Here is a 72089-nt window from a genome sequence, read left to right as displayed (position 1 = left end):
GGAGGTGGTGTGTGGTGGAGGTGGTGTGTGGTGGAGGTGGTGTGTGGTGGAGGATGGTGGTGGTTAACTGTCAGACACCAGTCACAGGCCCTGTGTTTTCCCAATAAGCTGTGCTGACAGCTTGACATTTCCCTGGGTGGAGGGCTGTGATTCGGATATGTTTTATTCATCCATTGACTTGGCATCACAGCCCAGGCGGACGGGCGAGAGAGAGCGAGAACCCCACAAATAAGGCAGGAGAAAGGGAAACACGTGCAAACCGCTGCCGCTTGTGTGCATTGTTGCTGTTCTGTTTACCACCGCCCGCTAGACAGGGAGCTACATCACACACACACACACACACACACACACACACACACACACACACACACACACACACACACACACACACACACACACACACACACACACACACACACACACACACACACACACACACACACACACACCTTGTGCAGACATCAGGGGGAGATGTGGAAGACGTGGAACCCACAAAAAACGGCAGTTTAGAAGCCTGACCAAAGCCAATTTCACACAGGCAGTATTTTCCTGCAACATTTCTGGAGGATTTCCTGCTTGGGTTCATGTGTGAATGGGAGCAGCGGGCGATATTCCAGGAAAATCGGCACCGGCAATTTGCCTGCTCGAGACCAAGTGAATGAATGAAAGCGTTAACATTGCCGGGAGTGGCACGTAAAGGGTAACGTCCTTCTGACCTAACAAGCCTTCATGTCCGGGGAGCAAACCAATCAGAAGACTCCTTTGAGGACGTGTTTGAATCCAAAGGGCAGTCAATCTTAACGTGAATGTAAACCAGCTTCTGAAATCCCACAATGTCAGTTGTCGAAATATTCTTTATTAATCAATTTATAACCCATGATCAGTGTTTCATGTTATCATCACTATTATTATACCCATTTGTTTTCTATACAAAGTGAATTCATGATTCCTCCAGCAAAGGTTTTTTTCTTTAATCGTATTCTTTGGAACCAGGGAGCCTGGCACACTGGCCAAAGGGGTCAGTAATGAGAAGTACCTTTGAGAAATACAAAAGGAGCGCAAAATAAACGCCAACCAGCGATGACCTGGGAGGCTGAAAGGTACGGAGAAGGGACGATGGCGGCATCAGCACCACGCTCATCAGGGCGGGGGGAGCCACGGCCGGAGCTTCACCCCAGGACAAAGCGCTTCAGGCTGGGATACACTGCCACCCTTGTCCCCCCCCCCCCCCCCCCCCACACCCTGCCTCTTTAACAACCTCAACAACCCCCCGGCCTGGCTCCCCATCAAGTGGGTGTTTGCCTACGAGAAACACCCTCAACGCAAACTCATTTGCATGCATATACTCGCATCGTCAAACACACAGACACAGATAAACACACACAAACAGAAGATGCTGATTCACAGCCTTAAACGGTGTGTCCACGGTGAACACAGACACACAGACACACGCCAACACAGACATTGACATTTTTATGAGATAGTGATCGGACAGCGCAGACGTCCCTATCTCTCCGATGCCTGTGTTTACAGTGTGGCCGCTCATGTCACTCTTTTCACTCGTGACATTTCCGAAAAAGAGATATAACGTCCACTGAGAATACGGAAAGATGCCGCGTCCCCGATCATTATAGTGGCTCCTGCGTCTGAATTTTATACAGCGCAATGTATATTTTATGCCTCGAGCCCCCGATGCACATTTGTATGCATGTCGCTCATCATTGCTGCATGCTGCTAGTGAAACGCTGTCTTCCTTTGTGACTGGTGAATCTTCTGCGCCGTAGCCACACGGTGACCCATCCGCTTACACTTATTGTAGGATCACTAAGTTCGGCTGCACATTTTGGATGCATGTGTTATGCAGTTCACACTCTTTATTCATCACCGAGAAGGAAACTGGGGTTGGTTTGAGGGCAGTGAGGGACAGGAGGGGTAGCGAGGGGTTTTGCTCAGGGTTCAAACTCCTTTCTAGTTGGCTCAGGGTTCGTCTCGCACTACCTCCAGTCTAGCCTGCCAGCTATATACATGCATAAATATGTATGTATATATGTGTATATATTTATATATATATGTATATATATATTCACACACACACACACACACACACACACACACACACACACACACACACACACACACACACACACACACACACACACACACTCTAACGTCAGCTGTCAGATCACAGAGGCAGTCTGTGATCGCATCTCATCTGATCATTGCCGTTTCGAAACACAACCGGACTTCTGAGTCGAGGAAAAAGGACAGAAATGCGAGCAGAAGGGAAACAGAGGGTGAAATAAAGTAAATTGAAGGAACGTAACAGAGGGGCAGCATGCGCGTGCAAATGCGTGTGCAATGGGTGTGTGCGTTTGTGCAAGCGTGAGCGAGCCAAAGCCTGTCTGCGGAGCGTGCGAGCATGGCCATACGCGTGGCGTGGCAGTGCCTGCGTCTGCACGTGTGTGTGTGTGTGTGTGTGTGTCTGTGTGTCTGTGTGTGTGTGTGTGCCCGCAACGTGCACTCTCCTGTGGGCCCGTGCAGAATGAAGTGTCCCTGTCACCGGCCCGGCACCCCCCCCCGGGCGGCGGCTGATTAATGGGCCATCCGTCCACTCTGATGGCGGACGCTTTAACCAAGGCTCCCAAGACGATCACCCGCGTCCCCTCCTCTTCTCCCACCCGCCATACGAACACCAGACCTCCGCTACCTGCCCTCTCTCTCTCTCCCTCCCTCCCTCCGTCCGTCCCTGTCTAAATTTAGAGCCCCCGATCCTGCTCATTTGCCCCCCTTTTGGTCTCCCTCTGGCTGTGAATACTCTTGCATCAGCACCATCCACGCACACACACCTCCCCCCCTCACCTTGCCGTGGGGAGAGAATGCCTCCATTGGAGTTGGCTGGGATGGAGTTGGCTGGGATGGGGGTGGCGGGGGGATAAAATAAACGGATCCGCGGTGACCCCCCCAGCGCTCGCCTGTTATTGGGGTCTATCTGTATACAGTGATGGTGAAATTGAATGCATAGGTTTATCCTAGACGGACTGTTTAATATATATATATATATATATAATGGTTCATCCTGGTTTTATCCCTCTGGATTTGCTTATTTCAGTGTAGGTGTGTGTGCGTGCATGTGTGTTTGTGTGTGCGTGCTTGAATCAATGTGTGTGCGCCGGCCTCCATGTCTTTGTGTGTGTGTCTGAAAGTGCGTGTGTGCGCTTGTCTGAGTCTGTGTGCGTGTGTGTTTTCTCTGAAAGTGCGTGTGTGCGCTTGGCCGTGTGTGTGTGTGTGTGTGTGTGTGTGTGTGTGTGTGTGTGTGTGTGTGTGTGTGTGTGTGTGTGTGTGTGTGTGTGTGTGTGTGTGTGTGTATGTGTGTGAGGGCTGTGCATGGCGCCACTGAGATAAAGCACCCCTGTCTCAGGTAAATGGCCGCGCGCGGCGGGAGTGAAACAGCACCGTTGACTTTGGACCCGGGCTGCCTCTTTGTCATGTCCTCCCCGCACACACGGGACGCCCCATCACAACCGCCCTACCACACACACACACACACACACACACACACACACACACACACACACACACACACACACACACACACACACACAGTTTACTTGGATGACACATACTGTCAGCAGCCTGTGTATTAGGCTGGCACGCCTCGATAGATAAGTGCAGCTAAGCCATGCAGAGTTCAGAGACGGGTGATCACTGTTTAATGACATTTACACTATATGTAATGTAATACACCCATTGTTATTGTAGTTTGTAGTATATGTGCATCACAAATGCAACCGAATACCTTGAACAATTATATATATGAATTATGGTGGAATAACTGTCAAAATAAAAAAAAAACACACACACACACACACACACACACACACACACACACACACACACACACACGTGTCCAGCCGGCTTCATTTGTGTCAATTTCCCTACGATTTCATCAACAGATGTCGGAGTGGTAGCAGGGTACGTTCCCTGTCACAGTATTGATACAACCTGACCACTGTTCACACAATGGCAGTCATTAAACAGACAGCCTAGGTTCCATTAGGTCCAAAATACAGAAATTCCAGCGGAATGCTTATATTTGGGCTTCATAAGCATGGGAGCGAGAACGTGTTTTCAACAGCTATTATTACACATTATTACAGAAGCCAGCAAGTCTGCACAAAAAAACCTCCTGAAGTTAATCGAAAAGATATGAATGCATGCTTCATTTAAAAAGGTGCTGCGTGATCTGTCAATGTGTGAACATGACCTCAACAAAAGGTACCCAAAATAATATCTTACCAGCGCTAAATGGATTTCTACAATTTCGACCGTAGTGCTGATGAGAAAACACTGTGGAGACTTCCTGTGGTGAAAGGCAGCTACTGGCTGCAGTGGGACAGGAACGTAAACACAGACTTCCCCGTCTGGCCCTGCCAGAGCGCCCAGGCGGGCAGCGGTTCCACTGTACAGACGACCAGCCAAGGTCACCTGCCTTTTCCCTCCCTCGTTCTGTGCTTTATGTACCACGCGCACCCGAGGAAAGGGAGCCTGTTCTATTTCTTATTTTCCCTGCAAGGTGACTGTGTTGGTGACACACACACACACACACACACACACACACACACACACACACACACACACACACACACACACACACACACACACACACACACACACACACACACACACACACACAGTAAAGGCTAACAAAGAAAACATGATTTATATAGCGACATCTCAGAGAATAGTGAAAATATGATGTAGTACTGTGTAATAATGATCTAAGCCTATTGTCCTTTCCCTTGTGTTTTCTGCCGCATTACATTAAGAGTGGTGCACTATTGCAAGATGATTTTAGGAGATTGAGGGGGGGGGGGATCCTCGTCAATGACCGTGGTTGTTGCATGCAAACGAGTAATGATCCCACCAATATATTCACATCATTTTTGCTATAATGTTGAGGTGAATCAATCATGCCAACGCCGCCATCACCTTATGGATCTCAAGTTTCTCTTCGAAAAGCATCAGTATGTCTGAATACGTCCTAACCAACGACACCAAGAGCCTCTGAGTCGCAAGTCATACGATACATCATCAACCGGAGCAACCAAAAGCTCACATCGACGCCATGGCCCCTACGTCCTTGGAGCTGTCCAGGTGTAACTCCATTAGACCCCGGACAGGTTTTTTTTCCATTCCTCCAGCTTCCTCTGCAGGCCTAAATCAGGGCCGCTAATCTTTCCCTCCCTTCCATCTATCCATATCAACCGGAGACGCACGTGCCCAAAAGGGCCCTGGATGCCTGTCACGACTGACTGCCAGCCCATTCGTTACAGGTCACCAATGTAAGTGCTTTGTTTAAAAAGGGGCCTACCCTCCTGCCGAGCGCACAATGAATAATATACCAGAGGGACGCACCATCGGGACACACCATTTAAAACGAATTAGGCCCACGGAGAGACGCGAGGAAGAGAAAGAAGGAGGAGCAATATGAAATAAAATAATAATAAAAAGGCATTCCTTTGTTTGTGTGGCTATGTGCGTCGGGCCTTTATCTTAACCCACCGCCGGCGATATATGGCACCCTGGCTTGTTTTGTATTTATTCACACGCACAAATCGCCCAAATGAAGATTAAGCGTGAAGCATGTGTTCCGGCGGCCGTGTCCAATATCACTCAAAGCCCGCCTGTAATTACATTGTAAATGCAAATTAGATATGAATATTTTAAAGTGGGATTACTAAAAGAGGAAGGAGAATGAGGGGGGGGGGGGGGAAGACAGAGAGAGAGAGAAAGAGAGGGAGAGAGAGAGAGGGAGAAAGAGAGAGAGAGTCCCTCTGCACACCCACATGGAAAAAAGCACAGAAGAAAAGTCCCTGAGAAGGCGGAGCTGTGCTTTTCATATAAGTTGTCAGCCTATTATCATCCTTTTATGCATGCCCCATTATTGACTAGGAACAAGAAAAAAAAAACTGAATAAAACAAATCATTCCGGGCTGTCAAATTGTCACTTCAGAGGCAGAGAAAGACGAGAGAGACAGACGCCACCAAAAAGTTTGTACGCATGTCTAAAAAGGTGTAATTATCGTCCGGGCTTTCATTCTAAATATGGCTGTAATGAGTGTGTCTTAGGAAAGATTAGCCGTATTTCCATTGTCATTTTAATTGAGTCCCATTTGTGGGGGACTCACAATGAGCGGGATGAAAGCCGAGGTGGAGGAGAGAGAACGAGTGCACAGTGCAGTCATAAATGGGAGAGGGAGAGAGGGACAGGCAAGAGCAATAGAGAGAAATAGAGGGAGAGAGACTGTGGCAGAGTCTGGTTAGGCTGTCAATCACTTTTTCAGTCTCCCACCTCACCCCCAATCCAAACTCACTGCCAGACACACACACACAAACACACACAAATACACAATTGCACTCTCACACATACATGTACTTAGGATACGTTCGGAGCCCCAAAAACTCCCTCTCAACACTCCAGACATTTTACAGCGCCCCCTGTCAGTTTTAAAGCCCTCGGAACACGCTTGTCAGAAAGGCCCACACTGCCTGACAGCCGCTAGCCTTTGGAGTGTGGAGGAGGAGGAGGAGGAGGAGGAGGAGGAGGAGGAGGAGGAGGAGGAGGACAAGGAGGAGGAGGAGGAGGAGGAGGAGCAGAGACGACCTCATTGTTCAGAGTTACAACAAGAGGCATCCCGAGTCACACCGAACTGACACACGCACACTTGAACTCCTGAAGACATGTTGCAATGTTCCCTGTGCTGGCTTAAATGAGACTTTCCCTTCTGTCAAGGCAGAGCTTACATCCCTGCTATTGCAAAGCCTTTTCCTGCTGGTGCTGATTGGGAGTCTTATCGGCCCTTTAAAAAGTGTCCGGTTTTAAAATACATGAAAACCTGAGAGTCCATGCGTCTGATTTTATTTTGGCCTTTAAAAACATGTGATGGAATTGACCAACCATGAGGGCACGCCGATGCTGTGTGTGTGTGTGTGTGTGTGTGTGTGTGTGTGTGTGTGTGTGTGTGTGTGTGTGTGTGTGTGTGTGTGTGTGTGTGTGTGTGTGTGTGTGTGTGTGTGTGTGTGTTTTAAGAGTACCTCACGCAAGTCCTTCCAAAATGAGTGTCCCTTGTAAAAGGTGCATGCGTTGTCTTGTACGCCATCCACACCGATAAATAGAGAAGACAATAACAATTACAGTTCAACTGCCCTTTCCAATTCAAGCAAGAACAGCATAAAGGCAGCCATTCAAACAACCCCACACAGTTCGGTTCAACAGCCCTTATTCATTCAGAGACGTAGGTCTTCCACATAACATTCTCAATGAACAGAACCTTGGGTTGAGTGAAGCGCAGGAGAAAAGGAGGCAGCGTTTCGGGGGCACATTGTCCGCTGCTGAACACGTCAGCAGAGCTCTCGTAAAGGTCGTCCACGAGACAAACCGACCATCTTTGCACCAACACGGGCCGACACGTCTCCCAGTTATGAACCCATCAACAAACGAACTTGGCCTCCGGCAAAGATGGCAACTGGGCCTGCTGAATGGAGCCGTGCCTCTGAATACAGAACACCGATAGGGGCATTGTGTGTCCAAAGCATGAAGCAAAGGGTGAGTAGATCGATGGTCTAGAATGGAATGTTTTCAGACCAAGTCCACACGTGATTATACAGTTGTTTTTCTTCCCCCACTCCATTGCCATTCCATTTTTCCCCACTCCAATATTTTAAATGCATTTTGCTGGGGACGGGACGCCAGAAAACACAACAAAATACAATGTTTCTGAAGAAATAACCATTTACGTGTGGACGTGGCCTGGGACATGGTGCCAAACCGGGATGCATATATCGTTTCCCAACCATCTCTTAATATGAACGCGTGTTTCTAATGGAGAGGGGCCCCTTGTTTTAACAGGGCAGCCTCCAGCCCCTCAAGTCAGTCCGCCCATAAAATATCATCTCGATGTTTTTTTGTGAGTGCCCTCTTCGAGGTCCGGAAACAATTGACCGTGTACGCCATCTGGGCTGCTGCTGAGAGTCTGAGGGACACACAGCGAGTTTTCATGTGTCTCCTCTTGGCAGTGGGGGTCGAGTCCTGCTCACCAAATCAAAGGCCGCTATTCTTCCAATAAAATTCAATGAATACAGCGAGGTCACAGGCTTCACCGTCAAGAAGAGATATGACTGTAAGAGGCTTTGTGCGAACGCTGGAATCTAGTGGCGTTACATCTCAAAGCTTTCTTCTGTCTGACGTAAAAGTATGAACAGCCCTAAAAGAGCTGAAGTACTGCACAGGCGAGAGTGGACAGGGACATTGTTGTTAGAGAATCTCTCTCTCTCTCTCTCTCTCTCTCTCTCTCTCTCTCTCTCTCTCTCTCTCTCTCTCTCTCTCTCTCTCTCTCTCTCTCTCTCTCTCTCTCTCTCTCTCTCTCTCTCTCTCTCTCTCTCTCTCTCTCTCTCTCTCTCTCTCTCAAGATGTGAGGGAGAACCCACGTTATTGGATGCCTCCCCACCTCGATAACGCTTCCTGCGCCCTTGGAAAGTACGCATTTTCCAGATCATTGCTTTTCTATCTCCATTTCTTCTGCGGGCCCTCCCATATTAAACGAGTTGTATTTGTGGTATATCAGGTGTTTCCCCATCCACGTAAATATCAGATTGTAATGTCAGGTCTTTGCGAGCGCAAGGTGTTTAAGAACTGTGTCAGTCGATTAAAGTGTCGTACTCAATACATTTTAACTTCTAGACGTTGCAGAAAATACATGCTCCCGCTTATTGAATAGTCAAAAACAGTACTGGGTTTGTAATTTAAATGCGTTGAACGTAAATTCCATGAATTGGATGATCACCCTTTACTTATTCCGTAGTCTTTACAATGTTCTCCCCGGGTTTGCAGGCCGCGCTTCGTGCGTAAGGTTGTTAAACTACGGGCTACTTCCAGTATCCACCGTCTCTTCTCACATTGTCCCCTCCCGTCGAGGTTGTTCAAGGCAAAGGCCTACATTTGTTTATCAAAAACCATTCCATCAAATACTGCATTACTCTCACAGGAAAAAAAAAATAAAAAACACCTAATGTAAGAAGGCAGCCCGGCGCAGGCTGGCTGTTTGCCAGTCAGGGCTACGGTGACGCGCCATGCAAAAAACACTGGGGCATATTCACACGCATTATGCTATTATTTTAATTGACGGTTATTTCACGTGGACTCCATATGCAATCCACCTAGGGGTGGTGTCAAACAACCGAGGGAAACGTCAACGACGGGAAGATAGCAGGTTATGATGGAAGAGAGCGTTTTTAATTGGAAATTGACCGCACGTCGTTTTGAGTGCTTATATATTTGCGAGCGGTGTTTCACACACACACACACACACACACACACACACACACACACACACACACACACACACACACACACACACACACACACACAATGTTGGTGGGACAAACTTCAGGGGACCTCTGTCCTCCGCTGACACGCATTATTAACATATAAGCCTGTCCCAGGCCCGCAGTAGTACATACATACTACATAATATCAGAGGGGCTAACCCGGTGACCATGTCATGGTTTTATTTAATTGGCCGCCAAATCCGGTAGAAAGATAAATAAAATAAATTGATAAGGTTCTGGAAACATCTCCAAACCGTGTGCCAGAAGGTTATCCATATGTCAGTGGCTACCTGGGGAATGGATTGTCTGCGCTTTGGATTGTTTACCACGTCCATGTTACGCGCGGGACGGCTTGGAGTCCTCTGTAAATTCAACAGTGCCACTCGGCGCACGGAAACGGTGTTACTGTCTCGCAGAATGTAACAACATTCGTTACATTCGCTGTGATAAGTTACCTTGGCACCTTCATATAGGCTACGGCCTGCCTGTTTCTGGGTAGCTGTTTTGAATGTTTAGCTGAATTATGAGGCGTTTTTATTCAAAACATGTCGCCCTTTCTGGATTCCGATTGCCCTTATTGCTGGTGATTCCTTCAGTGATTCCTGAAGATAATGATCGTAAAAAAATATATGCAAAATACACATCTATCTAAATTATATTATTGCAATGCGCTTCCGAATCAGGTGAGCGCACGGAAGGACAATCCAACAGGAGAACACAATGGCCCCACTCAGTGCGCACCTTGCGCACCAGCGGCTGGAGACGCCAGACTTCGGAGACAACATCCACACTCACCTGATTGTGAAGAAGTCGCCTGGAACAGCAGAGAAGTCAGGAGAACGACCAAGCAACACGAGGGAACTGTTTGCTTCATTGTTTGCGATGGACAGTTACTCCTTTTAATTCACATGTCCGGTGTCGAACCCCCCTAGCGCCGTTGGAGGAAGAAAAAGAAAAAAATATGGAACGCTTGTCAGTGAGTCAGTTGAGGACTTTTTTGGGTTAACTGGTGATTTTTGCAAGTAGTCCAAGTCTCCTCCACGCCTCGCCAGGAGCTTGTGGCGTTGTGCTGCTGCGATTAAAAACACAAGACTGGATGAGCTGCCTGCCCGGGAGTCTCCGGAGCGCGCGGCGTAACGCTTGTCAATATAGTAAAGCACTGGCTCGTGCCATTACTCCTCGAGTTGGATTCAATGTGCCGCGAAGATCGCCTTCTCCGGACACGCCCACCTCACGTGCCGCCCTCCTACCACAAGCCTCCATTGGGCCGAGGTCTGCCCTAAAACCCGCCTTTCTTCACGCGACAAGAGTGGCCATTGGTTTTCACAACTACCACAAGTTCCCCAAAATCTCACTATGCATTGCGTCGACTCTAGTTGCACCTGTCACAAATGATTGTCCTACAGGAAAAGGTATTGCCATAACCGAACAATTATAGGCGAAACTATTTGTAGCCTACTCCTAATCTTAATATTAGACATCATTTCTGCAGCGTAGGTATTAGGTTTTTAAATAATCATTTTCAAGGAGCGTGCCAAATCTATTTTCTGCTATAAGCTTGGCCTCTTTTTGTTTTATATTGGGGACGACATATTAGAGAGAAAAGTCATAGGCGTATTAAGGGAGCAAAAAGTATGGCTGGCCAATTCAGTTGCTTTGACTTTGAAAGAGTATACGCTAAGACATGAGGTTATTAATTCGGAATACAGCTGACGTTGTCCAAACTTATCTTTAAACTCTGTATCGCTGAGGAAGAAAGGTGATCGGCCTCCTGCAGTGACAGTATGCCACAACATCTGGGTAAATTGGACATGCGCAGAAAAGAGGACTGACAAGGGGGCACCGGCGGAGCGAGACACGCAAGAAGAAGGACAATCGAAAGTCAAGTGGATCGTGGTGACAAATAGTTAGGGTTATGGAAGACATCAAAATGACCACAATGAACTCGTTAAGCGGGACACAGGTGTGTGTCGCCTCAACGCCTAATAAGCAGGAAGGCCTACATTGTTTCAATCAGCTAATCACAGCTCATCCATGCAATAGCACGTGTTTAACCTAGGGTGTAAACAACGCAAACTATACTACAATTGGTGTTGGGTTTGGCTATACTTCAAAATAAATTGCAATTTGAAATTATATTATTGAAAGTTAACTCATAGTAATCATAATCATAGATGAAAATCTGATAATTACATTTTTTTAATATATTTAGTTTTAACGTATGACTATCTGTTATTTATCAATACAAACACTGACTCTACACATAATAACCTTCTACTTTAGAAAACTTGTGTTCGTTTTCTCTAGAGAAAAATTAATCAGCCTCCTCGTATTGAAGGATGCTGAGAGTTGTACCTTTCCAGAATGTCCCAGAGGTCTGTCATTGCGGAATAAGTTATGTGCTTAACTTGCTGATGCTGAACATTTAATTCATCCTCTGGACTTTCTGCTGCACTATTAAACCGTCACCACAGGGGGGAGCCCCTTTCTCACCTCAAAGGTTAGGGGTCCAGCAGACAGAGAGAGAGAAGGAAAGAGAGAGAGAGAAATATCAAAGGGAAGGAGACAGAGTGGGGGAGAGAGAGAGAGAGAGAGAGAGAGAGAGAGAGAGAGAGAGAGAGAGAGAGAGATACAAAATGGAGGGAGACAGAGAGTGAGTGGGAAAGAGGGCAAGAGAGAGAGAGAGAGAGAGAGAGAGAGAGAGAGAGAGAGAGAGAGAGAGAGAGAGAGAGAGAGAGGAGGCAGTTGGCGAGGGTGGGTGTTGGGTGAGGTGGGGGAGTAATGATGCAAGCCACCACCTGCCAGTTACCTTGTGCACGTTGCCAGACAATATGGAGTCTTTATTGAAAAGGACTCGGCAGCAAAATGCTTTTAATATCACTGACAAGGGGAATTTATCAACAGGTAAGGAAAAATGAGATATGGCAGGCTGCAGACAGTGGAAAGCCTCGACTGGCAGCCATTTATCATTTTTAATACCCCAAATGTCGTTTTGCCGCATCAAGTCTATTCATTGTACATAACAATCTTGAAGGAGCACCTCAGATCCTGTTGTCCTTATGTTGTCAATTAGAGGGTTTATTCCACAGGGTTACCGGAGGGTGGGTGAAGGGGTTGGGGGGGCTAATCTAATACATGGCCCAGCTGATTTGTTTAATAGATGCGACTTTGCTGCAGTGCCATTGCCATCCAAGCCAATAAACTGCGGGAGTCTCCAGAGGCGATTGTGCGTCATAATGATCCACAGCACACAATGTGCGTGTTATGATGAAGATGTTTTTTTATTTTATTTGTCTCACATCACAGAGCACATTGTTTTGAGCCGTGCGAGGCAAGTAAAGACTATCTGTGCCTGCAGAAAAGCGGTATTCTCATCACACACTGGGACCTCCACAGCGATAAACCGTGTTGCAAAAAATACAAAAATGAATTAAGTTTACAAAAGGAGAGAGAGCAAAAGAGCACAGGGTCTGGGTCCTGCCTTCACAGTGCCATGCCGGAAGAATAAGATGCATGTACTTTTCTCCAAATATTCTTTACCTTCCATTTTTTCAGGTGAGCTTGAGATGGTATTGTCACTTTTAAACTCTCAATGTACGTATACACATACACCGAGGTAGAATAAACGGGATTGCCAATATAAAGCAATTGACAGAAAAACAAAAAGTTGTTTAACGAAAAAAAACATGAAAAGGGGGTTCTATTTGTCTGTCAACATTGTGCTTGAGTGTGTGTGTGTGTGTGTGTGTGTGTGTGTGTGTGTGTGTGTGTGTGTGTGTGTGTGTGTGTGTGTGTGTGTGTGTGTGTGTGTGTGTGTGTGTGTGTGTGTGTGTGTTTGTGTGAGCATCTATGTGTGTGTCTGTCTGTGTGTGTGTGTGTGTGTGTGTGTGTGTGTGTGTGTGTGTGTGTGTGTGTGTGTGTGTGTGTGTGTGTGTGTGTGTGTGTGTGTGTGTGTGTATGCGCTCTTATTGAGGCTAAGGAGTCAACCCCGAGCACTCGAGCCTCTCACTGGCTCTGCATGAGCTCGACTCAATCAGCAGTGAGCCAGCAGTAGCTCATTACACACACATGAGTGCGTGGCCATTTCCTCAGTGATTCTCTCATCAGAAGTCATTGAAGAAGCCACTAAGTGTGTAATCGTACCCCATTAGGGCAAATGTTGGCCACCGTTGAGACCCAGCTTGCTGACGAATGCTCAGTGTCCGCCCAGCAGACCATGTCGATTCCCCTGTTTCCCCTTTTGAAAGGGATTGACCCTCCACCACACCCCCCACAGACACATGCACATACATACTATCCACACAAGTAGACAAGCACACAACTACACACAATACTTGGATTAAAAATAATAATAGTGATCCATTACATTGCTCTTTTCAAGACCCCCAAAGTGATTTACATAGTGAGTGTAAGATGTGGGTGTGGGATACACCACCTCGTCCCCTCCCAGTGTGTGGCATGACATCCATGGTTGACGCCCGGCCGCCAATAGGCTCCAGAATGCTCACCACACATTGGCTGTTCCAGTGGAGCGGTTAGGAGTGGTCCTATCCAATCAGAGACCACGGGAGGATTAGGTGGCCATGTTGGAAGAAGTTGACCGAAGGGGGTCAGGACCTCGGTTTGAACGGAGAGATTGAACTCATCCCAAAGAATGACTCGCCCAAAGTCTGTGCTGTACGTATGTTGAATGCACTCGTGCATATTCCAGTTAAAGCCCTTTTTTACATGTAGTGAGGGTCTGGTGGTTCAGGTCCTGCAGACTTCAAGACCGTATGGACGGCAGAGGTCCAGATCGCTACAGACTTTAAAGAAAGATTTGGTTTCTCCAGTTTCTATTATCAAGCAGATTTCGAGGATGAAATGATGTGTCTCAGGGATGCTGCTGTTTGAATTGTATTCATAGATATTTTCTCTCACCTTCAACAATCTCTCCTCTCCTCTTCCATCTTGTCATTCTTGTATTTTGTTCAATGATGTATTACTTGTTTGTTATTTGTGATAAAAAAAAGTACAAATGTCTAAACAAATAGAATGTCCAAACACTTGTCTGCTTGCTTATTTTTAGCCCACATGATGTTGGTCTGGCATTTGTCTTCCCCCCCTTGACGGTCATAAAACACACTTTCTTCCTTACTCAATTACAGGGGCACAGGTGCACGCACACAGGGGCACACACAAAGACCCACACACACAAACACACACACGCACGCGCGTGCACACTCAAGCACACACACGCGCACAAAGACGCACACACGTGCACACACATGCACACACAGACACGCACGCACGGTTAAACCTGAACCGCTGTGATGGATAATCGTTAGTGTGCGCCCTTGTGAAGGTGTTGTAAATTGGATAGCTTACATTGCAAATTACTCGCCGGTCAAAAGTGCAAGTGAGGCCAGCGCTTGTCAAGTGAGACTCCAGGTTGAGGGGGAGGGAGAGGACGCTCCTCTAGTTATTAATCGGTGTCTGCTAGGCTCAACGGGCTTATTGGGTACTGCGGTGAAGGAGATGAGAAGTGACACTGGTAGGCTTTTGCTGCCATCTAGTGGAAAAATACTGAAATAACAAAGAGGCTATGCGGCGAGTCGGCGTATCGTAGCTTATTTTAATTTCTTTCTGAATGTTGGATTACTATTTCTTAAATAGGCCTATAGGAAATAGGAAGCTCCCTGTTCTAGTCTCACCAAATACAATCTTCAGGATTGCCCATCTAATTATAGTACTGTAATTCAGTTATTTTGCACCTTTAGGACAACATAAAAAAGGTTTTACTACCTGGATTGAGCACGGTCGTGCCATTTGTTTAATGCTTGGCAAAAAATAAATAAAACACTTTCTTTAAATCACATATCACATATAGGTGGTGCCAACTATTTGGTGCATTCAACCACTAGATGGTAGTGGAGGGATTAGTTGGTGGCGCAATTACTAAATAGTTGATTGTTTGCGTGTTTGCGCATGTCTCTTCGTGTGAAGGCATGTGTGCTTGCGCACGCGTCTGTGTGTGTGTGCTTGTGGTCGACCATATATATGTTTGCATGCGTTTGTGTGTGTGTGTGTGTGTGTGTGTGTGTGTGTGTGTGTGTGTGTGTGTGTGTGTGTGTGTGTGTCTGTGTGTGTGTGTGTGTGTGTGTGTGTGTGTGTGTGTGTGTGTGTGTGTGTGTGTGTGTGTGTGTGTGTGTGTGTCTGAGGGTCATCTTATTTAGGGTTAAATGTGGCCCCCTTAGAACAACGACCTCTGGTACCCCTTAGAGCGCACGTGCAACCGTGGGATCGTGCTTGGGAAACCACATGCGTAACCGCCGACGTGTCTCAACCGTTGGTTTCGGAAGGTAATCTCTCTGGGAATGGGCTGGTCTCACACACACGTGATGCAGTGACACCAAGAGCACCGGCAGGCACATGGGAATATCCTGATTCCTACATACCAAAGGGTGTGACAAAGCTGGAGAGACAGCATTCTCTGTAAATAGTGCCTCAGCTATTGTTCAGTGTCAGCCCGGCTTGGCCTGACTTAGTATCAGTTGAGGGTGTAGGTCTGTTCACGTCTTCTGCTACTGTTCTTATGACCCAAGCACCTCAACCGGAAGAATAACATCATATTCTTATGTGCGACCATGAACCAAGAAGTTAGTGAAACATTCGATTTCAATTCAATTCAATTATATTTGTGTATCACCGGTTCAGTCTCAAAGGGCTTCACAGTTTAACCTACCAGTGTCTCCGATAATGCGATGATCAGCACTACGATATTGTATAAAGAGTGTAAGTCATACATGGATTCCTGTTACATAGGAGCCAGTCTGAGCTATACAGGGCCAACTCAACAGAGATTCCTATACATCTTTGTGGAGGTTACAATGCCTGACTCAAACATCTCCATGCTGTTACTTATGTTCTAAGTCTTTCCCTAATGAGATTGAAATGAGGATCTGGGGTGCTTAAAACTCGAGATGTAAAGTGATCCTACCCTTCAGATTCTCGTTGAGATGGACAAAGTGGGCAGACAATGGGCTACACTTCAAACAAAGAGTGCAATCAAAGGTGGCAGAAATATTCACTCCAGTAATACAGGTGTACATGCCTCATGCAGCACTTGTTATGTTGCTATGCAACAAGTTGCAAGGAAAAAAACAAAAGCCAGCATAGGAATTGATTGCTGGAATTGTCTTAAGCGTTGTTTGTTTCAAGGCTTCTTTCATATACCTGAACAATGCTGATTTAACTGGCCCTTAAAGAAACATTGATCTAGCAATGTGTGTGTTTGTGTTTGTGTATCTGTGCGTGTGTGTGTGTGTGTGTGTCTGTGTTAGTGTGTGTGTGTGTGTGTGTGTGTGTGTGTGTGTGTGTGTGTGTGTGTGTGTGTGTGTGTGTGTGTGTGTGTGTGTGTGTGTGTGTGTGTGTGTGTGTGTGTGTGTGTGTTCGAGTGCTGTGCCGTGAGTCTGTGTGTCCTGAGAAAGAAGACAATTACGATTGATGATTTATGTCAGGCAACAACCAACGTAACACACTATAACATTACCACTACATATAACATTATTAACCAGCATGGGCATGAGAAACACAGTGTTCCCCTGCACTACAGTGGATAATGACAAGCAATGCGCTGACGTTAGCATAGTCATCAACACATAAACAAAGTCCCCTTGGTGGTCTCTGATGGGTTAAACCCATCCCGTTATAGTCTGCTCTCGACCTAAGGCAGTGATGGCCCAGAACCCTTTGCACTAGAAAGTTGTACTTTCAGAACTCAATGCAAATGCTCATTTACTAGAGTATAAAGTCACCCTTAAAATATATCTAGAAATATATGAAAATCATTTTTTTATAGAATTTTATAGAAATATACCAAAGTTGATTAAAATGGGAGGATATACAATCGTATCTGTACATCTTGGACTATGCCATTGTTCTTATCTCCGTGTTGTTGAAAGTACCGTTTCCTGTTTGGAACTGGTAATGATCATCCAACCACAGAGGCCACCCTTGGTCCTTTTTACCTTCGACACATTTTGTGACACGTTTGCTTCCTGTTTTCAGTTCAGCTCGTGGCAGCTGTGCATCCATTTGTGTCTAACCGCCGCAACCTCACATCCCCACTGCACCGGCTCCTCGACTGCACACTCGGCTGTGAGTGCGATGGTCGTCACATTCAATCTGGTTTCCCCCCCCCTCCCCAGTTCAAAGCTCATGGTTGACTGTGTTTACCGAGGCAGGTGCACTGCTCCAGCAGGCCTACGTCTGCATTCTCTCTCGGTTTCTCTCCCGCTGCTGTTGATGTCTCTGTTGCTCTAGTTCTCTCTCTCTCTCTCTCTCTCTCTCTCTCTCTCTCTCTCTCTCTCTCTCTCTCTCTCTCTCTCTCTCACTCTCTCCTACACACTCTCTCTCTCACTATTTCTCTCTCTCTATATATACATTTATATATATATATGCATATTTCCCTCTCTCTTTCTCTTTCTCTCTCTCTCTCTCTCTCTCTCTCTCTCTCTCTCTCTCTCTCTCTCTCTCTCACTCTCTCCTACACACTCTCTCTCTCACTATTTCTCTCTCTCTATATATATATATACATGTATATATATCTATGCATATTTCCCTCTCTCTCTCTCTCTCTCTCTCTCTCTCTCTCTCTCTCTCTCTCTCTCTCTCTCTCTCTCTCTCTCTCTCTCTCTCTCTCTCTCTCTCTAACACACACACACACACTCTCTCACTCAGACGGACACATACAGACATTTAGGCTACTGTTGCCCTTCCTTCTTCCTCTTACTCTATCTCTCGCTTTCACTCAATCGGTCTGTCTGTCTCTCCCTTTATCTCTTCCACACACACACACACACACACACACACACACACACACACACACACGCGCGCACACACACACACACACACACACACACACACACACACACACACACACACACACACACACACACACACACACGCGCGCACACACACACACACATGTGTGTGTGTGTGTCACTGAGTTGTCCTTTGCCTTGGCTTCTCCAATAATTGAACGTTATGAGATCAATTAGTATTGATTCATATTGATAAATGCTCCTGTCAGAAGACACTGCTCAAGTATTGAGCAGTGAGCAGCCTCCTTTAAGGCAAGCACAAACTCTGATATGAAATAAAGAACAACGAAGGAATTTACTGATCAAATGTTTGCCAAAAATTTGTTAAGCTAAGGTCACAATTTCTAAACATATTTTTCTTCAAGAGCTTTTCATTCCCTAAGTTTGAGCTATCCTCTCTTGAAATGTCTCCACTTCCTTGACTCTTACGTCGCTCAGGATTGTGTAGGATTGTGAAAAAAGGAGACAACGGCAGCAAACCAATTCCTCTCTTATGAGAATGGAAATAAATCAGAATATTGGAGGTAAAAAAGTTTTGGGGGGGGTGTCTGATTATCTTTTTATCCTCGTACGGTTGGATTGTTTGGCAGCCCCTCTCTCTCTCTCTCTCTCTCTCTCTCTCTCTCTCTCTCTCTCTCTCTCTCTCAAGAGATCTTGGAATTTGTATTTTTATTTTTTATTTTATTGCTATCACTTCTTTCTTTCCAACAGTCTTTTGCAGGCTGCCTGTGAGGCCTGCTTGTCTGTCTGATGTTACAACAGCCTTCTTATGCTGGGTAGCTCAAAAGGGAAGGAAAGTGGAAGTTCCCCCACAGTCCAACTTCCTCCCCACACGAACCCAGCGACCCCCCACACCCCCCGCCCCCCCTTTGAGCTCCTCACCACAAACCAACAAATTACCCAGAAGACTTTGCAGAGATGCCAGGTCGATACTCCCCACAATGTACTGTGAGATACAAAAAAAAGCTGTCCCTCTTGATGAGAAACAAAACAAAAGAACGGCTTCACATAAAAAGTAAATGGGACAATGTGCTTCCGTATGTCATGGCTAACCGGTAGGTTATGCGTGTTATGTGGGTTACCTTATGTTTTCAATCACTGGGACTGACATGTCTTTTCTGGTTGGTGTTTGCACATTTTTGCTAACCGGTAGCATATCTACCCCATACCATCTTCCCTCAATCTCTTCCAAGAGCTCTAGGCGTTTTTATCTGGATGTTGTTCAGACATCCCCAGCTCCTGCTTTTCCCAGGCTAGAAGTGTGCCCTCAACGGGCCCTAAAAAAGGGACCCTCAACTTTTCCTTTGTATTCAAGGATACCATGTGTGTGTAAATTTGAGGGCAAAATACGTATTCAGAGATGTGTGATAGGATAAGGACGTTTGTGTGTTTGTGTGTGTGTGTGTGTGTGTGTGTGTGTGTGTGTGTGTGTGTGTGTGTGTGTGTGTGTGTGTGTGTGTGTGTGTGTGTGTGTGTGTGTGTGTGTGTGTGGTGCGTGCGTGCGTGCTTGCGTGTATGTACCTGAACGTACATGTGCATGTTTCTGTATGTGTGTACATGCACGTGTATATGCATGTGTGTGTATGTGCATGGATATGTGTATATATGAGTGTGTGTGTGTTTGTGTGTGTGTGTGTAAGTTATGGTGTACAAAGCTAGTCCAAACATCAACCATCACCTGGCAGGAAAAACAGGATTGGGAGTCGCCACACTGATTGCACAACAGTTTGCAGGAAGAAACATTCAGGCTTCAAAAAACGATCAAGAGTGCCTCCGTTTCATTGTCTAAAACCTTTGAGAGCTGGCTGTTCAAGGCTTGCACTAAAGACAAGCAACACGCTGCGTAAAGCATACAGCTTTGGTTATATATTTAATTAAATAATTGTGAAAATAGTCATATGAATGAAGAAGGTGCAAAAAGGCACTTGTTTAGGCTGATGTTAATATTGTGTTCACTGCTTGTAATTATCTCCACCCTTGCCACAATATATATATATATATATATATATATATATATATATATATATATATTGAACAGAGAACATATTTACAGCTTTAAAGGGAAGTATGTGAGTGGGCGTGAGTGGGTGGTGTGTGAGTGGACGGTGTGATTGTGTCTGTATTTGACAGTATCTGTGTGTGTGTGTGTGTGTGTGTGTGTGTGTGTGTGTGTGTGTGTGTGTGTGTGTGTGTGTGTGTGTGTGTGTGTGTGTGTGTGCGCCCTTTGACACCTCCAGTTATTTCTGATTATCTGAGAGGATTTTTTAATGAAAAGTCCTCATTTTACAATTGCAAGACATGTTTGGCTCATATTGGCTAATACTGTGTTTTATTAGTGGAAATGTCATGTCCCCACACCGTGACCTCACGATGCGTCCCAAAAATGTTTCAAAGGACTTTAAGCTCATTCGAAATGGCTATGTTCTGGAAGAAGGTTGATTTCTTGTCACTGGTTATGAGTCAAACTGAGATACATCCTACAGAGGAATGAACAAACAACAAACCGAAAGGCAGGTAATGGTGGGATTCACCTTTTCAAGATGACAAGAAAGATTTGATGCTTGTAGCTGTTGAAACTTGCGTGCGTGTGTGTGTGTGTGTGTGTTTCAGTGTTTGCGCATGAATGTGTTTTTGTGTGTGTGAGTGTAGTTTCTGTGCACACACGTGTATTCTTAGTTTGTGTTTGTGTGTGTGTGTGTGTGTGTGTGTGTGTGTGTGTGTGTGTGTGTGTGTGTGTGTGTGTGTACATGTGCATGTGCATACATGTGCGCGTGTGTGTGCCTGATGTGTGCATGTGCGTCCGTACAGGCATACACATTGTGTGCTTATGTGTACATATGATGGAGTGTCTGAGAGTGGAAGAGATTAAAGAAGCAAGAGGGAGTACAAAAGATTGATCTGACATTTACAGGCTTCAATAGGCACCCACCTGTTCACAAACACCAGAGTCAAACTTTGAACACACTCGTGGAGATACAAGAGAAAAACTAAAAACATATTTGTTAGCATCGTCCTCTAGAACAATTACTTAAAATATAAGGCTGGCTGAGTACTAGTGGTTAAGTTGATCACACTCTACAACACCGGAATATAATTATGGCCATATGGCCATCTTAAAAAGTTTAATTCAATAATGCTTTCAGTTGAACTTTGTTATGACCTACTGAATCATAGGGGACTGGGAAATAAGACAATTATTCAAGGCGTTAAAAATTATTCAGGCAGTCTGTACACAATACTAAAATATACAGGCTTCCACCAACTCAAAGTCATCCACTTAAGGGTATCAAAGGTACTACATAAAATGGACAAAGAAATTAGTAAAAGCATCAAGGAACTAAAATGAGCAAGTATGTTAAATACTGCTGTACTGCTAAACTCAAAAGTTAGCAAAGAAAATGTGGCAAAACAAATAGCAACAGACACGGCTTATTTCTTCTCTCTTTAGCCTCTATTAAGCTACAAATAAACAATGAATGGGTTGGTGCTTTGGTGATCTGCCCACTGACTGATCATGCCCTCACTTACATGAATCGATACTTCACTATTGACGACATGAAACTTGTCAGAGTATATGGATGATGCGGTGGGGAATATTAAATACGAGTAGGTCAGAGTGTTGATGAGGCTACATGGATGTCAGACTTATTTTCTGTGGTTAGTCAGAGTACCGTATTTTCCGGACTATAAGTCGCGTTTTTTTTGTAGTTTGGCTTGCCCTGCGACTTATATTTCGAAGCGACTTATATGCCAAAATTGTGCGTACATAATCTTCGGCCGCAAGATGGCACCGTCATTCATTAGGCCTACAACTGAACGCTGCAAGCCTACTGCACCACCGAATAAATTATATTCTCGTCGTCATCGTCCTCAATGTCCTCCGGTTCAACCAAAGCTACCCCAGCCTTAGCTGCAATGTTGTGCAACATAGCTGTCACACATATCACAGCGCATGACTTGGCCGGCGAAAACTGGAGCCCTCCGCTGGACTTGTGAAGGCATCTAAAGCGCAACTTCCACCTCCCGATCGTGCGCTCAGGTTTAGGACCGCGGCGCATACGCGTCCGGTGGAATCCCGGTGTCACTGAATTCGGTATACTCTCAGAACTACGAGTGGGACCGACACACCTATATTGCTATTGCAATTTTATTCAGTCTCTCCAGACTAAACGTTCTTGTTTAAATGTTTAAAAATAAATGCGACTTATACACCGATGCGACGTATATATGTTTTTTTCCTCGTCATGGAGCATAAAATACGGTAATATAGATTTTTTTTTCATCTGTTGATTAGCTATTTTAGGCTTTTCCAGCAGGCAATGGAAAATAAGGAAGAGTAAAATCTTTACAAATTCCTTTTTGTATTATTACTTATCTACCTTTCTATAGCACCTAATAAAGATGCATGAAACCTCAGACACAGTACACATGCATGTATTTCGATAACATTTTGCATGTTGTCCAAAGAAAGTCTTTTTTTTACATTTGGTCCAACCTGTCCCTAAAGTATCCTTTAACCATGATTTAGGCCTTGGTTGAGTTTCATTGGCCTGGCCAGTTTACGTTATGAAACCTCTCATAACCAATTAACATGACCTCAATCATTCACCGTTGTAACCTACTATTTTCAGCCACCAAGAAGAGTTGCCGGGTATGACAATGAATGGGCTTTGGACCTGCCTACGACTTGCCGGACTCCCAACACTACTGGCAGAATATATCAAACCTGACGGTGAGACATGCAGAAGCAGTTCTCACCACAGTATGGGCAGAATAAATAGTAAAACAAAAAATACTTGGAACAGGGAGCAAAATCTTGTTTTCAGCCTCGTCGTCTCTGTCAAAATTCACAGGAAGGGAGGATGTACATTTTTGCCAGCGTAATAGCGAGAACACTTCAAATCTGACCTGAGAGAAGATCTGTTCAACAGTGATTGGTTCAACGCAGACCAACAGTCGGCGCTAGCAATAACACGAGGAGATCTGGAGCAGGGCCAGCATTGATAGATTTAAGTCTCTTAGTGCTGCCTGTGTTTCACAGTAACCAGGATAGGTTAGAACTTGTTTGTTCTTTTCAATGTCATTGGAGCCGCATACATTTTTTTGGAAACCTTAGGCAGTTGCCTACGTTACCTAATCGAATTTTGAGCTACACAATTCAAAATATATGTTGTTATTGTGATTGAAGCAAACCACTAGTATTGCTATTAGATTATCATGTCTTCTACGATTGCTAACTGAAGTCTGCTTTACAGCCAGTATACATCTACTTCAATAAACAACTACTTCAATAAACATCATCAATAAACGTTTTGCAGTTAGCCGAACAAGATATATACCTTGTCCCTGAGGGCTTAAGACGCTGCAACTTAAGAAAACACATAAACCTAGACAAAACAGATAAAGAAATCAATTTGACAATGGATGCGTAGAATTAGGAAACATGTTTCAAATTCAGACAACACAACACAACAAAGACACAATACTTACTAAGAAAAGCGCTGCAATTACACCAAATGACATTGTGTTTCCAGGGACACTTAAAAAGTAATGAACACAATGTAATTGCAGCAAATTTCTGTAATGTGTTATGTCTGGATTGTTCAACATGATTTCTTAATTTGCTTTTGTTTTGTCTATTAGCATGTGGTTTCTTTATATGCAGTGCGTTCAGCTCTCAGTACCAAGGTACATATATAGCCATGATGGCGTTGTCATTCAGCACAACAGGCTTCAATATCCCTATCATCTAATCATAGGGATAGTGTAGAACAGGCCAATTTATATGGGGTAAGGAGTTTTTGTTTAAATAACCTGCAGTATCTTTATAAGAGGATGGAGCAGACCACCATCTTGAATCATGCATAGGTAAAATCGGATCATGACAAGGAACCCTAGGCCACCAACGCAGGTTTTTCCAATCCGTAGTATGAAATTACAATTGGGATTTGCATACAAATTCCTATATACAACATTGCTTTCGTTTAGTTTTTTGTGTCAAGATTGAAAGAATGATTAGAAGGTGTTATAAGATAGAAGATTGCCAAAAAGTAATCAAAACTACTGGAATTACTTAAAGAAAAACGGTATAATTTTATTTAAATGATTTTGACAATGGCATGGTTTACAACATGGTTTTGGTAATACAACCAAAACAATGCATCAGTTTGCAGTAAAAGAAACAAAACCGGACACATTTGTAGGACGACACTCAGATCATGTGCAAGAGTTTCATTGTTCAAACTTCATATCCTACACCATAAATAACGATTCCAGTATGTGAATAGTAGTCGGCTCATTGCCTTTAAAATTTACATTGCATTATTCACAGCCAAGTATCTTCATGACTTTTGAGGGTTGTTGGCAGTACTTAAAATAAAAATGAATCAATTTCTACATCATTCAGACAAGACTAGGTCGAAGAGATTGCAAACAACAAAAAACATTACAACATTCATAATTACACATTGGAAAAATACGAACAAACTTCCCTTTGCAAATACCTGAGAACCCTCCCATTAGAACAAATTCATCATGAGATATGATCAAACATTCAGAAAACACAAGGTCTATGTGTAATAGTAAATATTTGTATAACCAGAAATTCGATTTTGTATACCTTCGCCTCCTGGCATTTTTGTCAATTAAAATGACAAAAAAATCCAGATATGTCACAAAAATATGTATTTTTTCTGAGGAAAATAGGCATTCAACACAAATAGATTAAAAAATGTATGTACAATATATAAAAATGGTCCACAAATTTGTAGAATAATAATGATGTTTTCGTTTCAAGTAAGCTCCTCATCAGATAAAGATTTATTTTGTTCACTTAGCTTCATAAGGTAAAGAGTTGTTACTGTGTATAGCAAATGGCTATAACTTGTATATAACTAGCCTCCAACTGTAAATGTTACATGTTCCAGAGAATTGGTCCCCTTTAAATATCGAAATGATAAATGTTAAATGATTTCCACCTAATCAACAATATTTTATGTTTTTCCATAATTAATTAATTTGTCATAACATCTGACCTTCGTCAATAATTCACGCCATAGTCAATCGTATCGTCAATACTCAATTGGTTTCCTCCAAACACCAATCATGTTAAAGAGATTAATATAAATAAATGGGTAAAACAAATATGGTCAAGAAGAGTGTATGATATCATGCTAATCATAATGCATGAAAGGAATGTAAATACTCCCAGCCTGGTTGCGGGGGGCATTAATATACGCCAATGCCTTATCCATTACAGGCGAAAGATGTGCATTACCTGGCCACTCTTTGAACGAAAGACAGACTAGACAATATGTAAACAAAGCAAACAAATAAGATATCCTAAAACTTTAAACAGCTGCCTTATTTGATCACAAGTGTTAAAAGGCATCAGACGCGACGCCCGACCTCTTTCAAACTTGACCTGATCAACTGTTTGCGAGGTTTGCGGGCCGAAAGCCTACACAGGATACAGCACGCGTGTACCTTCTGCTGATCGAACGTTAACCGCACGCTAATTATGCAGCGCAAGTGTCTTCTGTTGTTCTTGTTCGCCAGGGACGACGATAGAGCTGGGACTGGGGTCTGTGGCGGGGGGTCCGGGTCTGTCTCGGCCTGCGGAGGCCCAATAAGACCCAATGATGGCTATCTTTACTCAACCCCACAGCGGCTGTCTGCTGCAGTGGTTGGGCATAAAGTGCAACAATGGAATAGCAGACAAGCCTGCATCCTTGTTGAGTGTGGGGACAGAGGGGGTGGTGTGTGTGTGTGTGTGTGTGTGTGTGTGTGTGTGTGTGTGTGTGTGTGTGTGTGTGTGTGTGTGTGTGTGTGTGTGTGTGTGTGTGTGTGTGTGTGTGTGTGTGTGTGTGAGTGTGTGTGTGTGTAGGGGGGTTAAATGTATCCATTTTCCGCTTTTGCTTGTTCCTTCAAGTTCTGGTCCTTGAGGTGACATTTAAATACAGTTTTCTGTTAAGTACAAAACCTACGTAAACCTATCCTCAGCCTCCGTGGTGAAGGGCTTAGCATAGTTCAATTTTGGTTTGATCTCCCACAGAACTGAGAGATGGCTAGAGATTGTAAGGTAGCATTTTGGTTTGTGAAAACAACCCGTTTCTTATTCTGAGGTCATATTCCACCATGGGCGATATGGTGGCATTGAAAAGTGTGTGTGTGTGTGCGGTGGGTTAATGTTTGTTTGTGCATGTGTCTATAAAACTGGGAGTGTGTGGGCTGTACTGTTGAGCAGGTTCAAACTGAACTTCAAGATGGACGATTGCGCCCTGCCACAGGCCAAAAGACTAGAGGCGCGGGTTAAATTCCGTACTTCTGGGTTTGGCCCTGTTCCTCTTCTAAGCCACAGGGCAAAAAGCCTAGAAGCACGGGTTCAATTCAGCTGTTTGGGATTCAGACACAGCGATGGATGTGCATCCCAAGGATATCAAGCCTTTGGTTAACTGCCTCAAACAGGAATTCCGTGTTGTTGTTTGTATGTTTTTTTCTTTTGTATCAATGTTTTAATCAGAAGTTGTCAGTATATGAGCAGACCATTCACTTGTGTACCCTTTTCAGTTAATGATCAACATAATGAGGCAGAGAAATTGACTTGATTGAAGTGGATTTGCAGATAACAGATTTTTGACATACTTTAGGCTATCCATATGTTGTTGAGCAACTGATGCATGTCCTTTACGATAATGGCCAACAGTCAAGTGCAGTAAAAAAAAAAAAGAGATAAATATTAAAGTAAGATGTATTTGTGGATCACTTCACAAAATACTAGTTTAGCTGCTCAGTTAACAGTTTACTTTTTCAGAAAAATCTTATTTGATGTCACCAAATAAAGAAAATGAGTCTTTGGCCCATGCCTTCATATATGATAAGTAGCTTAAAAATAGAGTACAGTGATCGTTCTTCAATTCACCTTTGGTGCTCCCATCTGTGGACTCCTGGAGGACCAGAGTCTTCTTCTTCTTCTTCTTCTTCTTCTTCCTTTATCTCTTCTTCGCCCTGTTTCTGTGGCCCTACTGCTGGAAGGTGTGCTCACCGCGCACAATGTGGGAGGAGAACTCGTAGCGGTCCTTGCTGCGGTGGCCGCAGATGTTGCACTCCAGCGGGTCCCGGTAGCCGTGGCAACCCATGTGGATGGTGTACATCACGTGGTCCAGGAAGAGCACGTTGCAGTTCTCGCACTGAAACGCCCGGATCTCCCGGCCCTCGCGGCCAAACACTCGCACGTCTTCCCCGCTTGGCGCCGCCCTCTCCGCCGCCCGGCGCAGCTCGGGCGCCCCGCCGCCGGTCCCGCCTCCCACCGTTGCGACCCGTGTGACCTCGTGCGCATGCTCGCCCGTGTGCGTCCTCGACGGGCTGGCGTGCGCGCCGGCACTCGAAGGAGGGTTGTTGCCGCCGCCGCCGCCGCTGTTGTTGTTGTAGCTGTTGCCGTGGACACCGGTTCTCTCCTGAGGACTGCTGCGCGCCGAGTCCGAGTCCATCCCGCTTCCGTTGCTGGGGGACTTGTCCCGGGCCAGCCGGAGGACCTGCTGGTGCTGGTGCTTGCTGTGCCTGAGGAAGGGGCCCTGGCCGTTGGAGGAGGGGTGCCCTCCGAAGAGAGGGGGCAGCGGGGGCTGGGTGGGGAGCAGCGGCATGGAGTTGCGGCCAAGGCGGGGGTGCGGCATGGGCAGCACGTGGTGGTACAGGGGGTTGCCCATGTGCCCCACGTCGGCCATGGAGATGGGGAGCCCCGGGTGTTGGACGATGGGCCGGAGCGAGTCGGTCCCAAGGTAGGAGATGGCGTTGTTGATGACCTGGTCCATCATGTGGGCCTGCATGGCCTCCGCCTCTTTCTCGTACTTCAGCCCGAGCTCATAAGCCTGCTCGGGGTATGTGAAGCGCATCGACTTCTCACCTATTGTGGGATCAAAGATAAAGAGTCAAACCGATGATGTTAAGAAGCCACCCTAGCGTTGGTTTAGATGACACATGGTAGAAGACTGAAGAAACAAACAATCCAGATGAAGAAGAGATACTCAAAATGCACAATGAGGCAAATCTCTGTGACATTTCCGAGCCGCTTGTTTTTCAAACTTTTTTTACAATTCAAGACAGTGTTTTCAAGTTTAATGATGCGGAAAGTCCCATCCAGCGAAAAAAAGCTCTGCTTAACCCCTCAACAACAGGGAAGCGGTGAACTGCTCTCTCGATAAGAGCAATGTCAAAGTTACAGGTGTACCAAACCACAAGAGTGAAAAAACAAGAAACATTTCCTCGCCTTTCTGTCATCCGGCTGCAGTCGTGCTAGATCTAATCCCTATATCTAATAATGTCACATGTAAACCCTAATAGGCACGACAACACAATGAAATACCCCAAATGCACGTAGATAGAAACGACCCCACCAGACCATAATACAAATATTCACAACTACATGGGAACAAGAGGCTCTAGATGTTAACTATAAAGTGTCTCTATTTAAATCACACTATACCCTTTAAGCAGTGTAACATGCAAGGTTCAAGGTTGCTTTATTCATACCCGTGGGTAAATTTGGTTTGCTGGTCAAGAAAATGCCCTGTTCCTGCATGCATTCACACACACCGCCATCACCACTTTACTACAGCAGTGTAGAATGAAATGGCAGACGTGGAAGAGACGGAAGGGAAACTTGGGTTTAAGTCATTCAGTCACTTTGCTTTAAAGTCAGACTGAATTATTTTCCACAATGAATAGTTTTATCACCAAATGGATTTGAACAAAAGATTAAAAAAACTCTTTTAAACCAACAGTGACCGCTTCGATGAGCCAAAAGTTTACACATTTAAGGATACTATACACACCCACACACACACACACATACACAAAAAAACTAAATAGCCCCCCAGAGCAAGCAAAACAAGCTGTAGTAGTGAGCGGCTGGAAACCATTAACGCACTCACCCACAAATTTCTGGGGGTTGGTGCTCTTCCGTTTGCCCACAGAGTTCTGGAGTCTCTCGATGACAGGGGGCCGGTCGAAGAGGGCCCTGGAGCCCTGCTCTCCTAGGACCCGGGGCTCTTTAGAGACCTCACCTGGGGGGACGGCAGTGGGCGGATGGGTGGGTGGAGGAAGGGGGGGGGGGGGGGGGGGGGGACACAATTTGAAAAGTGGCTAAAATTATCAAAAATATCAGATTGAGGCGTTAGTGACTGACAAAACACTAATGTGCAATGCATAACATTCTGAGTTGGTATCATACGAGGAAGCCATATGCCAGTCTTACTTTAATTAAGCAACTATTAACAGACATCAATATCGACCGGGATTATAATTTGATAAAAAATATTGAATAGACATAAAAAATGAATATAAACAACCAAAAACCACAAAGCAATGGAATCGACAACAAAAAAATCGATATGGAGCTCGTCCACCATTTGACCACAACCTATTGCTTTTAAACACACAGCCAGTACCTGGGTAAGAGCCAGTGTTGACGGAGCGATCCATGCCAACACTCTGTAGGAAACTGTGGCAACGCTCCTTATGCTCCTCCAGCGAGGTCCGCTGTTTGTAGCTCCGCCCACAATAGTTGCACTTGTGCGGTTTGCCGACTGAAATACAAAGCCGACATCAAACGGAGAGAGAGCTGATTAACTCCGTTCCGCCGGCGCAAAGAGTGGGCCGTGTCCTGAATTCACACCCCCATTCCACGCCACAGTCATCGCTAAAGGTTGCATAGTAGACATGGCCATTGAGTTACTAGGCTACTACGAAATGAGATCAAGGGCGATGACATCACGGGTGTTCCACTGCTGTTGGTCGGATCCCAGAATGTGTGGGCCACGTTCATTCACATGCACCCCTACGCACGAACACACACACACGTGCACGCACACACACACACACACACACACACACACACACACACACACACACACACACACACACACACACACACACACACACACACACACACACACACACACACACACACACACAGGCCTGTCTGGGTGTGTGTACACACAAGATCACACACATTGAGCATCAGTCTCTGGAACAAACAGCCAACACCTACAGCTGTTAGTTGAGTGTCTCAAGTGAAACCAGACCACTTCAGAACACTAAAAGGTCACAAAGTAAAGAAAGGTTGATACTCGAGAAGCTCGGTGGTGAAGGATGGAGGGTAGGCCTGCGTTTCAAAACCCTGCCTTTTAGAATTCTCATGAGAACAAATTAACCCCAGATCTCCCTCACAACGTGCTTGAAGAGACGCACAACTTCAACGACGTGAAAGAGAAAAAGAAAGTGGTGCTCACGCTTTCGGGAGCTACTGGCGGGAAAGGAAGCAAAGTTGTCTCGTGCTCAAGTGTCATTTTCTCAAAACCACAGCAGTGACATTCTGAGCGCCTCTCAGGACCGCACACCAATGCGCTACAGACTGTACGGTGTTGGGCCCTTCGTAGGCGGTCATCCCACTGACACATAGCCCACCGCCAACACCCCTTGGAGGCCTGAGTGGACTCTGGTTCGGGGTGAGAGCTGCGCAACCGTTTTTGCACCTTGCAGTTTAGCGACTTGGGAGCAAACATTTGCACGTGTTCCCACGCACACATGACCGACCGCGCGACCACATAGCCTGTATGCCTGCACAAACACACACACACGCACACACACACATACACACAAGCATGCACACACACATGCACACAGACACACACACACACATAAATACAGCAATATACAAGTCTGCACAGGATCACACAAGCGACTACCATCTGAGGTAGATGGAGGAAATTAGAAATGCAGTGTGTGTACAAGCATTCCTCATTTTATAACATCAGGATAATCTTTTTATATTGTTCATGACTACCCCGGCTTTCTTTTCAATACCAATGTAATTATTCAGCACTAAGTCTCAGGGACAGTCTCAAAGAGCTTCGCAGGACAGGTTTCATGACAATCTAACACCTAACCCACTATTGCCCACATGGCAATAGTGTAGATAAAATGAGACGCACACTCAATGTAGTGAATACAGTGCATGTCATTTTGTGTATTCCTTCAGCCCACTTTTTTTCCTCTTTCCCCATGGAGGTGTGAAGCTATGGTATATGCCAGTGGTTTGACATCCTGTGACCCCAGACTGACAACGGATAAGCAAATAATACAAATGTTGGGGCCATCGCCCAACTTACTAGCAGTATGAACAAGCAAAGACCTAGACTGAGATGGTTTCACTGTTTCTACAATGTGGTTAGCTGCTGCATTTTGCATGGCTGTTACAGTACAACTTTCCATCATGTTTAGCATGGTTATTGATAGTACATTGCCATTGGGATTACTGTTATGACACCACCAGCCCAGGTATCGGTTTCATGCTGCAATACTAAAGCTGTCCTCAAAAATGTTCGTGGGAAACTGATACAACCGCATGGTAAAGGTAAGACTAGTATGTAGATAGATATGGCAAGTTCAAACTGCAGTGCAGTGAAACGTACACGCAACATACACCAAAACACTAGCACAAAGTAATGGAAAGCTTTAATATTGGACATTTCTAATTCAACAGATATTTTAAAACGGATAGTTCCGGTCCTTGATTGTGATTGTTTGGAAGCCATTGTCAAATACTCTATAAACACACACCTCTGACCGCATCAATACTTAATTTGCAGTATGAATGCGGCACACACACACACACACACACACACACACACACACACACACACACACACACACACACACACACACACACACACACACACACACACACACACACACACACACACACACACACACACACACACCCCTCAAGCCTTCACTGTATGCAGATATTAGATGACGGTCTAGGAATTGCTTTCGGTAGCTATTCTTAATCATGTAGATGAATAGTGCTGCTGACTCTACTGGTCTGCATTTGACTAATGTAAGTGGGAGCCAGTGTCTGTCTCGCCACTACGCGATGAGTAATCCTTCCACCGCAGACAGTCCTATCTAAAGCACTATTGTCCTGGTAGCCAATGTCAGTGGACTGATCCCCTGTCATTTTACACAGGTGTATACCTGGGGAAATGGTTTGAGAAACACTCATAAGCAACGTGTATGTGACAACCATGATGGACAATTGTAATTTGGTTGTTTATCACTCACTTTGCTTCTTTAAACCAGTGGACCCTTTAATTTATGTATGTTGTCTCTCTCTCTCTCTTGAGCTCATTGTAACTTTGTACCAAGTTAGCACAATTCAGAATAGAAGAATAAAGTTGTTTTAATTTAATTTAATATGATAATAATAATACTACTACATTCAGACATTTACATTTACGGCATTTAGAAGAGGCTTTTAGCCAAAGCAACTTACAATTAGTGCATTTGTCAGAATACTAGTAATAGTAATAATACTACTTCAACTACTACTACTACTAGTAATAATAATAATAATAATAATAATAATATAGGGAATAATAATATAATAATACCAGGGAAAGAGACCAACAAAGTTTTCTGTCGCAACATTGTGATGAACAACGTCCCGGATGATATGACTACCAGGATCTCAGTAAGGGTTCTAATCGATGTGGAGCAGAGGGCGCATCGTGCCCACTGCACCGTCAGTCAAAGGACTCAGAAGGCATGGCTGACGGATGGGGGAGCTTTCCAGGGTCGCCAGAGCCCGAGTAATAATAATAATGATAATAAATGAAATGTATATAGCGCTTAATATGGTACTCTAAGACGCTTAGTAGTAGTAGTGACGCGAGTAGTGTCACAGTGCTTAAATTTGCATACGTGATCTGATTGGGTGACAGATCCGTCGCTGCTGAAAAAGGTGAACATTTTTCAACTTTTTGACGGAGCCTTCAGCGCACTGATCCACAATGCATTGCGCGTCCGTTCCCATTCAAAGTCAATGGGGATCAGTCAACGGACGGATGCAGTGGGCACGAGGCGAACACCAAGCCTGCCTTCCCACGGAGCAGGGACACAAATAACAGCAATGTACAAGAACCTGGCCCACAAGGAAAAAAATGACATTTTTTGGGCAGGAAGGATGTAATCGTCTAACCCAGATCTCAAAGGTTACCAGTGAAGAGGGGGGGCCCATCTCGCTGATGTGATCGGGGGATGATGTGAGCGGAAACAGCAGCAGCCACACTCACCACACACACCCACTTTTTTTTGCCTGTGGTCCGTGCTGCAGACAACTATTTATCTAATCTGTAAGACAAAGGGTCTTGGGATCACGTGTTGGAACAAAGCGACATGCTTGCAAGGTAGTTTATGTTTGGAGTCTGATATATTTAGTTATTACACGGCTTGGTTGAATATTCGATTCTGATTGGTTGATAGCCACCTCCTGCGATCCATTATTTCGGAATCGCAGACTGCTGCAATGATTTGCAGACTTTTGCTATGGACGCTTCCATAGCAAAGATTTCCAACCGTAGACTCGAACTGACCTTTTTCATTTTAGCGCATACAAGAAAAATATTTCTTCATCAATATCGATTTTTGATATTTTTAACTTCTATATAAAGTCTGAATAGTTGAGAAAGGTAGCTTAGGAGAGAGTGATACGTAAATGAATCTATGATAGGTCTAATAAAGGAAAACATTGAAGGGAAGAAAAACCTTTTCACTAATATCTTTTTTAGTTGTCTGTGTGGCCTTGTTATATTATATATCAGAGAAATGGATTCACCAATGGATATGAGCCATGTACAATATAAATAAAGGACATTATTATTTCTTGAGTGGGGTTGGCAGTAGCCTCGGGTTTTGAACCAGAGGTCGGCGGGAGGCTGGACTAATTGTTCAGACTAATATTTTAGATGATTTTGAGATAAATGGCCCCAAAAAGATAAAAACGGTGTGTGTTGTGATTTCGGGGGTATAATCAGTGAGATTCACCTGCGTGTGTTCGCAGGTGGCCGGTGAGGGCGTCACGACGGCGGCAGGCGTAGCTGCAGAAGGGGCACTTGAAGGGCTTCTCGCCTGTGTGGAGCTTGACGTGGCGCAGCAGGTTACCCTTCTGGGTGAAGGACACGCCACACTGGCTGCACTGGAAGGGCCTGTCCCCTGCAGGGAATGGGGGGGGGGGGACAAGGGCCCAACAATCGGTCAAAGGTAATTCAGGTCAAGTCCGTTGGATTTGTGTTTAGACCTTGATCACTGTTGCAGTCTCAAAGGGCTTCGAGGGCCACGTTTTACAGTACAACACCCCGAATGGCATCGAGGAGAGCAGGGGGAAAACGCCGCTATATATCAAGGAAATAACCTTGAGAAGGAACACAGAAGAGCGATCGCAGGGATTGTGATTGGTGCCAAAATGGGCGGAAATAACGTGGCATGAAAGGTGAAACATAGGTTATGTAAGACTGCTGTTGGATAGTTGTTTGAAGGAGGATATTAGAATTGAGTTCAATCATGAATGTGAACTAGTTTGACTGATTCAATGAGAGAGTATTTTCTAAGACGTTGCTGATTGTTCACTAAGCTGGAACATTTTGTTCAAATGAAGGTCAGAATTGTTATTGATATGGATGTCGAACCGCAATGTGATATCATATGGTCCTCAGTTTGGAATTTCAGTGAAAGTTCCAGAACACGGACACCTTTGACGTGGCCATCTCATTTCACTGGACTCATGAATTAGCTCTACCATTTAACACACAAAGATCTTGATTATACTAATTCTTATTTAGATTTTGTTTTTCAATCCAATCCCTACATGGTCACTTCTGTATCCAGGGAACTGTTTTGTTTTGTTTTAAGAAAAAAACACTGCTTTTGTCCAACTGTTGCATCGTTGCATCGCGATCTTCCGCCACTAGATAACAAGAAATACGCTGCTAACGCCATGACAACTGGAACAGTCTCGGTTGAGGTGGAGTCAGGGAACAGGTTACGGGGGATTCCTTGAAGGTCTTTTTTCGGGCTTTTTCCCCAGATAATTATTGCACTCCACCCCACTGCCAAAAATAGATTAATAATTTTGCAGGTATTCAATTATAAAGTCGATTCCTTGTAGCAACTAAGTATCGCATAAGGAAGTGTGTGTCACAGCAGTAAGTACAGGACAGCAGTATAAATTAAGGAAGAGAAAGAATTACACAAGAACACAAGAGTCCAAAATATATAATATATTGAAATATATACACATATATAACTCGATTTTTTAATGCAAAATATATAATTTTTTTACCTATGTAAACATTGATATTTCTTCTTTAGAGGGCTAATGATTACCTAATATTTTTTTGTTTTGTTTAAATCATGGTTATATGTCTTATATGATCTTTGACATAGTAATCTTTGCCATTTTTGCACCGGTACTGTGAACTAAGATTGCCAGAGAAATAATAAGTAAAAGTAAATAGAGCCAGTCTCCGTAAACCAACTCCACGTTGTCAACATTCCAACGTGATCCGAACAGAGGTAGCGTTCTTTTCGTGACGTAGGCACGTCATGACCAAGGGACAACGGCGGCGAAGTGTGTGTGGATGTGTGGAGCTACAACTGGCCAGCCGTTTATGTTGAATCTTGTTTCCGAAATAGGGCTATAAACAACGATGGCACTCCAAAAGTATCACAAAAATGACGTCGGTCGTAACCATAGGGATAACACGCCCTCTCCTTCCTATAACACCTGGCCCAAAACACTCTTTTTTTTTTAGCTCATATTCTCCTAATTCCAGCTGTTCACTAAGACTCTAAACATAGTATAGTGCTAATCAGAATCCCATACCATTAAGTAGCTGATCAGCAGTCCTATCCAGTCCTTCTTCTAGGTTGTTAGGGCTGGCCGTCGTGACCTCCTCTGAACCTGTTTCTCTGTCCTCCGTTGGAACCGCCCCCTCCGGATCCGGGCTTCTCTGACCGTCTCCATCTACCGTCTCCTCCTCCTGCTCCTGTTTAATTGCAGGTTCTGTAGGAGACGGAAAAATGGAAAAACGAAAACTGATGGGTGAGTCGGATAAAGTATTGGATAGAAGGTGGCTTTACCACCACCACTCAAAAGGTATTTGTGGTGAGACCATAGACATCTCGATTCCCTATAAAACATCGGTCTACCAATAGCTCTGTTGATCCTGGCACAATTTTATGGATTGTCCCTGTTCCTCTAACATATTACCCCTAGAACGACTGTGTCAATATATCCCAAAAAAACATTAATAATAAATGACGCTGATCATGTTATTTTCCGTTTTAAAATTGAGGGCTAAACAAAAGGCAGTAGCAGGGAAAGAATGAAATAGCAGTACTGATAGTGGGAAAGACAGCAATAGCAGTACTGACGTAAGGAAAGAAAGCAATAGCAGTGCTGACTGTAGAAAGTAAACCGATAGTAATATCAGTATTGATTGCAATGGTAGTAGCATATTATTTTGAGATGCAACTGGTCCAGAATAGCCCATGAACTCGCCAAAACCAATAACGAAGGGTACACCAACACCATGCAAACACATCAGTGGAGGCTTCTCCATTGAGGAGAGGGAAGAAGATCCTCCCTAACATTGTTGAGAATAAAAAATGTAGATTGCCCAGACTATTGTAATGAATTAATGCCCTTAAATATGACTACTTTATTGCCTTTGAATATATAATGTTCGTTTCCCTGGGTAAAGGGACATTAGCACCCCCTATCGCCTATTGACAATTACTTCAGGGAGGAACGTCCTCCCTTTGCCACGGTTCACTCCCATTCATTTTCCCGAAAGTACTGGCGGCCGGTGGATAACATGGGTTTCAATGGGAGAGAGGAGGAAAATCCTCCTCTGAGTGGGTGGGACCTTAAGGGGTCTGATTCGCGCAAAAATCTATCCGTCTGCGCTATGAACCAATAAGCAGGATCCCTGGATGTTGAGCAGTGTTGCCAGATTGGTCCGATTTCCCACCCAATTGGGCTACTTTTAACCATGTTAGGCTGGAAAGATCATCATTGGGCGGGAAATCTGCCCAATCTGGCAACGCTGTCGATAGCAAACCCGGTCTGCATTGCCGCGGCCGTGTTCAGTCTGAATGACGCAGAGCAAGTGAAATCTGCGATAGCGAGATCCTAAATGCACAATGGAAACATTGGAAACGGAGGACATTGTTAACGTCTTATTACAAAAAGCATTCCATTCATTCAGTTACAGTGCTAAGTTAGCGACCAAAGAAAGAGGTAGACCACTTCCCAAAATCAAGGTCACCAGAAGTAATGGCAACGTCAGTGTTGTGAGTGCTACATGGTTTGCTAGGTACGCATGACTTACTGGTAGGATTACAAGCAATTGTAACTGAAAATAAACATAGCTAAATAACTTCAGTCAGTGAGGGCAAAAATAGGCCCAATGATAGGCCCAGATTTTTTGATTTACTTTTACAAATCAATAGTAGGCCTGATTTGACTAATATGCTTTGCATCCTTTCCTTCTCAAATTACAGTGATGCCACTGGTGGCTTTGTATACATTTTGTTCACATAACTCCCTCCCTGCTATTTTGTAGTTCACCAAAACACCCTGAAACAACTTGAGTCTCACATTCTTATGCCACCATACACCAACAGTGCAAGCAGGCCAATGGCAACCAAGCGCACAGTCCTTCCTCCCTCACTTTAAAAACCACCAGCCGCCACTGAAACACATACATGCAAACACACATACACACACGCAAACACACATACACCACACACACACACACACACACACACATACACACACACATACTCATACACACAGACAGGTTTGCACCCACACACACACACAAGGGCAAATGTCAGGTAGAACGGACAAGAAGAAACAAACATGCACACACACACACACACACACACACACACACACACACACACACACACACACACACACACACACACACACACACACACACACACACACACACACACACACACACACACACACTCAAACACAGGAAATCCAGACCCACAACTAGAAAGCTGTAGGGTTTGGCATAATGAAAATGGCCCAACTCGGGGGGCGGCAGCAAGCATGCATTTGAAAATATCACTGGATAACACCCATTGGATAACACTACGACCAATCAGAAGAATACAAGGGGTGACGTATCCAGACCAGTGGAGCTAACCAATAGATAAGTATCCGGTCGGTAAAACAGCAACGCTTTTGGCCCGCCTATATTGGTACATCGATGCTATTGATTAATGTTCTGGGCCAGGGGAGGCCTAGAATATACACAAGTCTATTGCTCGTTCCCAGAGTGACTCGCTGAGCAAATTCAAATTATGCTCTTGCGAGAACTCTGGATTTCCAGGGTAGTATGGGCTCCAAATATCGGCTCAAGAAAAATCGGCATCGGCGTATCGGTTATCGGCTAAGGCTGATGAAAAAAATCGGTATCGGTATCGGCCCTAAAAAATCCCAAAAAATCCAAAAAATCCATATCGGTCGATCCCTAGGGAGAGACACGCGTAAAGGCAAGCACAGAAGGACGGAAGGCCCGACAGATAGAGCGTCAGACAATGGGAGGGAGAGAAACAGGCTGGTCAGGTTCCTAGTGGTGAGTCCTTCGAGGTGGGGAGTGTCGCAGCACGGGTGACAGGTGATTGTGGCCCTGTGGGTTCCCCCCCCCCCCCGCAGTGTGGTGAGGGTAAGAGACCGGCTAGATGAGTGGCGGCGGGGGAGGAGCCATAGAAAAAGAAAGGAGAGAACAGGTATGTGTGTGCGTGCACGGGTGGCGACAAGAGTGCGTCCTGCACACAAGGTGTGGACAGGATTTGTGTAAATTAAAGCGCCGGGAAAGTATTCTCGATGAAGAAATCATATCGAAAGCACACACACCTATCCTTTGTGGTGGACACAAACACAACACACAGCGTATTTTACAAGTGGTAGAGACGCTTCGGAGCTTTTCCATCATAGGGGACTATCATTTAGAACTGTAAACACATGGTTAATTTGAGGTGAAGCCTCATAGCACTTTGGTGGTGACCCCAAGCTGGTTACCTCTCGGCTGGAGAGCTGGGGATCCTTGCACCTTAGGCCTCCGCCCCTGACGGCTGTAGAGACTTAATTCTGTTCAAAAACGGTGGTTCTGTTACTTTAAAAAATATATCCTGACTCTCCCACAGATGACACAGACCGACCATTTCTTCAACACAGCTCATCTTTTTCTGTGCGTCTCTGTGGCAGGGTTGGGTGGTGGGGGAGTTGCACTAAAAGGACCTCTCCGGATAACGACACAGCAATAGCAATTGAGCCGTCTTTGAAAGCTGTCTCCTGGCAACACGGGAGCGGATCTGATTGTCCTTGCGCTTCCTTCCCCCCCCCCCCCCCCCCCCTTTGCATCTCTTTCTCCTCCTAGAGCGATACCATTCGGAGCATGGTCAGACCGGGCTGAACCGAATGGTTGCCACAACACTGAAAACCACCGGCCTCACTCGATATACATATGTGCTCATGTTCAGTACAACTTGACCAAGGGAGGACGAACAGACAACATATGCTTCGATAATAAGTACCCTGCTTGGACAAAGTGCTTGAAGGCAGGCTGCATAACAATCATAGAAAACAGTTTACAGTTTTTTCTCCGAAATAAATGTCAAACTATTAGTTGTTATAGATATTTATATTCATATGTGTGGGTGCGTTATGAATCACTGTATCTTAAAGTATGTGGCTCTGTAGTGGTATGTTAATGATTGCATGTGTACATAGACATGACATATATACAGTGTGTGTGTCCGTCTAAGTGTGTCCATGTGACTACGTCTACATACCGGTCCTGACTGGAGTGTCTGTCTGCATATCCCTTCGCATTCAAACCAAAAAGGTGCTTGTATTGAGTGCTTACCCCCGGGGGACTTAGGACCCTGGGGTGTTTCCTTTCCGTTGGGTGTGCTGCTGCTGCTCGACGACAGGTCCACCAGCATTCTCGAGTTCTCCTTCCTGGGAGAGCACTGGCCGTTACCTGGGAGACAGATGGCAGCGGCACAGAGAGCACCGGGAACACAGATCGTCAACGCATTGCACTACACTGGACGTCACAAGTACATAGAAAACATACAAAGTATCTCTCTCTTTCTTTTCCTTCCATATCCTTTTTTTCTCTCTTCACACACATGCATATGCACAAACACACACACACACACGACAACACACACCGACATAGACACAGACACATACACACCTACACAAACACAGAGACACACTAGCAGTGCTTCTCTATTACAAATCAAACTCCTTTCATACCTAGCATCCGTCCATATCGTTTATTCTCTCTTCACACACATGCATATGCACACACACACACACACACACACACACACACACACACACACACACACACACACACACACACACACACACACACACACACACACACACACACACACACACACACACACACACACACACACACTAGCAGTGCTTTTCTTTTACAATTCAAACTCCCTTCCGCAGGTCGCCCTCTCCCTCTGGAGCCGACCCGAGCAGTCCCATGACGGACAGGTCCGATAGCTCCGATAGGGAGGTCATGGTCGCTGGTCAGGCAGCTCTCAGATAGTCAACTACGCCACGGGATCCCTACGATGTCCCTCACCCCCAGGATCAGATTGCCACCTCCTCCTCCTCCTCCTCCAGTGAGTAGCCGGCTAAAAGGCGGTGGAAAGCATACGTCCAGCCTCACATGCGTCCACTCTAAAGGGCTCGACAAACCCAATCCCGTTATCCCGTTACACACCCCTCAACGGGGTCAACGGAACAATACGGAGGAGACGGGGGAACGCGCTTCTCACCTCCCAGGCCGAGGTGTTGGATCCCTTAGGAACCAAATAACTGTGTATTTAGTTCCTAAAGGATGCAGCATCGTGGCTAAATCATTGAAATAATTTAGACTTATACAGGAGAATGTATACATAGCAGCATTAAATCTAGCATTTTTTATTGATATACGTGGTCACAATTATTTATTTTTTTGGCAATAAATTAGAAAACGTCGCGCTCCAGAACTGCACGAGGTGGATCAAAATTACATAAGGATTGTCTGGCCTATGTTCCAATGTTCCCCTTTAATGTGACAGCTTCTTCTTCAGAAACTGTTCCCCTGCTCTGCTGAGTGATGCATGCTGGGAGACGTGGTCCATGAAAGAATCCCGTGGCCCTTGCGGCTCTGGTTACACGTTGTCGGAGGTTAGAGGAAAATCTCAGGTGACCGAACGCCGATCAGTTGGCATTGCCGTCCGGTAGACAGGAGTGTCCCAGATTTGTCATGAGGGATTTTCCATTACTGTAGAGTGCAAGTTGACAGCAGCCCCACCAGCCGAGACGGTTGTTCTATCACACCTTAAAGATGGTCTATTTACTGATTTACCCTTGATAGACGTTTTAAGACCGCAATGGGATTAGTTGATGAAAACATGAGTTTATGTCGTTTTATCACTACACAAGTGCGCTTACAATTTCAAAAACATCCTGATCCGTCATAAGAAAATACTTTAATAGAATGAGTTTATCGTGTATTTCTTGAGCATAAATGTAAGCATTTGTGTAGATGGAGATTTGGAGCTTACCGGCATGTGGGTTACAAAACGTTTTAGTTAATTGATTGCCTCTGATGATAATGACATAATTAGGTTATCATGTTTACTAATTTAGAAATGCATGTTTATTACTCTAACATGATTGAGCTAATTATTAATGATACGTTATTGATAGCAATAGATGGCTGTATAAAGTCGGAGTGCATGTTGAATTGGCAGTCCCACACATTCTGGTAATTGGTAGGCCTACTGGAGTTACAATGTCAAGCGTTTGTCCCTCTATGTTAAGAATAACTAAATAAATACATAAATAAACACAGTATAACCTTAAGTCCACGAAAGGCTATAAAATGAGACAACACACACCCACACCCACACACGTATCCAATCAATGAGTAGCCTATCAGTATACAGTTACATTCTTTCCTGTGTTTGGTGGGTGTAGGGCATGCAGACAGAAAAACAGCTTGGTCTGAATGCATATAAGCACCCTAACACATATTTGCATTAATTTGTGAAAACACACAGGAAAGCGCACACACACAAACACATACTATACAGAAGGCATGTTATTTGTTGACTCCCATTTGTGTAGAGATTAGAGCTCAATGAGTGACTGGATTGTTTCCCTTTGTGTGCGTGAGGGGTACAGGACAGGTTATGGTTTTATGGATCTGCACAGTCCTGGATCTGGTTTTTCCTGTCCAACTCATTCGCTGCCTTAAGTCACACCAAAACAACTCACTAAGACACATCCATGTAAGCATGCTCAAAAGCACGGAAACACACACACACAAAGCTTTATCCTTGTTGCACCCAGAAGGTTTTCAGGAACACATAATGGACATTAACCAGTTAGAGATGTTGAATCATTTATGTTTGGGGCTGGATATCTGTGTCAATTGCTCTGTGTGTGTGTGTGTGTGTGTGTGTGTGTGTGTGTGTGTGTGTGTGTGTGTGTGTGTGTGTGTGTGTGTGTGTGTGTGTGTGTGTGTGTGTGTGTGTGTGTGTGTGTGTGACCAGTGGTGAGAAAGAAAGTACTAGCACCAAGCACTGAGTACATATATTTCTGAAACTGTGAATCATTTAGTTGATCTAAGGAAAACGACTTCAATATGCCTTTGTTAATGCAATAGTTTTATTTATAAGCTTAATTAATGATGTTGCACCTTATAATTTACAAAAAATAATATTTTGCTGCTCTGTGTAAAAGCATTATAAAATGATAGTAAGCTTACTTCAGACTTACTTTTGGTAAAAGCACTACAACATTAACAGAATACCTTGATAACTTTTTTTAAATAAAATTATCTTCATTAATTGAAAACTGTTTTCACTCATTCATAATTGTCAATAATGCAATGTTGGCAGTGCTACATACAATTGTTCATTGCAACCTCAGATGCGCTGCTCTCAGAGAGAATGAGAGACACCCTCCCGAAGCATTTGTTTTCTTAACTCTGACATAAAACTCTTCGCAGTATTGGACATTCAGAAGACCGGGAACAATCAACCTGCATTCATGCAAAACGATGTCATTTATAACACTAGCTCTACCTATCATGTGCAGAGTTAGCACAGGAAAGACGGTGACTGACGTTGTCGACACAATAGTGACTAAAACAACCCTAACAACTATGAAACAAGTAGCCACCATGTCAGCTAATAGCGATATACCTTTCATTTGTCACACTAGTCAAAAAGGAAATGGGTTTCAGCTCTGAATAACTTTAGTCAGAATATCACGTCCTCTCATTGTATTGTATCGCTATTGGCAGCTACGGACCAATTTCAAACGGAGGGCAGGTCACCCTGAGTCGATTGAGTCGTGGTGGAAGGTTTTCATTTCGTACTTCACATACATTTAAAACAAAGTTAACGCACGCAGGGAAAGTTACAAAGAGGGGCTGTAGGTGATGCAGTCGAGATGCAAAGAGGCTAAGAGACCAAAACACAGAGACAACGGCTCGTAAAGGAAATCAGCAGAAGGGCAGAGCGCTAGACAGCATGCAGATCCAGCAGTGCTTTTTCATGATACAGCAGGACGCTAACCCAGCGGGCGCTACAACATTAGTTCAACAGGAGCCGGCCCTGGGGGGGGAAATCCCTTCAACTGTGTATTACTTCTTGTGCATTCGAATAGGCATGTATGTATTCGGATCGCCATCATCGGATCAATAAAGAGAATATATTCAAGAGAATAATGTTATCATTGCTATTGCTGAACCCCTGTCCTGTCTTGTCTAGTTCTGTTTCTATGATTATAAATGTACATTTAGGGATTGTCTTGTACATGAAAATAGTACTTTTTCCCCACGACATACTGTACATGCATACATACATACATACATACATACATACATGCATACATACATACATACATACATACATGCATACATGTTTAGTTTTTTGGGATAATTGATTTGAGAAAAGATGTGCATGCACTATTTTGATATATTTTAGCATAAAGGAAGCAGAGAATGTGGCATAAGATATTAAAGATAACAGGGCTTACTTGCACTGTAAGCAACAGGGACCTCTGGTTCCATTGCTATTGAAGCGCTGCAGAGATAAAACATGAATAAATAAATACAATTAATAAATATAGAACGGTCACCCAGATAGCACCCAATGGCCCTTCTCACCCTTGAGAGAGTTACATTTTTTTAATAAAGCTTTTCTGAACTTGAACTTTGAAGAACTAATTGAGAGTTTTATAATGAGTTGCGCATGAATAGCAAGTAACTTACTGCTCACTATGAGTCTGCCTCGTGTATGAAATGGGCTACATAAATAAAGTTGCCTTGCCTTCTTACTTTACTTATTTTTATTTAAATAAATATCACAAGGACGAGCGTTGAAATGTTGAAGTTATGTTTGCCCTTTGTAGATATAATACTTTCAAGAAAACATCATAACATTAGAAATGAGTAATGCTTATGATTATTAATGATAGTCATGCTTATGAGGAACACCGAACTGCTGTTGATTGGTTTTTACTTACAAACAGGGGTTTGATATATTGGAGAAGTGACAACTATGTTCTATTTAAATTACTGTTACTTGTAAACCCATATTCCCTTTCTTTTTAAGATGGCCAAATTCTGTTTATGAGAATCTTATGTATTGATAAAATACATTCCGTTCAAGAGGTCAGATATAATATGTAACAATTGAGGGGGGTGGCTTTCAATAATTAGGCAGACATTTAACAATACATTGATATGCATGGATTGCTATCAGTCATCTTTTAAGAGTGTGGCACTACAGCACAAAATATATATAAAGCCCATGTGACCATTTTATGATAAAATCAAATAAAGAAAAATAAATAATAGAGATAGATGATAGCCAATTAAGAAGCCAATTGTCTCTTCTTTAAATGCTACTATCATCTTTTCCAATATTTTGGATAAGCATATATAACCACCATACAAAAATTCATAGCCATTATTACAGTGAACATTTCAAAGGTGCTTCACAGGCCCACTTACAAATGCCATTTGATGCCTCCTCATACTGAGCTGTAAATTTAACCAAGCATGCAAGTGTAACGTGAGAGCAAAATGAAAGAAAGAAAAACAAATATAATATAAAATATATATATATATGCACTGTATAATGTTTTAGTGCATTAAAACACTTTGAGATCAATGCAATTTTCATTAGTCTAAATATCAGTGAATAACCAAATCTCATACACAAGTATAGATTAATCTGTGTTGAGACACATTTTGCAAGCAATACAGCAATAATCTATTGACAGTGTGTTGCATGATTTGATGTGATTTTGTTTTCTACTGATTGTAATGGCCTTTTTTTAAATCATAAATGTACATATACATACATCCTTCCTTATATACATCCTTATACATACATATATATTCATATATATATATATATATATACACACATATATATTCATATATATATATATATATACACACACACACACACACACACACATATATAGATAGATAAGTATACAGATAGATAGATATATTGTGAACTAAAAACGAAAAAGGCAGACAGGCAGACAGAAAGTAAAACATAAAATACCTTTATGAGTGTCTCCCCGAGGACGTGGTTACTGATATTCAAGCACAGCCCACTTCCTTAAAAAAAAAACAGAGTAGACCTTTAAATATATATATATAATATATAAATATATATATTTCAGCAAAATCTCGAATACTGTCAAAATATGAAGAAATTTGTTGATTTATCTAGGACGGAGGTAGTAAAAAACCAATGCTCAACAATACCACCAAAACGTCAGTCACTTAAGGTCTAGGAAGAGGTAGGCTCTCTAACCTCATAAAAGTTACTACAGGCCTCTCTCTGCTTTGTTACCTCCTTCGCGTACCCGCCAACCGATCCAAGCACAGAACCCTACAACCTCTAATCCAAAGTGTTGGTTTTAATCTCAGCGTTTCATATTGTTGATTGTTAAAAGAGCAGGCCTACGAATCTCGTCTCTATTTTCTCGTCTACAAGGTATACTCAACAGGTCAGGAAAAAAAAAATACTAAAAAGGAATCGTCAAAAGAAAGAGGGATGGATCAAACTGGATCCACCGGTTCCTAAGGAATTAGCCTCAGCGGAGGTAGGGAGCTGCCAGGGCAATTTTGACGACTGAAGCATTGGGAAACCGGTGGGTAGGCAGGTTTGAAGGTAGGTTAAGTAAACGATTCAACGTGGCTAAATTAGGCGTCACGTCTGGAGCCCTGACACCATACAGGCACTGGGGGGGGGGGGGAAGCATCAGAGTTCATCGTTGAGTTATTGAAACACTCACACACACGTGGTTACATCTGCAGTGTTAATGGCTTATTTTTGTTAAAAAACAACAGCAACACAATAAACTGACCGGTGCCGCAGACGTTCAACAGGTTTTTCCGATCACCGCAGTCCAGACTGCATGTCCGGCCACTCTGCCATGAATCGGCGTGAGAAGCACCTGTCTTCCTCGCTGAAGACATGCGCCCACCGCCCGTCTTTTAAAAGTCAGCTGATGACCGATGGCTTACCTCACCGATTAGACCGTATAGTATAGGCTACATCAGCAGCGACTAGGCGATCATTTATTTTATGCATTTAGCGACACATTTTTGCGTGTATGCACATGATGCATCCCTTCAGTTATTTACCTTCAAACGGAGGAGTTTATAGAAATCCATCTGCTAAGATTTCTTGGCGAACTTGCTGTTGACTGAACACACACGTCTGGTCTGGAGCAGGCTAGACTTATTATATTACAACACGCCAGACCTCAGGGCTGGAGTTGTTTCCACAGCAGCGGCAGCAGCAGCAGCAACAGTTGGTCAATCCGTCACCGGTTACTTCCTCCATCTTCGAAGCAGCGCCAAAAGCAGGGCAGACAAGACCAGCCACCCCGAGTTTCTATTCTGGGAACTTGTCTGACAAGAGAAGAAGATCTGTGTGGACTAGACAAGCCGCCGCACATCAGCCCTCTGCTCGACACATCGATTAGGTTACAGTGTAGACTAATGAGCGCGGATTAAAAACTGCATGGAGGGTTTGGAAACGTGCACGAATCTTTGGGGTTAAGGAGATGTCGCAGCCCTACTTTGTTTAATTCGACCAAAAATTCAACCGATTGTTTGAGTGTTGGATAAAATAGTCTAAGCAAGTATCATATATATGGACATTTTAGGTCTACATTATATACTTAATATGTCAAATAATAACTATTTATAATCGTTGCTAATTATTTTTTAAAGGGTATGATAAACCTTAACGATGACAGCAATCGTATCGCTAATCCTTTGTCATTACCGTCCATACATTTTGAAGTTCAGCAAACGTTCAAATTCAAGTTTCTTTGTACTATGGCGCCCTCCTACGATACGTAATGGACATTGCTGCCTGAAGGCCAAACTGACAGTTGTAGTAAGGTCTACTCGCTCAATTTTGAAACAAATATTAATATAATTAATAGGCTAACTCATTCACTCATGTAATCATCCACTGCTTTGCTCTATTAGAACAATATTCTTAAAAAATATAACATTTTCACCAACCACAACACCCTCTGCTCCTAAAACTTTAGTGTGTAATTGCCTTGATTTATTAAAAATGCAATTACGATGGGCAAATAAAAAATATCACGAGACTAATTAACCTCAAAAAAATTAGAAAATCTTGACAAAACTATTTTCTCAAACCTCTGACTCATTTTGATTCTATGAATGTGCTGATCTTAAGCAGTAATTGACAATTTGTTCAAATTTGAGGACCTCAAGAAAGGTCAACATCAACTGCTCGCTGAATAAGTCTTTAACAAATGAATGGAATAGAAAGAATATAATTGAGTTGTTTGATGCAGACAAAAGGTATTCCAAAAGAGACTGACAGAGGGCACTGGTGTTCTTTCGAACAACTGCAAAAGCTTGGAGCTTAGTTCAAAACATTTATTGAATACCATCCTGAAGATAAATAACAGCAACACTAAATAAGATATAGGCTTTAAACAGCGAACAAATAGTAATGCTTGGTTACGCTTAGAGAACTCTTATGTAACCATAATACAAAATACATGAATAATGTAATAATTGAAGCATTCGAGATTGAGCGAAATAAAAACACGGGACGACCGAGTCATGGTCATTGATTTTTATTCCTTGTGTTATTTCCAATGTCATAGCTAAAGTGAAAACGTTTCGACGTTTCCCCAGAAGACAGCAAATATAGAATTCTAACCAAAGTTCAACAAATATTTAACTTTAAGAAATGTAAAATGTTATAAAATACTTTACAAATTGTAAAATGGAGGAATGTGGTATTTATCTTTTATTGTCTGCTTCCCAGTGTCAGAAAGTTCAAGTTATACCAATACTATTCCAATATGCAGTGATATAAAAACAATATTTGGTTCCCTTGTCCTGATTTATTTTTACTGTTGTATAGTTTCTTTGACTGACTGGACTCTTTGCTTCTGTTCATAGGGCCAAACAGGGCGCTACACAAGCTCGCACTTAAGATGATGAGCTAAAGAATAAAGAAAATATTGTTCGACAGTTGTTTAGTTCTGTGTCCAAAGGATTTAGCTGCTGTTGTTGTTCCGCTGTAGCTCATTTCAGTCATGTTTGAAAGCTTACATTTTCCATTCCCAGCAATTCAAGTCCTTCAAAGTGCAGTTAAACACCATCTCCTACAGAGAGGACAACAATTTGGCAAAATATAGAAAATCCCTTCCGATATTCCCAACTGTATAGTCTATAGATAAGTCATTCTTTGTCGGGCTGGGGTCACAATCATGGCCATTTTTGATGGGTGTAATACACTGGCTGAAGGCACCCATATGGCTTAAGGTCAGCAAAATGTTCCAAGAAGAAATAGTTCTTTATCGAAATACTCATGAAGGGTAAAAGCACAGAAAATAGTTGTTACCTACAGATGGCGGAAATACAAAAAAACACAAATATGTAAATGTTATTTTCTAAGTAATGGTACAATAACAATGAGAATCAAGTATCCTACAACAAACTTCCCTACCAAAATAGGGCTTCATGACTTAAACAATGTCGGTACGCTTTGACAATTGTATTTGGCCGTCCTTATTTTCCATAGGTGCAGGTCAATGATTGGACATTTTTTTTCCCAAGGCACATGACAAACATGAGCCTACCTATGCAGTATAGGTGGACAATGTGTTTATTTTGCTTTAAATTCACGTCAACCTTTTTCCTTGAACTTGCAAAGTAACGAAATAGAAAAAGGTTTTCTGTAGGCTACCTCGGTTGTCGTCAGCTCACCTATGTTACTTTTTTTGGCACACCATGTGAAATAGACAGAGATGAGTTAAGAAGTAGACTCAGCAAGCTTTCCACTGTCTGGTTTTAAACCGGTTCAAAGGCAAAAAAGAACTATCCACCTGAATAATTTCTTCATCCATTATTCAGTTTCCACAGACTACTGTCCATCTACTGCAACTCCTTGAAATCAGAAGACATTGCCGTTCTGTGAAATGTTGTGTTTGCTTTCTAATTATTTTTTCTATTGAGTGCGACTCTTCCTCAAACGCAGGTGACCAACAAAGCAAGGTCAATAGTCTGCTTCATTCATGCTCAGTGGGCCTGCACACCCTTGGCTGTGAAATTGCAGAACAGCAAGCGAGGCAATAAAACGGTGAGTTAGAAAACAATCAGAGAGCACATCTGCCTACAAACACATCCACCAATGGTCCTGTGTCTGGCCCTGCCTCTCTCATTTATTGGCTCCTCATTTGCCATTTGTGTGACTGTGCGTGCGTGCGTGCGTGCGTGTGTGTGTGCGTGCGCGCGCGCTCACGCCTGCTGTGCATTATTGTGTTTGGTTAGGTGGAGAAACTCAGATATTAAAAAAATCCCATAACACGTTGAACCATACACCCAGACTCATAAATACAGACACGACACTCAAACAGTGATCCATTCGCCATCCTTGACCTTGTTGGAAAACGGCAGGCAGACGGGTAAACAGCTCTGCCTCACCGCGCCTCACTACAACGCTCCACACACCAATCACACGTGGCCTCTCGCCACCTCCAGAATCATCGTGCTACATTTGTTATTGCGTTTTGACGGTCTACTATGAGTCCTAGATTCATCAGAGTGACATGTGTTCCCCCCCCCACCCCCCCTGAGGGACGGATTGGGCTAAGGAGGGCCTCCGAATCGGAGGTAAACAAACCACATTCACTTGTGGAGGGAGATGGAGCCAGCAACAACATCCAAGGTGAAGGAGACCCTGCCTTGGTTGATAAGAAAAACTAACCATAGCAATGTGCCACTCTATCTAGCTCTCTAGCCCTCTTGCAACTAATATAACACCTAATATTCAAGTGTAATTAAACCCTAAAAATCGTTTTGACAGTTCAATTGAAACCCGTTGTGCTTGGGTCTCACAAGTGTTGGTATACCAACACAGAGTTTTTTTTCTACAAAAATGAATTGAGATGGTTAACCAGAAAAAATCTTTGTAGAATTGTAAGAGGGGTGCTACTGCTAGGGTTTATTTTTCCCCTTGCACCCTTTCTCGAGCCGGTGTAATGTTCTGTGAACGTTTTTTTCGTCTAATCTTCCGGCCGTAAGTTATCCTGCAAGAACAGGCTTTTGCTTATCCTGACATTTTAGTAGTTCTGTGGAGTTCGGTTGGTCGACCGCGAAGTGACCCATGGGCTCCCCGTGTGGCAGCTTGCGGTGCTGCAGTCGTCACGTTGCTTTGGGCGGACCAGGGAGCTCCCCGATGACTAGTGGAACTACTTCATTTCCGTTGATCACTGCTGTTCCACCTCGGGGAGTAGGAGCTGTGATTGCTCTCTCAGCAGTCCGCCCTGCTGCTGCTGCTGCTGCAAGCAGGCAGCCCGCTATCTCTTTGGTCTGCCGTGACAGATCTTTGATTATATGACACACGTGCTGCGTGCGTTTTCTTTTGTCCCAGGCTATTTTCGCTCATTGAGCGTGACTTTGTGGAACAGCCAACACACACACACACACACACACACACACACACACACACACACACACACACACACACACACACACACACACACACACACACACACACACACACACACACACACGCACAGACTCTCACGATTTATGAACACATACAGTTAGTTGGTTTATGAATACATTCATAAATCACATTATCATTGCATTTCCATTAAGGCATTTACCAGAGGCATGACTGACAGGTCAGGTGAGACAGAGAGCAATCAATCCTTACAATCAGAAAAGACATACTACTACAGAGTTAGAGTTAATATGGGATAGATGAGGTTTAATATTATTTAGTAGAATTAGTAGTTAATATAGTATTTTGGGCCATTTTACACATTACGATCACATCAGAGCGATAAAAGGCCTCCTATAAAGGCTTAATTTGGCACTGTGATGGATGTTGAGCATACAGATGTTTCATTACCATATTGTCAATATGATTACTCGTAGCTCATATATTTGGGAGCTTGTTGTGCAAACTTGTTTGTTCTTCTGAGGCACAGTAACCTCAATACAATCCCCCACAGCCCAGTGATGGAAAGCCTTTGTAGATACTCCAAACATTCCACATAGTTTTCATCTTCATTCACAAATCCACTGGGTATATGGTGTTTCATATAAAGAAAATCTTGGTTCAATTAACTTAACTTTTTAACTTAAATCGTGAATTAGTAACTTGAAATAAAAACCTCAAAATAAGTGCTCAAATACAGAAGGGCATTGGGCAGTGGCTGCATTATATGTATGCGTTGTTAAACTCTTGCACTCACTCAGAATTATCATCATTCAAGGCTCATTCAAGCCTTTCGTGTAGCGTGCATTTTATGTCACAGTGGCATTTCTTGAGAGGCTTTTGGTGAAAAACTTCTTCAAAGTTCGAAAGATATCCTGCCTGAGACAAAATTCACAACGGCATGTTGCCTTATGCCATATGTAGCTACCCTGCAGGACTAACATTGGAAACTCAATAGGATATCATGGGGGGAAGATGTTGCCCTGAACCTGACAGGTCAGGTTCAGAAAAGGGGAGGGGGCTGAAAAGGGGACAGAAAGTTGGAGGGGAAAGGATGGGGGACAAAAGAGAGCCTGTAGAGAGACAACCCGAACGTTACCCCCAATTATTGTCTAACTAGCTAGTTTTGGCTACCAGCCTTTTGGTTGTTTTGGGCACCCTTCCAACCCCGTTATTAGCCTGTATTCTGGGGTCATAAAACCCGGTTCTCCAATTAAACTTCAGCCACGTGTCCTCATCCTTCAGCGAGCTAGCAAGCCGTGTGGAGGAGCCGCGAGTGCTTCAATATTTTGAATGACCACAATTAAAACCAATGAATTAACACGATAATCAGTAGCACATTAGGATGCTGAATTACCTGGTTTAGAAAGAGCGGCATGGGTGGCAAGGGTTCGGCATGGGTGGCATGGGTTCACAAATGTTACCATTTGTGAACCTTAACTGTTTGCTAACGAAGGACCTAGATGCTTGCTGGCCTCTGAGGAATTAGAAAAGGGATAATATGTTGAACATGTACTTACTCATTATTGGGATTTAAGAAGGGAGCGACGACCTTGAATGTTGTTCTAGGAATCAAGGCAACACTCTTGAATCAAAGCATGCTAAGTTGATCTGCAACTCACATTTATCTTTTATTAGATATTGTCCATCATTATGTTGCGTACATTAAATGTAGCTATGCCGCTAAAGCAAGCCAAAAAGAGACTTAAAATAGAGACCGTCAGTTATAGTGTTGGTAGACTGAAAAGACAGAATGCAAACATTATTCTCTAGTATGAATCTGTAGCTGTATCTTTTCTGTCTCTCATTGTGACATGTTTTTTCCCATTAACCTATGAACATGCATACGCTACATCAGGGATTGGCAACCCAGGCACGCGTGCCACCACTGGCATGGGGCAGCATAATCATTGGCAGACTTGAAAAAAAATAATATATTATTATTATTTAAAAAATTCACAGCACAATGCGGCAGGATAATCATTACTGCCGTTTTTTTTTGCCCTTTATTCTGTTTTGGGCATTTCCTCCCAGTGCAAATATGTTTCAATTAGTTACAGAAAGCAGTATTCTGAAATGGGATCAATTAAGAGTTTTTAAACCTACGTTGTGAGTAACAGAGAAGAAAATATTTAAAATATTGTTGCAAGTGGCCTGTATGCATCGCCTTCACATGGTATTGCAAAGCTGTACATGCCTTATGTGGCTGGTTTCAACATCCTCATATATTCTCGTTTTTCACATTTCTCACAGTGCAAATATGTTTTTGAATGAGTTTCTGAAAATGTTTTTTTAAGATGGGACATTAGAATTTGTAAGCCCATGTTGCAAATATAACAACCAAAAAAACATTAAAATGTTAATGCATGATTGTGGACTATATGGAAATAGTACAATTCCAGTTCTTCTGGAAATGTTTTTGGTCGCTGTGTCATAATTCAGCTACATTTTTTATATATTGTTGCTTAAGGCACACTCATTAACGAGAAAATGTCAAACTGGCACTGCATGTTGAAAAGGTTGCTGACCCCTGCACTACATAAACCCAAACCTAGCTATTGGAGGGCCACTAGGGGGAGCTCATTTCTCAGACCAATGTTATATCCCCAATGCCAGAGAGACAGAGATGGGGAGTCTGTCCTCTGCTTGGGTAACGTCTTTCAGGTGAGATGTTTCACCAAGGTCCTTACTGCCTGTCACTCAAGATCCCAGGACACTCGTTGCAAGAGTAGGGGTGCTAACCCTTGTATCCTGGTCACAATTCCACCCAGGCTCTTCTACTAACCTGGCCACCTAATCCTCCACTGGTGTCTAATTAGATTGCAACATCCCTCGCCTCTAGACTGTGATAGCCAGTATTCTGGCGCATACTGGCTGCTGGGTATCACCTCGCTAGATGCTGCACACCGGTAATGGTTAAGGTGTTATATACGCCCCAAACACATACAAACTATGTTAAGTGCTTCACGCGCCTTAGAAAATGCAACCACAATTATAATTCTGTACTATGATCACTCAGGATAGTAATTCCAGTGTTACAAGTGGTTTTATGTATTGATATATTGATCAGACATTTACAATTATTTGGTTTCAAATTATGCATACATTTTGTTGAATGTAACAATGTATCGGAAACTACTATAGGGCAAAGATTGCCATTATGGAAAGCATCTCAATAACATACATAAAGCAAAATCAACAACCACTATTGTCTTGCTACAACAGCTGCTGCTTTCAAATGATGGCTGTCAAATGTATGACTTTCAGATAAGCCTTAAACTTTTCAATGTCCCGTGATGATAACCTTCAGCCACACGTATTGTGTTCTAAGGGCTTCACTTCATAGCCTTGGGAGACCATCCAATTATTCAAGTTTGTGTTTCACATCATGTTCTCAATGAATAGCAGCCATACCTTGGCTGGGGAGCAATTGCAATTCCACATAAGGGCCACACTTACAAGGTGTATTTGTCATTTATTGGAACTCCCTCCCCCTTGTGCTGACTGATCATTTCATTTTAGAAATGTTGAGAAAGGCTTTTAACGGGCTCAAGGCCAGACTGATTCAGAGAGAACCTGAATGTGTACTCACAAGATCAGGATGCATTCATGCAATGCTAACTACTGAAGTACAGTAATGGGTTGGTCATTACTGAGTATAAGCCGATACTAAGGTGACTCATTTAAGGCCGGCAGTCAAACAGCGCTTTCTGCGCCTTAAGTCTGAAACTCTATTTAGCATCAAGTAAATTAGCTTCCACAAATGATTCTGCATGCAACTGGGAATTAGTGTCATTTCAGTGATCCGTGAAAGCTGGCAGCTGTAAGGTGTCATGTGGGGGACCCTTTTCCCCTCCCCATCCATCCTGACACAAAGCTGGTTGTACCCCCCTAAGCGGCTTTGTAGGGGTCACACGGTTGACAGCCTGCCGAGCAGATGTTGACATGTCTCTTTTCAGTGCTTAACACTTTGTTGAAATCCTTTAGCAGGTTGATTGAGAAGGAATACATACCGATCACAAGCTGAACCCATCTTTAATGTGGCTGGTCAAAATATATTTTGTGTTTAAACCTTCAATAGCCTTAATATGTGTCATAGACTTTTGAATCACAACCGTTAATCTGATACGGGGCCGGGTTTGATACCATGACCAAACAGAGGAGCGCACTATTGGTGCTGTTGAGGCATTTTTACAGCACATGTGATGAGGGAAATTAAAGGTGCATTACAGCTTGAAGTGGCATCTAGTGGTGAGGTTTCAATACTGTTAAACAGCAATTTTTGTCCATTATCCATGTCTCCAGTTTGAGGGCATTTTAGTTTGATTATTGTTTAGGGCATGGTACTTTTTTATTTGTCTCTTGTTTAGAAGTATTGACCAAACAATGACAATATAGAGAGAAGTGCTGCTGCTTGACTCTCATGGGTAGGTATACATCGCTAGACACACAGACTCACACCGCTGATCACGTCTTTAGTTCCCTGTGTCACATCACTGTAGTTCAGAGCATGAATATCTGTTCTGAATTTCCAATATATTTTCGAGGCCTTCACCAGGGTGAAGTGACTGAGGGGAGGCTGTTACATTTCTTTACATATCTCATGAATCAATTCATTGATTTAACAATGCAATCGCCTCAGAAGGGCTAAATAACTAAATAAATAATAACTTAGCCTGAGATGAATTGGATGTGCAATCTGCCAATCACTCCGTGAACATCCAGAAGAGTAGCAAATAAAATTTTCCTAATTCTGAATTGTGCTGTCAAATTCCTGCATGACGTTGTGCACGAGCAATAGGAAACATTCTGACAATATCGCATCATCCTCATCACATCAGCACCACTTTTGCATAAAACCTTCCAGATAATGTCAGGCGGTCCTTCTTTCCCAATGACAAAAAATAACAGTTTAGAGCAGGCTCACACTCCAAAATTCGCTAAATTGCAGGCAATAGAGACAACCAACAGGTTGGTACCTCAGTATCTCTTTGTCCGATATTAATGTGACCCTGCAAAACTCTAATGGCAGAGCATGAGAATTGGCTGAAGATTTTCAATGGATTCAACATCATAACCTTCAGCACTAAGAATTTAGTTCACATTTTCAGGGTGTTCTGGATCAAGTTGCATGTGCAGTTGCCCTTTGCGATGCGTTGTCCGACTCCATTTTTATTTACAATTACAATTAGTTTGTCGATAGCTCCGCTGTAGAATGGGTTCCTAGTAAAATTCCAATAACCCATATTCAACCCCCTCGTCTTCTTGGAAGTATTGGACTTTGTGTGGATATAATCTAGCCTGGTCCTACCAGATTCTCGTACTTCATTTCATCTGCAGAGTCACTGCTGTGTCCCCCACTGTACAGCGTCAGCCAAATTCAACGGGGTATTAAGTTTTCATGGCTTTCCGAGCCAAAAACGTAATACCCCGGTGAATTTGGCTGACGCTGTACAGTGGGGGACACAGCAGTGCTCGGCGTAGGTTTTCTCCTGCCAATGAAAATGTACAGTTTTTAAATGTTTGCGGTCTTGATTCATGTTTAAAGTTTATCAACGTCAGCTGGCTAGCGCGATGAACACAGACCGGAACAGGCGGGGCTGTATTATTTTAACCGGAAGTACGTCACACAGCTTAGTACATACAGCCTATGTCCCGCCTAGACTACTGTAATTCTCTATACTTTGGTGTGGACCAATGTCTGCTCCGTCGCCTGCAACTGGTCCAAAATGCTGCTGCACGTCTCCTCACTGGAAAAAGGCGATATGACCACATTACCCCTGTCCTGGACTCTCTCCAATGGCTTCCTGTGGTTTTTAGAATTAAATTCAAAATTCTGTTGTTTACTTTTAAATCTCTACATGGGCTGGCACCTAAATATATGTCAGAGCTGGTCTGCATCCATGCTCCATCTAGAGAAATTCGGTCAGATCAGCAGATGCTGCTGGATGTACCCAGATGCAGACAAAAAACAAAAGGCGACAGAGCCTTCGCTGTGGCCGCTCCTAATCTTTGGAACAGTCTCCCCCTGAGTCTGAGATCTGCCCAGTCTATAGACCAGTTCAAAACGCAACTAAAGACTCACTTTTTTACATTGGCTTTTAATACAGATTAAGATTTTATTTTATCTTATTCATTGTTGTTGCTAATATGCAATAATAAGCCTTCTTGTTCTTTGTTTTGTTTTTTATATTGTATTTGTGTACAGCACTTTGGTCAACTACTGTTGTTTTAAAATGTGCTATATAAATAAACTTGACTTGACTTGACTTGACTATTGACAAAAGTTAACTCACTTGAATGTGGGTGTCTGATAAAGTTTAAAACTATTGAATCTGCCCAGTGCCACTCTGGATCTGCCATAACCAATTGCTAACGTTTGGCCGGGAATCATGTTGCACGCAGGCTGAAGAAAAAGAAAAAGAATGTCACCTCTAGCCTAACTAAACTGGTTGTGGGTGAGGATGCACTTAGCAGACTGACAGCCGCCTGCATTTCTGCTATAAGGTATACATATCCAGAAAGAAGAAAATAAAGCAGTATAAGAAACCGAAGTAAGATTATATTTTATTCCCGGTCAATAACATTATAATCCCGGGAAAATTAGGACATGTGGAAAACCATAATTGTAAATTAGCATGATCGTTATGTTACTTGTGGCAATTTCATTCCGAAGAATTGTCACCTATATGCAATTTAAATAAAATAACTTGTCCATGAACACGATTTATAACACGAGTCACACCACATGGTGGGGAAGACAACAACTCCATTGATCCCATGGTACCTCACAACATCAGCAAATGATTGATTTGATTGAACAAGTGCTAGTGGCAAAAATGACAGATCCTACCTTTGAGGCGCCGTGTTTGATGAGCTTGAGAATTCTCATGGTCAAGCAGGGCAAGGGTGAATGACTGAATGTATATATATATATTCTATTCTCATGTCACCTCCGGGGCTCAGTGGTTTAGTCCTCTTTATGGAAGATTTAAGAATACCAGGACAGAATGGCCATTCATTACGGTGGGGAACAGAGATGACATAGTGAACTGAGAACTGTCCCTATAGGCACAGTGCACTGAATGAAGACCTCATGAATCAAATGATGTCGGCCAGCTGTGATGGGAGCTAAATAAACCTTGGTGTTCCGGCAATGTCGTTGATTAAAAATAAAATGTTATAACAGTTAAATCGTTGACACGCTAATCTATTCCAGGGAACCACAAGAGAAATGTAGATTTAAATTCAATGAGATAGTGTTTCATCAGTATGGCAATGGAGCAAAGGAAATTAAATAAAAAATATATGTTGCTTAAATAAGTTTGGAAAGACAGTTCAGTTTGATGTTCACAATACAGTATCAAGGTTATTGTTCTTCTTTACCATACGTGTCTTGATTCGGTTAATAATGACACCTTTCAATCCTTAATCATCAGTTGAGATGTCTCCAAAAATAGCTGCATACATTAAGATCAAATCCAGGTCGCACTTATGTTTTGATTACGCAGTATTTCAAATGAACGGATCGCAACAAAACATTTCTGTAACGATATTTTCCTAAAACTTTGCCAATTGGATTTATTCTCGAAGGGGAACACAATTTATCTCACAACCAAGAATTGAATACCCATTTTCTTAGCTGGGCGAGAAGTGCATCACAATCCCAATAGCTAACAAAGAAACTCTGAAACCCCATCCAGGCAGAGAGCGTTGTGTGTGTGTGGGTCCATGTACCTCTCCATTACGATAACTGTCAGCTCTGGTAATTGACTCTTACAGTGCACTACAAGGCCCTCCCTGCAGACTCCACACACAATTTAAGCTCCTGTTCTGCTAGGACTAGGATGGATGGCTTAGGTGTGTGTATGTGTGTGTGCGTGTGTGTCTGTCTGAATGTAAGTGTGTGCGGGGAGGAGGGGCATATTCAGTCCCTTTCAAACACATTGAAGTAATTAGACTTTCAAAGAGCGAGTGCTAGTTCAAACACACATCACAATGGCCTGCCATGCACCAGTGAGTCCCTTAGCTAATTAGGTTGGTACAGGTGCCGTAACATTGACATAGGGTACCAAATTCAGTTGTATCTCGTTGTAAAGAAAACATTAAAAAAACGATGTATTTCGCAGTTTAATCAATTTGATGGCGTGACATTGAACAAGCATCAAGCGGTATATGGTGACAACACCGTGACCCCTTTCTGTCTGCAGCGGGAGAGCATCAGGTGTGAGTCAAGGTAATAGTCACTGTCGTATATCCAATGCCGTTACGAGCCAAGAGACAATCTTCTCGTCCACCGATAAGAGTAAGAAAGCAAAGAAGAAGGAGGCTTTGCCAGTAAAGGGCAGCAGCTAGACTGTCAAAGTGAATAATCATCACTGACCATGAGAGTTAGCTTGTTTTCTTTGTTTTTTCGGGGTCTGGCCGAGCTTTAGCCAGTGTGTGTGTGTGTGTGTGTGTGTGTGTGTGTGTGTGTCTGTGTGTGTGTGTGTGTATTTGCATGTTTTGTACAATAAAACCCAATGTTTATTTAAATTGGGATTTTCCGAGGTTCATTGTACTAGCCCCTGCCCTAAGTCATACAAAAGTACTTACTACCATCCCGGTCGCGACTTACAAACCCCCCTCCACCCATATCCCTTTGCAAAGAAAATGGCTAGACGGATAGCTGTGGTTATTGCTTCTGCCAGAGCCCATGTCATGCCGTTGGTCTGCCAGACAAAGAGACTGAGGTGAGGAAAGAGGAGCAAGAGAATGGTCAAATGTAATACCCCCACCACACCAAGCAAACAAAGAACTGGTACATTCAAAATCATTGGTAATGAAACTTTTTCTCGCCTAAATAGATGTGAATGGTTGCAAAAAATAGATCTTCTTTAAAGAATGAGGACTTTGAAGGACTGACTTTTCTGCCCATTTTCAGGCCATGTAGATACTCAAAAGGTTTATGAATATTTTATAGTTATTTAACATGTAATACTATTCCACCTAACTTCCTTACTGCATATGACATTCAGTAGTCCAGGGTCACAAATCTCATTTGGTTATCGTAGTAAGATTGTTGTGTCCATTATCATTTTGTTGCAATGTATAATTCACCCATGGGCAACTTTATTTATTCAAAAGTAACAATTACTAGCCTTTGTAAGTTGTTTCTCAGTCTTACAGCTGTGATTCCTACAGCTTTAACTTGGTTTTGCAGCACTTAAATTAGAAGTTTCTGCAATATTGATTGTTGTTGTGATGCGTTGATTGTTTTCAGACTTATTTGGAGGTTGTATCGGATAAAAGCTTCTGGTAAATCACTAAATGTAAACGTACCTCAACCTGCTCACCACTTATTTTCCGCTCCTCAAGGGCATAGACATTAAACCTGCACCGTGTAACTTTTCAACTTTCCTTATTAGAAATTAAAAAACGTACACATTGATATTGTTTTGTGTATCAGGCTAGAATTGAGAGAAGGACCTGTGTAGAAAGTGTGGAGGAGAGGAATTAGTTTAATTACAGCTTGTGTGAGCGCAAATTTGTCTGTAACCAATTACCCTTGGATGACATTTGTGATGGCATGTGTATCTTCAGAGACCTACGGCCAAAAGAGCTGTAACCTCTCTACAGTGCCAATATACTGCAGGCAACCGGGCAGTTTGGGATAAAATGGGTCCTTCCGGTAAATTACCAAAAGGTGGAAAGGAGGGAAAAACATTTCCAGAAATATCCAGAAAAGCGGTAGATTCGTGAAACCATACTTTTACTTTATTTATACCTCCGTAAATCTTTTTTTTTTAGCAATTTTCTTTACTATTACAACTTTCCTATAGTACATCTGCATTTTCACAAGCACAATTCATTAATCATTGACCTCTCATAACAGTGAACATTTATCCCTCCATTATGTTTATTGCAATCATACTTAAACGAAAATCCCAATAAGTAATTGAAATATTGATGCTCATGTCATTTATATCCTTTGACTCAGAGATAATGTGTGCATGTATGCTAAAGTGAGTGAGTGAGTGAGTGAGTGAGTGAGTGAGTGAGTGAGTGAGTGAGTGAGTGAGTGAGTGAGTGAATGGAGGGTGCTTTTGCTAGTGCTCACCTGCCTGCCTGCTTGTGTGCATGTGTGCGTGCGTGCGTGTGCAAATCAGGTAGTGACAGAGATAAATGTGTTTGGAAAGAAGCACATTGGCTTGGGAAATGAAATAAAACAAAGCAACTCCATTTTATGTGAGATGGAAAATAAAAGCAATATCAACATCACAAGTGAATTATCTTGCTGCTTATCATTCAGTTTGTAAAACTGGATACACATCACTGACGTTTCGCCTATCAAGGGAATCGTGGTTTGTCTGGCGAAGTAAAGCAATCCATAAAGGGTAGTCTCTAAACAAAATACTTTCTTGTGTTTCAACTCTGTGTTTGAATAGAATGACTTTGGGAGACTAGAAAGGCCACAAACCACTGAGACACCTGAAACCACGGATAGCCACACTCAAGACTATAGCTATATCCATATATATAGGTCTTTGATTGGATTTGAGTGTTATGCCAGTTGCTCAGTCTTGGGGACTCAATGTTTGGATTTAAAGTTGCTGTAGGTAAGATTGTGTAAAGTGATTGAGCATATATATATACAGATATAATCCACCAAAAAGTTCTCCCCTAAAAAGAGAAACCTATTCTCACAGCGCACTTCACTCACTAATAGCTGACAGATGGCTGTACCATTTTTATATCAAATAACACTCTGATAATAGCTGTTAAATCATACTTGTAGCACCTTTAATTTAAAATATTGTGAATTCTGTGTCAACAGAAGCACAGTATGGGTGGACCAGCTGCTTTACAAAACAAAAAGGGAACAGGGAAGCCCTTGTTTATCATGTCAACAGCAAAAATCTCCAGCTGCCCCCTCCTCCCTTTACCTTTCCTTTGTCATTGTCCTTTGCTGCGGGTCTCAGAGGAACACCTGGCTCCTACGTCCTCCCTTTAATTGCCCGATCTCACAAGCGTTGTGGAGGATACAGAAAAGAGATAGATCATTATTAGAGTCAGCTTGTCAATGAGTCCTCCTTGCTGTCCTGGCTGTCACCTGCTGATGGATCACCTGCATCAAATCCTCCACCCCCCCTCCATGGATAAAGCTTCATGGAAGAACACATGAGCAACAACGGGTAACCCGGGACAATGCCATAAATTTAAAATTCTATCACACAAATGGACACCAGGTGTGATTCACTTTTCAACAGACAACCGGCAGCCTTTTCCCATACACCAGTTCTGGAAAATAGGACACCTAAACGTCCTTTGCTTGCCAATACCACATCTGGTGATAAGGTGGGCAACACCAGGAATGCCTGAGTGCAAACATAGTTGATCAAACTGTGATCAAATTGGATGACACAATCACACAAGTAGTATAAAACAGCAAGACACGAATTGATTTTGTTTCCATTAAAGGGTCCTGCACCCTTAAAGGTGCATCGGCCTTATGAGACACTGTATCGGATGGGCTAGCCAGGGAAACCTAAAGCAACACTAAGTAATGCGATCAATGGGTTGGATGAAAATTGCAGATGGGAAAAAAAAGAGAGCCCGGTCGGCAGCTGGGCAGTCTGTCAACAGCCGTGTAAATCTAGCGCTCAGCTAACCCTGAGGACGGCGCACAATAAAACGTGGCCTCTGAATCATCTTTATCGGCTGGTTTAACAGATTAGACGAGAGTCAACATTCACCCAAAACAGAGTCATCATTCCCCGTCTCACCTTATTTTATCGGCTCCGCTAACCGGCGCGTCGTCTGACATTAACCGCCTTGTTTACTGGTTTGAGCAGAGCTGCTCAAAGTGATAGAAAAATAACAGAACAGCATAGCAAGTGATCCAAGAACAATAAGTACTTTATTGGCATGAGAAATTTGCCAACTACTTCTAGCATTCTCCCTCTCTTATGAGAAGGACAAGGACAAGGTATCTTGTTGGGTCTGGGTCTCTTTGACTCTTTTCACGTTTCCTATAAGATAAATAAGAACAGTTATAGGAATATCATCTGAGTTCCTAGGCACACGCATTGGACACATACACACAAACACACACATATATATGGACACCAGAAATTCAAATGAAACAGTTTTAAGATCACAAATATGCGTTCTAACGCTTACCAGAAGATAAACGCTAAACCACCTTTTTCTGTAATGCAGGAAGAATATAATTGCCATTGCTGCTTGATCAGATGATGATGATTTTCATTTATCTTTACAAATTCACTTTCATTGTATTTCAACTATATATCACACTGTGTATTTATAGCAAGTTCATGTAATTGACTATTCATTTAATTGAAATTGAGTTATGTAGCTTTCATCCATCTACAAAGAGAGGTTAAGAACAATCAAAAAACGGTATAATGGAACAACCACACCAATAAATACAGACAAAGGTCAATGATGTTTTTTTTTTTTTATCAGAATGAACCACAACAACTCCCCAATTTAAAATGTGATCCTGTTTAATGCATACAAATCCAAGATATACTTAAAAACCTTCATACGCTTGTTCCAATCTCTTGTAGTCATTGAAGTAGTTTCACAAACACAAACCAGCCCATTCAGGGACCTTGAAGGGAGTCTCTAGGATACTGGCATACATGAATGGCAGTGAAAGAAGCCCCTGAGGTAGGTTTACAGCTACTACAAGCCTTTAGATTATACAGCTATGGACTATGGAAATTCCAACCATAACAGTAAACTGTAGATCCACTTTGAATAGAGAACTAGAGTAAGGTTGAAGCGCTAAAAATCTAAATGACATGCAAGTCATTTAGATTAAAGGGCTTCTACCTAAATTTCCCTGAAATAGAGGGGGGAGTGATCAAAAGGCCTTTTTGCATTCATTCATCTCGCAATCAATCTCTTCATCTCCTCAACTGAGTCTCTTGGCTCAACTGGCACAGTGGCAGGATGTGCAGTTCAACTCTGCTGTGTTCTGATGACGGGTATGTGACTGGGTCTAGCTTTCAGCTGTTAGCAGGTTTTTTTCTGTCCAGCTGTGCTGATGGATGTCTAGGGGGCCTCAGACAATCTGTTCTTATGTTATTCTCACCTTCACTTCAAAGTCATTCGTTGGGGCGCATTGGGCCGCGGTTGCGTTCGATTAAAAAACGTCTGTGGTGATATGAGGTCGACGGGGGGTATAAATAAGCGGCTCAAGGGAGTAAAGGTGAGCATTTTTTACTTTGTGACACGACAAAGGATTTTCACAGACAGTGAGGCTGAAATACTCATATACACATCCAATCAATGTATAGAATGAGGCACAGATCAAAATCGGTACTGCATGGTGACCAAAAGATATGTGAGAAGAGAGAGTGTGTGAGCTGTCTGGCTGTTTTGTGACACAAGATCTGTTCAATTGAGGGGTGGAGGTTTTTGTAAATGTCTGCCACTGGGGGGCAAGATTGGTCCAGTTACTCATCGCTGCTGACCTCCTAGATGAGGCTGTGGGAGGCAGTGTATGGAGCTGTCGTCTGCAATCACATTCAGTAGGGGAGCTCAATGGGGGGAAAAAGCAAATAATAAACATTTTCAAATAGGTTTAGGCTGTATAGCGCTTTTCATACCTTCCTGACATTTCACCAGGGTGTATGTGACCGTTTTTTGTGAAATAACAAAAACAAGAACCTTTAAATCTGTGTGTAATCATGGCAATATATTGAAACACGTCCAAGTCTTAATTGAGACCTGCTTTAGACTGATGAAAATGGGTCAGCAATTTAGGCGGTATCTAACAGAGGAATTTGTACGTGTTTTAAGCGCATAAATGCTTACTTGTTCAAAACTCAGCTCAACTCAGTGGGCACAAACTCAAATATTAATGTTCAAATATTGGAGGAAGATGGAATATGCATCCAATTCACCCAAGGTTTGCCTGAGGATGGCAGCAATAAGCCTGAAGGCGTTCAAGGCTGCCTTCTGCTTTTTTTCTTCTATCTAAAGAAGAAGAAGAATGCAAGAGCAATCATTTTAATTACCTTAGAACAAACCCTTTACATCTACATAGGGAGAGGGTCTTCTGCCAGGGAGCCCCTTTTTAATCTTCAAACATAACCCCTATCTTATGTAGAACCTATGATGTAAAGTTTCACATACAACATAACTAAATATAATTGATAAATCTATCAAAGAAAAGCATCACTCGCCTGCACCTTTAAAAAACAACCATCAGCAACGTGTTTCCTAGAGATGGTCGACATGCTGCATTGTCATTCAAGGTCAGGGGCAGAGCACCCCAGTGCGGTATTCCCAAGCTTCTCCAGGTAGGATTACACAATCAAATATTTTTTTCCGACCCTGCAGTCCAATGCTACAATTATTCTTCTCATGTGATAACATGGCAGTGGGGTTAGTGACATCTTGTTTCACTCTTAAATATTTATGCAATGTGACCAACCAGTCATTAGGTGCTGGTTAAGCCTCTGAACAAAGGTGCCAAGACAACAGCATCACCATGTCCAAGTTTAGGACCAAGTGGTAACATTGTTCAACAGTCAGTCATTCATTGCACGGTGTCATGGAACGCCTTATTTGGCCCTTTTGCAAATCAACAAAGGTGAAAGGTAAATTTCTATTTTCATAGATGATCTGCATAGGCTGCAACACACAGTTCATACCTCTGCTCTGTTTTAAAGTGTTTTAGTGCGAGACATTGTAATTACAGACTTTTTTTTTCAATTTGATTAAGAATCCATCTTCGAATGCACTGGATCCCCAATGGTTGTCTATGGGGCATTACAAATTTCAAATAAATTCTGCTACATGGATTTGGTCTGTGACCTCTGCACATTCCTTGCAACACCTACGCAGAATAAATGTCACCATTTATTGCAATGTATTATCTTTTCTTCTTTTCATAGACTCAGTACAGACTCCTCGAAATGGTAACCTATTTTCTGATGAGCTTTTCAGTTGACTATGTACCATTGTTTCAGCAATTGACTGTTGGCATTTAACTGACATGTAGGATTCATCATACACATGGGTACAAAACACATTCCCCAATCATGTAGTCAGACATGGGTTTAGTCATGCTCCTCAGTTAAGCTCAACTTATACAATTCTAGACACCCATGTTGTACAAACATTTGACAATCACTGTTTCCAATGGTCACTGCTCCCCTTGCAAACGTAACCCCAGGGCACCCCCTTCACTGACACATCACACAAACTAGCCAACATGCATGATTTGCTATACGTTAAAAAATCCTCTCTACACTCTTAAGCAGCAAAATCAGGGTAAATGCCTTGGTTTAAAATGGCAACCACAAGGATGAGTTTCACCTTGCACGTATCTGAGTAATATCTATTGGTAATTAGAACATTACACTTACACAGTTGTTGACATATTTGCTTCGTTTAAATTCCAGAGAGTTTCATCGGAAAACTGGTGGCTTCTGGTCCTTCCAACATTGGTTGGACAGATAAGGATGCTGGCAGAGTTTGAGGAGTTGGAGGCCAGAATCCAAGAATATAGCATTGATGGTCCATTGGGTCTTTGTGTGAATTTTATACTTTTCGATTTTTGGACATGCCATCACATGAAGTAGCTTGAAGACCAACTCCAATCATGACCTGATATTATTGTGTATATAAGCACAGGTGATGACCTTGTATAATGGACTTTTCACAGATACTACAAATTTCTAAAAGTGAGGGGGAAGGACATGTTAGACGCTTGCTAGAAAGCAATGGACAGGTAAGGATGTCTTGCAATGCCTTAATCTCCACCATACCAATTTTACTTTTGATTAATTCAGTTGACACTCACTTTGAGTCAAACCTTAACACATGAGCTTTAATAAATATTGTTTTAAAGTGTTTCAGTGGGACTACTATTTGTATTTTTAAGTACTTTTCACAAACCAACGGCCCTGTACAACGTAAAGGTCGAGGGACAAATATTAAGCACAAAGCCAACTGCCTACAGCCTGAAAAGTTCTATATTTGTGTGTGTGTGTGTGGGACATAAAGGCTAAGGCTTAATGTATTTTCAACTAAAGAAGGCGCCCTAAGTCATTGTGGCATGTATGGCTTTGTATAGCATACAATGCTGAGGGTATTACATTTATTGGCCATGTTTAAATGCTTATGGCTGGGAAATAAGCGCCCCTCATCCATAAATTCTTGCTGGAAGACCTGATGATACTTGTGGCCAAAGGCGGTACTGACATATCAGTGGGCTGAACAAAGAAAGTGCGGGTGGTGGCAGACTAGGGATGCACGAGAAACCCAAAAGCCCTAATCAAATCCCAACAAGGACTTATGACCTTGTTTTATAGGCGTTTCTTTGTATTTTAAAGTCTGCAATGGTTTCCATCCATGCCCACATATAGTAAGTCAGTTTAATCTGCATTATATAATTCTATGTGCATAACACCCACACCAGAACTCCACTGGCCACACTATATTTACCTGCTTTGCTGTTCTAGAGCTAACGGGATAGACATTTTTCAAATTCATTGGGGACAATTTTGAAACCCACGGTTTATCTGGTTCAATTTAGGCTTTTGTTTAGGGCAGGGTACTCTGACATTTGTCTGTTGTGTGAGTGCGGCTGACAAAGGCGTCGATCAGAATATTTGTTGAAGAGCCAATACCTTTCGTTGTTAAAAATATATAAATTCTTTGAAACTACATACATTGCTCTTGAGAAGTGTGTTTATTTTAACACACTACCAACATACATGTTACTTTCAGTTTTCAATGTGAGGACGTTCTTGATAAGGGGTCATTATTGTAACTTGTCCAACCCGGGGAAAACAACCTACCCGGGCCAACAACTAAAAGTCGGTGGACAAACCTATTTTAGGCTCAACAACAATGCAAAGTGTAAAATACTTAAATACCAAAAATATTGCACGAAAGACAAGCGTCTGTATTATTGATGGCATTGAAAATCTTACTGATGTGATTTCAAAATACCTTGGTTTACTGTTATACCTTGATCCTTCTTAGGCATCTTTCATGGAAGAAAGAAATAATGTTGTTGTTGGGGCGACTCTACTGCCCCGGACATGTTTTCAAAAGTGTCAAAAGAATATCTAACATACTTCTATAGAATATATGTATTAGTATGTGCATAGACACAAAAAGAGTGCTAGAGATAGATAGAGTACTAGAGAGAGAGAGAGAGAGAGAGAGAGAGAGAGAGAGAGAGAGAGAGAGAGACCGATTGACAGCGAAAGAGAGAGCAAGATAGAGACTTTTAGGAACACGTATCTAGATATGCGATACTCCATCACTTTTGGACTGGAATTCGACACATTTCATTGTTGAATTGCTGAATTGCGTCCAATGCATGGAAAGAGATTTGCAAAGCAATTAGATTCAGCTTGTTTATAGTGAATTTGAGTCTTACCCAAAGAAAAAAAGAAAAAACTCCTTATGCTTATTATAAGGGCTTAGTAAATCCTTAGTGAATCTACTCTTTTCTACATAAGCTCTAAAGAACATGCAGCCACTAGATAAACCTTACTCAGTGTATGTGGGACTCTTGGCTGCTGCTGCGTGTGTGCATGCCTGCACGCACGTATATGTGAGAGAGGGGGATTCTAGCTGGTGTTTGAGTGTACATTTGTGTGTGTGTGTGGGGGATCGTACTGTTTTCAATTAGGGTTTGAAATAGAATAAATGAATGCATTGATGAATCAAAGAAACAGCCTTAAGCAGACCGTGATAAGGTTACATCATGGTGCTCTGGAATTACCTGTATAGTGTGCCTTTTTTTTGCTTTAACAAAGGGTGGAACAAAACCTACATGATTTACATATGCAGTGTTCCGTTGGTTTATGTTCACTGTGCTGCATTGTTCTGAATGTTGGAACTTAATGAATCCAATATCAAAATGGGATAAAAAAGAAAATAGATTTCAAGTAGGTAAAGAATAGCTGACTAGGAAGACTATTTGATTACAGAAACAGAAATCCCCAACAAAGATACCTCTTTAACCACCTCAGATTTTCTGAGATTGCTGCACAAAACATTGGTATGCTGGTGGTAACCCAGATGTAGCAAAGTTGGTATGGGAAATTCAATCAATTATTTATGGTAATTCAGTGTTTTCAGTATTATTGTTTTATGTGTACCTTTTGTAACATCTTGGAAACCTTGTTTTGGTATAATGCTATATAAATAAAGAGACTTCATATAATCATGAATGTTATAGTCATTATGTTAAAAGTAGTGGTTGTGGTAGTTATACTGTAGGCCTATGTAGCAAGTTCATTTCCAATGGATCCAATTATAGTAAAATGTCTATCACTACTACAATGTCTAAAAACAGCATTAAATGTGTCAAGTCAATATTGATTATCCTATGCTTTAAGCGCAGCCCTGTCAAAAACAGATACAAAAAGTATTGTGGGTCTGATTGCATGAAGTTAAAGGGGGCTATAAATAAGCGGTTCCCAGGGGTAAAGGTTAGCTGGGTATTTTAAACCACTAGTTGGTGACACGACAAAGATTTTCACAGATAATGAGGCTGAAATACTCGTAAACACATCTAATAAATATATAGAATGAGGCATATACCAAAATCTGTAGTTCATGATGACCAAAAGATATGTGAGAAGAGAGAGTGTGTGTGTGAACTGTCTGGCTGTTTGTAACAGAAGATAGTTAGTCAAACAATTGTTACCGGCTTGTTGAAAATATAGAAACACTGATATCTTCTGTTGGCAGTGATAGAAGAGCTGGACATGATGCCAGTTGCAACAACAGAGCACAGACGTTTGATTATTTAGAATGATTGGCTTCTGCTCCACCTTCTGTCTTGCCAAGGCAGCCAGGACAATCTCATGGCTTTCCTCCATCACCTCTGACTCCTTAGTCACAAATGGGCTTTCATTAGCAGCTCTTACACATATGTCGTTGTGGATGACAGTAATAATGCCCTTTCTTCAGGCACACGTCTGTTACCTTGTGTCTTCTCTTACAAGAATAGGGGTTCATTTTTGCAAATAAAGAGCCAAGGTCATTATAGATCAGAGTGCAGTGTTTGAAGCAAATTTTTCAGAAGCAGACGTGTCAAAGAGATCTAATCTGTGATAACGCTGCACACCACACTGTCATAGAAACACAGAGGCCTCATGGCTTCTGAAAAAAATATTACACTCAATCATATATATTACGTTTTCTTTTTTTTTTTTACAATTTTGTCACTGAGGGTTAGAAAGCCTACCAGATCCAGTTTTAAGATGGAATAAACATTTATTGGTCGATTATTTGGATTTAAATCCTGCCACAGACTCAAGTCATCAGATTTGAACTGAGAGCCAATCCCACAAGCGGCTGTCAGGAAAAATCAACTTCCGAACACCATGTCAAGGAAAATTGACTTGCCAAAGTTTTACAAAGGAAACCTCAATCATGTTGTGTAAAAGGGCTCTGGAAGGCCCTGGCGATAACATGTTACATGTCCTCCATCACTTCCTTTTGTATGATATGATCCCATCAAGATGAGTCTTTGTAGCCCCCAGGAGAGATCTTCTGCCAGAACCAGGGTACATATGGCAGCCTTTTCTTCGGTTCATTTATCCCACTCTTTCTTTCCCCAGACAAAAACAGGCCATGATTCCACATGCTAATGTAACATATTAGGCTAATGATGTATGGTGAATGTGGAACATCTGGTTTATTCCTTGTTGGCGTGATATATGATAATTGGTTAGGGAAATGCAGGGGGTGAGTGTGCGTGGGAGGACTCGCCTTCCTCTCAACCACCGTATCCGCTCCTGGCCTTCAGTGTTAACATAGATAGAGCTCCAGCTTCTAGCCAAGGCTTTTATCAACCCAAAAGCATAGCGGTGAAATTAAAAAAGAAATGATGAATGGATGGATGAATGAATGAATGTTCCAGCCGTGCAGTCAGTTGTCAAGTGTCTGCCGAGATTGGGAATGCGGCTTTGTTCCCAGTGTGAGTGAGGCAAATTAATAGGGGCAGAGGTTCTCCAGAGCTAATCATTGGAGCAAAATGCAAAACGTAAAAGCCTGCCTCTAGTCAGAGCTGAGATGCAAACTCACCTGTTGTTGTTGTGAATGCTTTGAATATCAGATTAAGAAGTCCTGTATGGCAACCGTGCCTTGATAGTTGTTGTTTTCTCGTGGGCCATGCCAAACCGCTCCTATCATTATCCATTTCTGTTGTTGAATAACAATGGGATGCGTGCTTTAAAGCGAGAACTTTATTCTTGAATTTTTCTTCTTGAAATAAAAGGTATTTTATAACGCAGAGGCCTGTGACTACTTGTCTTTCCGAGTGTTGTTATTGTTCAGGAGAGCCGTGTGAAGTTGGCAATAGTGCAGGCAGTTAACACTTTGGACCCCCGGGCTGTTTATCGCGTGCGCGTGAAGAATAGGCGCCCTGATATGCAACTAGACGACCACTTCGCTTCATCTTACAGTCAAATGTGATCTGCTTATGGGGCCTGGGCCAGAGAGGGTAAAATAACTCCTATAATGAGGTGCACACACGGACACATGCCCACAGCAGGGTTGCATATAAAAGTATAAAACCATAAATTGGTGAAGTCATGCCTCATTCAGTGGGGATTTTATGAGATAATTTACGTTTGATAACAATCGCCTCAGGTTTTCATTGAGAGAGATTCAAGTTGTTTTTCCAGGTTCAGAGATCAAAGAGGGCTTTTCAGGTGGTGAATAAAGCAACTATTTTCCAGCAGTTCATGTTGGGGCCTATCAACAGAGACGAGCCTTGCAGTATTTTTTTCTGGTATGTGAGATGCGGCTGCCTTTGCTTCCAAAAGGTTTTTAAGGATATTGCAAATCCAGGTT

At 42.9% G+C, this 72089-nt stretch overlaps 2 protein-coding genes across 6 annotated transcripts in view; both read right to left on the bottom strand.

Annotated features, from left to right (window-relative positions):
- Positions 1-10819, bottom strand: part of LOC130373856 (receptor tyrosine-protein kinase erbB-4-like) — a 251261-nt gene extending 240442 nt beyond the window's left edge. Inside the window, exon 1 of one of the 2 annotated variants that reach the window (XM_056580505.1) lies at positions 10183-10819. In XM_056580505.1, the coding sequence (XP_056436480.1) occupies positions 10183-10261 (79 nt within the window). In that variant the 5' untranslated portion in view covers positions 10262-10819. The remainder of the gene's footprint in view (positions 1-10182) is intronic. The other variant, XM_056580504.1, reaches the window with a different exon arrangement.
- A 13522-nt stretch (positions 10820-24341) lies between these two features.
- LOC130373493 (zinc finger protein Helios-like) lies at positions 24342-47459 on the bottom strand. Of its 4 annotated transcripts, none has more exons than XM_056580032.1 (9): positions 46874-47459; positions 45783-45838; positions 44239-44285; positions 40037-40153; positions 35971-36150; positions 34134-34301; positions 29696-29833; positions 29180-29311; positions 24342-28152 (listed from the first exon to the last, which is right to left on the bottom strand). In XM_056580032.1, the coding sequence occupies exons 3-9, from the start codon at positions 44270-44272 to the stop codon at positions 27272-27274; spliced, it is 1650 nt and encodes a 549-aa protein (XP_056436007.1). In that variant the 5' UTR covers positions 44273-44285; positions 45783-45838; positions 46874-47459; the 3' UTR covers positions 24342-27271. The 4 variants fall into 4 exon arrangements, with proteins under 4 accessions (XP_056436007.1, XP_056436009.1, XP_056436008.1 ...); XM_056580034.1 differs by lacking the exon at positions 46874-47459 and adding an exon at positions 46594-46867; XM_056580033.1 differs by lacking the exon at positions 46874-47459 and adding an exon at positions 46038-46583.
- Between the last annotated feature and the right edge of the window lie 24630 nt (positions 47460-72089).

This window comes from Gadus chalcogrammus, chromosome 20 (assembly GCF_026213295.1).
Source record: "Gadus chalcogrammus isolate NIFS_2021 chromosome 20, NIFS_Gcha_1.0, whole genome shotgun sequence".
NCBI classification, from domain to species: domain Eukaryota; kingdom Metazoa; phylum Chordata; class Actinopteri; order Gadiformes; family Gadidae; genus Gadus; species Gadus chalcogrammus.
This window is presented reverse-complemented; position numbering and strand designations above follow the sequence as displayed.

What these genes read in the sequence shown, in the direction of transcription:
- LOC130373493 (XM_056580032.1), bottom strand. Translation starts at nt 44,272, where the DNA reads ATGGAACCAGAGGTCCCTGTTGCTTACAGTGCAA. An exon ending in CAACACTGGCTCTTACCCAG is followed by an intron (nt 29,312 to 29,695) that starts GTACTGGCTGTG and finishes CCGTCCCCCCAG; the next exon opens with GTGAGGTCTCTAAAGAGCCC. An exon ending in CAACCCCCAGAAATTTGTGG is followed by an intron (nt 28,153 to 29,179) that starts GTGAGTGCGTTA and finishes ATCCCACAATAG; the next exon opens with GTGAGAAGTCGATGCGCTTC.